Source organism: Pinus tabuliformis, chromosome 5_1, assembly GCF_031772625.1.
Source record: "Pinus tabuliformis cultivar Carrire ecotype Pingquan chromosome 5_1, CPIR1, whole genome shotgun sequence".
Classification (NCBI taxonomy): domain Eukaryota; kingdom Viridiplantae; phylum Streptophyta; class Pinopsida; order Pinales; family Pinaceae; genus Pinus; species Pinus tabuliformis.
Genome location: NC_142305.1, coordinates 737,251,864 through 737,323,952, shown reverse-complemented (window position 1 = coordinate 737,323,952; position 72,089 = coordinate 737,251,864). Strand labels below are relative to the sequence as shown.

The following is a 72,089-nucleotide window of genomic DNA, read 5'->3' as shown; positions in this document are numbered from 1 at the left end:
TTCCAACTCCAAACCTATCTGAAGTAAAATCGATCTTAAGAATTTCTAGTTAAATTTGACATAAGCCTTAATAAGGTCCGTCTTGAGGACCATCGCCTCTATATTTTTTATTTTAATGGCACAAAGGTCCTCTTGGGATACACCAATAACATCATGGATTCACCTATATGTCAAGAAGCCAAATTGTTCTTGGGACATATTCTTTTCCAACTTATCTTTGATCATATTTGAAATAAGTTTGCAGATGATCTTATAAACCAAGTTTCACAGTGAAATGAGCCTATAGTCATTAAAGATCATAGATTTAGAGCATTTTGGAATCAATTTTAAATAGGTTTCATTCATGGCTTTCGAAACTTTTTCATTAATTTTATAATATTCCACAACCTTACAAATATATTACCCGATAAGGTCGAAAAATGAAAGGAAGAGTTCCACAATCCATCCATCCAACCCTCAACTTTTGTCCTTAGCAAAATTTTTAGGACCCCATATTCAATTTCAAATAAAGTGATGGGTCTCCCTATCTTGGTAGAATCCTCATAAGTGAATAATATTAGATATTGTTGAATGACTTGCAACTGGGCTAAAATGATATTAGTTCCTAGGTCCTTGAAAATAGAGGAAAAATGTTTCACAACATATTTTAAATGTTGTTGTGTGGACTTGATAGTACCATCCACCTTCTTTATTTCCCATATGGAATTATTAATCCTCCTATGATTGTAAAACTTGTGGAAAAAATTAGTCTTTCCATTCCCCAACTTAATCCATGATGCCCTGCTCTTGAGCCTCCAAGACCCCTCTTCTATCCTTAATATCTTCAATATCTAGCTTCCAGTGAACTCATCCTATGTTTTATATCAGCCGAGAAATCAAAGTTAATGAAGGTTTGTGATAGTTTTTCATATTCTTCCTCTAGAGTTAGTAATTCTTCTTTCAACTCTATTTTTTTTCTTTCCCAGCCTACAACCAAATTATTAAGTTTCTTCACTTTACAAACACGGGAGTCCATAGTAGAGGAGCAATTAATAGTAGATCTGTTTCTCTAGATATCCCTGACCAAGGACTCGAATGAGCGTAGTTCAAGCTCTGAATGGTTGAATTTAAAAGGGTATTTAATCACTATGATATTCAAAATCCAATTCAAGGAAAATGAAGAGGTGATCTGAAATTCTTTCTTGACTAATCCACGATCTATACTTTTCCAAATTTTGAGCAAGGTGACCTGCTATCAGAAGCCTGTCCAATATCTTAGTTATTCCTTCATCCTTGACCCTGTCATTTCTCCAGGTTTTATCCAAAGTATTAAGGATGACATACAGGAAAAAAATTTCTTGTAACATCTATAAAAAATAGGTTATCATGAGATCGAAATAGGCTCTAATGCCCCAAGATTCCCAATTAGAGGTAGAGAATATTAGATCCCTTACCAAAATAGGGGATTGATCCTTGAGCAAACCAATCACTTGGATATGGTCCAAATAACCATGTCTCTTCCCATAAGGCCCATAACTTTTGACCAACTTTATAGGATGTGAAAAACCCCTTAGAAAATCTTCTATTTCATTCATGTTGAGAATGAAAATGCCTGGTAATTTGTAACCCTGTGATACTAGATGGGGAGTAGGCCTCCAAAAAACCCCTCAGAGTTTATAGAATAGAAATTCCATCAAGGGCATAGATTTTGAAGGCCTCTCTTACTTTGTCTCCCATAACCATTATTTATTGCATTAGAATTATAGATGGTCTATGTAGATCAACCAATCTCTTAAGGAAGTTGAATTTGGACCCCCTGACATTATGGACATCAAAATCATTTAGGACCTTCCCTAGAGGGCGTCTAAGCTCTAAATTCCCTAGGTATGTTCACTTTCTCCTTTTGGACCTCTACACATACTTGAATGGCTCCTTTTCTCACCAAGAATTTCTTGTTATGTTTATTTTTCCATACATTAACATTTGGGAAAAGAATATCAAGGTTATTCTAATATATTTCTTTTTTAATCAATTCATAGAAGAAAGTTATAGGGGTCAAGTTTAACATGTCCTTATAAGAAGGAACCAAGGACTGCAAACCATCACGGGGGCTTGATTGGGGGAGCAATACCATAACATGTGCATTCATGTTGGGGGATATATATTGAGGAAAAAATGACATAATATATTGAGCATATAATAGGGGGTAAAGGGTTTTTATATTGGAACGTATAAAAAGTGGAGCTCAATGTTAATGGGAAAATGTAAAGGGGTATAAAAAATGTTAATGAAAAAATGAATACTTACAATATCTAGTGAAGTAAGAGCTTTTCAAATTGGGAATGTGTATTGGGTTCGTCTTGGTAGGGGGTTAAATATGTGATTTTTAGAGGTATTTTCCAATATGTAGTCAAATTACAGGTGTTGTTAAGTATGCCATGAACGTACGTGCTATGTTAAAGGTTCATTGAATGAAGCCCCTATGCAAACCATATTCCAAAAGATCAAAAGGATTACAGGACTGAGTACTGGGAGAATCCATTGCTGGGGAAGAAAATGTGTTAGGAGGAATAAATTTTCCACAAGGATCAATCTCCTTAGTACTGAATTTATAATCCAAAATAATTCCTTCCTTAACAGGTGATGTGATTTCCCTAACCTCTATCTGGGCAATGCTACATAACCAATACCACTTAAAAACTTGATTAATAAAACTGTGTGAGTGAATACACTCAAACATGGCATCATTTTCTCCCATTCCTGCCAAATATGGTTAACATGAATGTAGTACTACATGCCATGAATACAATATTTACTCATGCATAAATTATAGATACATATTAACAAAGTGGAAATTAATGCTCATTAACATCAAATTAACTAGAACCCTAAATTTAGGTTTTAACATAAAGTTTTAAGTTTTCGCAAGGTGAGTTAACATAAATACATATTCCACAAAAGTATGACAAGGTGGTTCAAAATCCAACCACTATTAGTTTTCATGTCTATTAAATAATTTCTTATACCAAATGGCATACATGTGTATTGCATGCTTATGTTGGTTGGGGATAATTTATGCTTGTTATCTTACATCCTTCATGCATCTACATCCATTTAAGAATTCCTCTTATTTCTATACAACTCATTGGTTTTTCCCACTCTCTTCTTAAGGGTACAGTGAGAATGACAACAACATATTTGTTTTGATCTTGTTCCTCCCTGTTGTTGAGAGTGGTTGGTTTTTTCTATTTTTGACTTTGTTTATAAATGCTTATCCAAACCATGAGGAAACATGCCATGATATTTAAATGAATAATGTAATGGCCAATTGTTGCCAAACCTATTAAGCAGTTTTAAATCCATGTGGAAATATCGATGGGCATATAAAAATAATTATAGAATTATATTAGTTATTTAATGTTGATAGTATAATAGTCATCCCTCATAGAGACTTGTTATAGTAAGTATTTTAAAGAATATTATTAATAAACAAATGTGTTCTAAGATTTTATGCATGCAAAAGGTGATTGTCAAAATGTGATAAATAATTAATTCAAAATGTTAAGTTTATATTGTATTCAGTTTTAAAAAATTATGTAAAAGACACATCAGACAAGTCACATCTTCAACCATGTCATTCAGTAGGTGGAATCAATTTGTCCAATGGAAAACCATATATTTTTTATTACCTACCAATAAATTAATCTGTCCAAAATTTTAAATGTTTTAGCAAAGCTAACATAACAAGAGCATATATTGTTGCACTATAAAAATAAAAGCTACAAGTTATCATTCAAACTAAAGAATATGAGGATGCAATAGGAGTCGGTTTTATGACATTGGAACTCATGGGGAACAAGAGCAGTGGGCTCACACTAGAAGTGGAGCTCAATGTGAGCCAATATTGTGTCCATTCTCTCTAAGTGAACTCTTTCATTGCGCTAGACACTTTTGACGTCTTCCAAACTAGAAAAACTATTATATCTTTCTTCCTTCTTGTCCTTTAAAACCATTCACAATAAGGTCTTCACATTCCAATACAATGCAGGGTAATGAGATACTTTTTCCTGCTACCCCAGGTATGCCCATAATCATGAATCCAGGTGGAAGAATCTTCAAAGGTCACAAAGTTCAAGAAAGCTAGTCCATTATGAGCAACTAGAGATTCCAAATTTCATATTTCATTACGAGTTTTAGGTGTAGTTGTCACATGATAAGTATCAACATATTGTTGAGCCTATTTTTGGGCACAATTATGACCTTAGGGACAACGACCTCCCACACCTTTCGTAATTCACATTCTCTAGCCTTGCATGGATTCCAAACTGATAATGTACCAAAAATTTATATAAAGAGAGAACATGATAAAAATTTGAGCCAAAGTCCTCCAAAGTAGTAAGGCTAGCAACAAACCAATGAATAAGAGATACATATTGACAAATAGAAAGTATAGATCCAAGAAAAGTAATACACAATTAGAATGGTACCATAGGATGGGGCAGAAAAGGTTTGTAGGTCAGGAGTAGCACCAAGGTGAGTGCATAGAAGGCCCTTTACGAGAGAGATATAGAAGAAATAAACCCATCAATAAATAATTGTTTCCCATAATAATACCAGTACAAAAAACTAGAGCTAATATAAAAATTAACAAAGAAACAACAAGGATAAAGAGGTACTGAGGATCTAAAGGCTAAGAGAAGGGTCAATCTTAGATATTAGGTAGCTGCAAAGAAATATGAGGTTCCCAGAACACAAGAAATGATAGTGGAACTATGTCCAATTGCAATGAGGAACCCTATCCATCTTGATGTCTTCTTGAAGATTGAGTGTCTCCATGAGAACTCATGCAAATGACTGACAGACCAAGCTACAGAGTGGGATATTCCCAGGGAATTCCCTTTAGAAAATACCATATAAATTCCCAATTATGTTGAGACCAAGGGATTATCATACCACCCTCTATACCACTTTCCTTCTGGCCCTCTTTCTTAAAGCAAGAAGACTAGCTTTTGCCTCCATTCATAGAATTGAACCCAAATCTCCTCATGCAAAAACTGTAATCGGTTGTAGGCCATCATTCCTAGGTTATTTACTAGTTGCATGCTTGAGCATGCATGGGGGTGGTAATGCCACACCTACATTAGCCATTGTCTTTGTAGTAGGGTGGCAGGCTCATCCCTTAATCCCACTAATAATCTAGGAGCTCACCCCACCAGTTCAAAATATTAGAATAATAGGTTTTTTTATTTTAAATAATTTAAGTAAGATGTATAATTTTCTTAGTATAGTTGTTAAATTCTTAATCACAAATTTAAATTAATTAAATGAAAATATTATATTAAACTTTGTTTGAAATATTGAAATGATAAGTTTTTTATTTTAAATAATTTATGAAGGTGTATAATTTTCATGGTTTCCCCAGTCAATTCACAATCAAAATATATAAATTGATTACTTTAAAATATTGTATTAAACTTTGTTAAAAATATAAGAATGATATATTTTTTTATTTTAAATAATTTATATATGATATATAATTTCATAGTGTAGTTGGTCAATTCACAATAAAAAAGTATAAAGGAGTTGGTTTAATTAAAATTTTATATAGGTATTATAGAATTAATTTTCACATTTAAGGATTTATAAATTTGATAGTGTAGTTGATTAATTTATAATTAAAAAATATAAAATAATTAATTTAATATAAATATAAATATTATCTCATGGATGTGCATTAACACAGACCTTTGTTTCTCACTTTGATATCATGATCACTCATTAAAATATATGTTGCAGTATTCAAGCCACCTGGAAATTGGTTGGCTCATGGGTCACTTCGAACACTCACTCACACACAAAATTCAGGATCCGTAATCATGCAAAGTACCATGCAACGTAAGTGAGTTTTACGGTGGACACTGGAGGTGTCAAATGTTTCTAAAATGATGGAATTCACTCATAACCTGAACACTTTAGCCCAATCCACGTAGGAAGTGGCGACCATGGCATTCATGCGATATACTATCAATGGTACATTGCACCATCTCCAATCAATGCGCTATATTCGCATATAATGATTGGTGTGCTCAGACTACTGGCTTTGTGAACACCCTTGGAATTGGAAAATTTCAGTGACCCAAGGCACCCATGTACTTACATAAGGAAAATATAGAACTATTTGAGAGGTGTTTCCCTTCTTGCTAGAAAATTTCTTTCGATGCACTCAATTGTTCTTATTTTTGACCTAGTAATAGGCTACTTGGAATTTTAGTAAGGCTATTCCTAATTTATTTTTTCTCCCTTCACGTCGACTTTTGTTTGGTTGGGCCATGATGTGGTTTCTTCAAATTGTGGATTTGTATTTCTTAAGCAAATACTATGATTTAGATTGACCTCCTATCCATCATCTATTCTTCATAACTCTTCCTTCTCAGCTAACTCATAGTCATCTCAATTGCCATCCCCATAGAAAATCCCATCAGCCTCCATTCTTGTGTCAATTCCCTACAACCTTTTCTCTCACGTCAATTCCTAAAATCCTTTGCTTATTGGTATTTTGAGCCTATTGGTTGCATAAACAAGAAAGAAAAATGTACATAGAAAAAGAAACTAAATTTCCACAAAAGACACACGAAGTTTACATGGTAAAACCCCAACAATGTGTCAATGAAACCTCCACGGGGCAAGGGATTGGAATTCTTATTACTCAAGGTTAAAAAAGAACTCTCCAACATCCATTACATCAAGCCTCTCAAGAAATCATCATTATAATATGAATACATCATTATGTAATTTCCTATCATTATGCAATTTTTGTAATGGTAAGGCCAACTTTACCGAGATAATTACATTTACAATGAATTATTTTAATTGTTGTCATTACTAACAATCTCCACCCTGAAACCAATTTTCCTAATCCCTTGCCCGTGCCCATTCATCATGTTTTCTGCAAGCCAAGAGAAGCTAAACATCATTGCAACTTCTCTACCAATACTGCCTTTGTGAACATGTGTACACAATTCTCTTATGTGTGGACCTTCTTGGGAGCTACTTTGCGACCATCCATTACGTGTCTTAAAAACCGGTATCTTACATTAATATTCTTAGTCTTGCTATAATAAAAGATAGATTAGTAGCCAAATGAATAACATTATGAATGTCATAGAATACATTCACTTTCTCTTGTGTCCTTCCAAGCTCATCAAGTATACCTTTGAACTAGATTGCCTCTTTACAGGCATTTAAAATAGCTATATATTTTGCTTCAGTAGTGGACAAAGAAATTGTTTCCTAAAGCTTTGATATCTAACTAATTGATCCACCTACAAGAGAAAAGACATATATTGTAGTAGATCTCCTCTTGTCCAAGTCACCATCATAATCAACATTAACATATCCCTATACTGAATCTCCACAACCATTAAAGGAGATACAATGGTCACTTGTGCCTCTCAAATACAAAAGCACCCATTTCATTGCTCACCAATGTTCTTATCCTATATTTTCCATGAACATGCTGACAATTCCAAGTGCATCTGAAATGTCAGATCTTGTAGATACCATCGTATACATTAAATTTCCTACCACATTTTCATATGGTACAGGAGACATATACTTATTTTCTTCATCAATTCTAGAACTCAAACCTAAAGAAAGATTAAAATGGGAAGCTAAAGGAACATTAATAGGTTTCACATTGTTCATACTGAAATTTGTAAGTATTTTCTCCACATACTTATGTTGTGATAACCATAGCTTTCCATTTTTCCTTTATTTGTCTATCTCCATGCCCAAGATCTACTTTGTAGCTCTAACATCGTTCATATCAAATGTCCTAGAAAGTTGAGCCTTTAACCTATTGATCTCTTCCATTATTTTGCTTTCAATAAACATATCGTCAACATACAAAACCAAGATAATGAATATGAAATTGAAACTTTTAAAGTACGCACAATGATCATATTCACTTCTAGTGAAGTTCTAGCTCACCGTGAAGGAGTCAAAGTTCTTGTACCATTGCCTAGGAGACTGCTTCAGGCCATACAATGATTTCTTGATTTTGCAAACTAATATTCTGTTGCCACCTTTTACAAAACCTTCTAGATGTTCCATATAGATTTCTTCATCCAAAACTCCATGAAGAAAAGTTGTTTTAACATCTAACTTTTCTAACTCAAGGTCAAGTAATGCAATTAGTGCTAACACAATACAAATAGAAACAAGATTTGCGAGTTGTGAACAAATCTCATGAAAGTGAATACCTTCGACCTAAGAGTACCCTTTTTCTTCCAACCTTGACTTATATATCTCAATCCTTCCATCAACATTTCATTTCAATTTGAAGACCCCATTTCATTTGAAAACACTTCTCCTTTTTGGAATATCTACAATATCTCAGGTTTTGTTCTTTATTAAATAATCCATTTCTTCATCCATAACCTTCTTCCATTTTTCACTATCTACATCGTCCATTGTTTCTTGATAACAAGAAGGTTCCCCATCTTCAGTAATCAATGCAACAGATGAAGCAAAATCTTCATACCTCTTGGGTGGTCTTCTTCCCTTGTAGATCTCCTACGAGTGAATGCTTGCTTAACTGGTTCTCAAACTTTTATAGTTTCCTTTACATGTTCACCTTTTCCTTCAGAATTTTCTTCTTCCTTCTAACTTTCTGAAAAAGGTTGAGTCTCCAACTAAATTTTTTGATTCGATGATACCTATGCTTGTTTAAGCTTTTCAACATATGATTTTAGAAGGGAAGATTCATCAAACATTGCATCTCTATTAATGACTATCTTATGAAAATAAGGATTCCACAACCTGTATCCTTTCATAGCATCATCATATCCATCATAGATATAACTTTTTTCTTCTGGGTCTAACTTAGAACGTTGATTCTTTGTAATAAGAGCATAGGCATTACAATAAAAAATTCTTAAATATGAATAATCACAAGACTAACCCAACCAAAATTCTTAAGGAATTTTACAATTAATAACAACTGAAGGTGATCTGTTTACCAAATAAAAAGTAGTGAATTTTTCTTTTGCCCATATCTCTTTTTCTAGGTTAGCATTACTAATCATGCTTATGGCTTTCTCCATAAGAGTTTGGTTCATAAGTTCAACAACACCATTTTGTTGAGGAGTATAGACAACATTTTTGTGTTTAATAATCCCTTCACCCTTGCAATATTGTTCAAATTCTAAGGAAGTAAATTCACTATCATTTTTAGTTCTTAAATATTTAATTGTATTTCATGTTTTCTTTTCCACCATAGATTTAAATGTTTAAAATAATTAAATACATCAACCTTTATTTTAACATATAGACCCAATCTTTCCTTGAGTAGTCATCAATAAATGTTACGAGGTAAGACGCACTTCCATAAGATATTGTAGGATATGGTCCCCAAATATCAGAATGAATATAATCGAAAATTCCTTTACTATTATGACTACGGACTTTAAATTTGTGTCTACATTGTTTTACATATACACAACGCTTGCAAAAATCCAACTCAACGATTTCAAATTAGGAAGTAATTTGTGATTCATCAGTGCTTGAATGCCCTTCTCGCTCATGTGACCCGGTCACTGGTGTCATCGGCAAGTTTATTCTCTTGCCTCTTTAGATACATTCACTGCCTCATTGACCTAAGTACTTCCTTTAAGTTTGTAAAGGAATTCAATATTTTCTTCTGTCATAACAACCAAAGTGTTCTTTCAAAGTCCTAGTGCTTCACCTCGACCTATAAACTTGTAACTTTTCGAGTCCAATAATCCCAAAAAAATAAAAAATAAATTCAACTGAGATACATATCTAGAATCAATCAATATTCTAATCATTCCATCATACATTTTAATTTTAACATTTCCCACCCCAAACAATTTGACAAGATATATTATTACCCTATAAAACATATGAATTTTAATATATGCATATGTTATAGCAGTGTCATTTCATTTCCTTAATTTGCTACTAGGTTCATCTGTAGAGTGTATTTTCTCCTAAACTAAAGAGATAATTTGCCTTTGTATTTAACTTTGTAATTTAATAATCAATTTTTTGTCAAGTCTTTGAATTAATAAATGACGTAAGGAATTGAGCAGAACTGATTATCCATATCGTAAAACAAAAGATATGAAATATTTTAATATTAATTTTATTCTATTTTTTCAATAATTTAAATTAATAAATATATATATATATATATATATATATATTTCATTTCAATTTATCTTATTCATTTTCATTTCGACTCATTTTTTAAAGATGAAGTTAAATTGGAATTCAACTTGTCATATTGATTTATTTATCAATATTAAATATATTTAATTATTTTTAAATATTATTTAAGTTTAATTATTTTTTAATTTAAAATCACTTTTATTAGTTAAGAGTTATTTTTTTAACATTACAAAACAAATCAATGAGATAAAATGGTTGGCATTTTAAGTATCATTGTTTTTATTGAATAATGATGGTGAGTTATCCCATAGAGATGAAGAGTAGCCCATGATTATTTCTTTTTTATCAATTCAAAATTTTATTATAAATAATTTCATTATATTTATTTATTTATTTTATTGATTAAAAATCAAATCCTAATATTTATGATAGTTTTTCTAATAATAATATTAATAAAATTTGATAATCTCATTTTATTTTATTTTTATTGAAAATCACTTATTAACATTGATACTATTTTTACCACTAAAATTTTATCTTTTATCATTGTTTTATACCATTTATATTTTCTCCGATCCATAAAATCTGGATATATTTTTTTATACGAAAATCACATTAAAATGATTAATGTTTAATGTTATTTCGGTTTATTTTTATACTATTATAAATTTAGCTTAACTATGATTCACTCTTGAATCTTGATAAATAAAATATTAATATTAATTTATATTAATCCTATGTAATATCCTTTTGATGCTCGTGAAATATGGTTAATTACTGTGTTAATTACTATATTGAGAATTATTGCATATGCATTATTTCTGGTGGAAAATGATAAGAATCAAGCATTTCATTTGGAAAAACAGATTTCATATAATTCTTGCTATTGATATTTTGCATAAAGACAAGTAACCAAGAAGTCTTGGCCATAATATCCTTTTGATGCTCGTGAAATATGGTTAATTACTGTGTTAATTACTATATTGAGAATTATTGCATATGCATTATTTCTCGTGAAAATGATAAGACTCAAGCCCCTCATTTGGAAAAAGAGATCTCATATAATTCTTGTTATTGATATCTCGCATAAAGGCAAGTAACCAAGAAGTGTTGGCCATAAGTAATTCTATTTTTTTATTAAAAATAAATACATAATTTTTTAATAAGTAATTTTATTTTTTTGGTTAAAAATAAATAGATAATTTTTGTAGTAAAAAGACACCATTTGTATAGGTTATGTATATTAATAGATTATTTAATTTAAAAAGGTTGTCTGGGTTTCATGTATAAAAGATAGGTTTACTATTATATTTTTTTTGGAAAAAAGATTAAAGAAATCATGAAATTATCAAAGAAAATTATATTATTAATTTTTTTGGAGATATTACCCTGATTCCTATAGAGTTTTAATAAGAATATGTGCACATTAATAATATGCATTATATTTGAATTTTTGAAATAAATTTCTATGTTAATGCATGAAAAGAGATATTAATTGCATGCATCAATGTATTAGATTTCGAAGGGGCACATTAATAATATCCATTATATTTTAATTCTTGAAATAAATTTCTATGTTAATGCTTGAAAATAAGATATTAATTGCATAAACCATTGTCTTAGATTTCGAAGTGAAATGTCTTTGCATACATTATTGTATTAGATTCATGGAAAAAAGAAAATATTTTGCATGCATTATTGTATTAAACTATTCGAAAAGAGAAATGAGTAGGTTTGCACAAAAGAATGGTGCTATACATTATCATATTAGCTTCTTGGAAAAGAGAAAAAAATTTGCATTGATTATTGTATTAAAATATTCGAAAAGATAAATGAGTGGGTTTGAACAAAAAAATGGTGTTATACATTAGACCTTCGAAAAAAAAGGATCATTTAGTAGATGCACAAAGAAAAACCAATGTATTATAGAAATATATGTTTATATGCAGAGAAAACATTAATCATGTGTTAGAATTTTTTAGACTAAAACACATGTTTAATGACTATTACGTTTAAACTCTCATTTTGAGAGCATGGACATGTAATTGCATGCATGAAAAACAATAGTCAATGAATTAGATTTCTTCAAAAGAAATATGTCATTTGTTTGCACGAAAAATATGAATATTGTGTTTGATCTTTTGAAAGGAAATATGATCTTTGCATCCATGAAAAATACAGTTATGATGTTGGATTCTTAGAGAAGAAATATTCTTGGAAAGATAATAATTAATGTGTTACACCCTTTAAAGATAACTATGGATTTGCGTACATAAAAGAATAATTATTATGTTAGACTTTCAAAAAGAAAACAGGTTATTGCATGTAATAAATGCATTAGATTTCTTTTGGAAAAATACATAACTAACACATTAGTTTTATTTTAAAAATAGAGCATGTAATTTCATGTAAAATAGACATTGTAAATAGCCCCAACTTGGAAAAGATACTTTTTAAAAAAGGGACCTGCATTTGCATGCATAATAATGGTGTCTATTATGATAGTTTTCCCTTAGAATGAGGCATGTATTTGAATGTATTATAATTATAATAATAATAATATCTATTGTATTGGAAAGATTACTTAGTTACATGCATAAAGAGAAAGTTGAGAGGATAATTTTCTTTGAGTAAGTTTTATCTAATTACATGCACAGAAATCAAAGCTAAGATGTTAGTATCCTTTAAATGAAAATGGATGGTTATAGTGGGTTTCCTTTGGAAAAGAACATGTGCTTGTGTGAGAAGAATCATAGTAATCTAGTATTTATTTTGACATGCTCTAATAATTATTTGCTTATAATTAATACACAAGTAGTGTTGTTAGAGGAAGCATGTTGTGATATTTTATTTACATTTCATGTATGCACATGAATGTATGTTGAAGAATCACTATTAAAGATTGATTATTGGTGGAATAATACTTTATGTAATCATGACACCAAAGTTTGTTGATGACAACAATGGTAAGAAAGGATGGCAACTTGTGCAAAGGATAGACTATGTTTAACATTGTGCTCGGTAAAATAACTAATGGTCCATGCAGATGAGTGTGAGTTGGAGGATGGTCCACTGATGGAACAACCAGGCCACATAGATATAAATATTGAACATTTGTGGTGAATGATATCATGATGATTGCTGTAATAGCCCCGATGAAAATTCCATGTAATAAAAGTTAATAAAGGTAAAATTATAACCATGGTTTATGGGACACTTATTCCAAGATGAACATTGGGAAATATTGTAGTGATGGAGATCACAAGTGATTGATTAATGGCTAAGGAAATTGGCAAAGGAAATGGCTAAGGTTTTGGAAAGGAGAAATGACATTTTGGCACATTTATTTATGAAAATAATGGAAATTATGAGAAAAGGGAGGTGAAAGGTCACAAGTTGCATGTGAGGAGGAAAATGAAGGAAGATAACAGAAAATGAAGAAAATAAAGGCCTCATTAAAGAAAAGGCTTTTGAGGATCAATACACAAACTTTTGTCAGTTTAGTTTTGGAACTCTCCCTCTATTCTCTCTCTCTCATACTCTTGGACACTTAGAGTTTCTTGGAACACTCTTGGAGGAGTGTGGTATACTTGGAGTTTTGGAGTAGGAAGGCAAAGAAACAACAAGAAAGTGCAAGAGGACACAAGGATCAATAACTACAATGGGTTTTTCTTGTAGGTACTGCTATGCATGCATGTTTTCCTCACTATTTTTGTCATGCATGGCATATGAATGTGGTTTGTTGGTCATGATATGTCACTAGCATGGAGGATTTCATGGATTGACAATGGATTTGCCTAGCCTTGTCATTTCCTGGATATCCATGGTGTTGTGGGTTTATTTATTTGTTTTTCTGGTTGTTTCTCATGTTTCCTTAGCTTGGGTTGAGTTACTAGTTCCTGGAAGCCTTGGTTGGACAAACTCTCTCGAAGACCTGTAAGAACTTTGGTTGAGTTACTAGTCCTGGAAGCCTTGGTTGGACAAACGCTATCGAAGCCCTTGGTAGGTTAAGTTACTAGTCCTGGAAGCCCTTGTTGGACAAATTCTTTGGAAGCCCGATGATAGCTCTGGGTTGAGTTACTAGTCCTGGAAGCCTTGGTTGGAAAAAACACTTTGGAGCCCTGGAAGGCTTGGATAGATACCAATATGATGATAGTTTTGTGATGTATGACCGTAAGGTGGAATCACTATTTGACGGGTTGAGTTGATTGGCCTTTGGAAGCCCTAGATGGTTTTGGATTGATGTGTTTTATGATATCCCACATTCATTCTTGGAATATGGCATGAGGGATACTGGCTGAAGAGATTTTTGGCTCGACCATGTCTATGGTTGGGTGCTTTGTGGAAGTCCCACAACTAGTTGGCATTTGCATCATTCATATGAGGTTATTGCTCCTTATTATTTCATGAGTATTGTATTCCTTTATATGTGGATTATATGATTGTTTTTTCCTTGGTATTTTTTTTGCTATTATGCTGGTTATGAACATGTATTATGAAAGTAGCTATGTATGTCTCTCATCATCTTTTCACTTGTAAATGAATGAACAATGTATCTATCCCCTAATGGATGAAACTATAGCTAATGTGTTGAGGCATCAATGCTTCTTAGTGATTCTTAGATGAGCATGAGACCCCTATGCTTAGATCTGTTGTTTACACCTATAGATTACATATTTATGATATGTTTGACAAAATGCATGTCATGGCTAGTAGGGGTCCAGTTGAGCCCTTGAGCCTGAAAATGTGGCTCAAATCCCATGGCCACTGGCAAAACACTGAGCAAAAAAGTACATGGACGTTGGCATATCATGTTGTGGGAGCGTCCAAAGCCTTATGGACACATGCAAGCCCATATCATGGGAGCGTCTGGGGGTTCATTGGTTTAAAACTAAGTGGGACCCAAGGGCTGATTGCCTAAGAGGTTGGGATGTGATGCAGGAGCATTCGGCCCAAGGGAATCATTGTAAATAATAGACATAGGGGGTCAAGCATTTTTAGAATTATTTTCCTAATTTCCAAGTCAGTTTAATGTTTCGGCTTTTAAGTGTGATTTAATTAGATGTTCTCAAAATAAATAAATGAGAACATAGAAACTAGGGAGAGCTTTTAGGCATAAAAGCAATGAATGTGGGCCGTTAAGGGATAAGGAGGCTTTTTGTTTTAAAACAAGAAAAAGATGGAAAAAAGCCTCAAGAGGCTTTTTACCATATATGCATGCATGTGGAAGCCTTAGGATTTTGATCGGACCTTAAGGATCCGATCTAATGATTATTATATATATGTATGTAAGCCTACGGGCAACAAGGAGGCCACTATTATTGAGAATTTGGCTTGTGAGAAGTCAGGCTTGTGAGAGAGGGAGGCATTGAATATTAGGCCTGCGTGCCTGTGCATGTGTGTGAGCGAGACCGAGGAGTCTCGAGTGTAAATCTGCTTTTATATTAATATATAAAGATTCTGAGTTAATTCCTGCTTGTGTTAATGATGTTGAAGAATATTTCATGATGTATGAATTATTGTGAGTTCGTAGGAATTCTGCAAGACACAGAGGAGGGAATTCCTTAAGAGGAATCACAGAGAGCTTTTGAGACAAGTTGCAGCGATTCAGAAGAATCGAATGGGAGCCTTGAATCCATTAAAGGAGGGAAGTACCACAGTGATGCTTGACTGAAGCTCGACTTCTTCATATCAGTGCGCGTAAGTGTTCCGAAGTCATTTTACAAAGCCGTGATTAATTATGCTTACACAAAGGATATTCAATATTTTCCTTATAAGGAAACATTGGGTGGACGTGAATTCTTATTAAGATTGGCCCAGAACCATATCGGGTTCGAAACCAATATCGCATTGGAGGAGTGGAGCCTTTCGGAACTGCCGAAGTGTATGCTCCGACAGTCCGGAACCGAACCATTATAAAGGGGAGCATAAAGTAATATTGGGTCCGCAAGGGCCTTTGGGACTGTTAATTGTGCGCTCCGATAGCCGGAGCCAAAGTATTATAAAGAGCCGATTGAATGGGACGTCGGGTCCGCAGACCCTTTGTATTACAAAACTGCCGATGTGAACCTGCCGAAATGATGGACCCGAAATCATTAAGAAGCAGAGTATAAAGGGTCGTCGGGTCCACAGAACTATTGCATCACAAGAGGCCGCGATCACAACCCGCCAATATTACGGACCCGAAACCAGTATAGGAAGGGGCATAAAGAGTTGTCGGGTCCGCCTCGTGTCGGAGGTTGGAGTCAAGGGGTTGTTGCGATCGCCGAAAGCCGGAACCACCGATATATATAAGGGCGGAGTTATAATATTTGAAATCCGTGTGTATCAATTGGAGTGGGGTTTTATAGTGTTTCCCGTGTATTTTTATATATGTGGCTACGAGGGTTTTAAGGCTTAATGCCTATGTTGTAAGGTTTGCGAAGGGAGGCTAAGGCATGATTTGAAATTAATGTAAGTCCATCGTTATACAAGGCTGAAGCGGGGTTTTAATACTTATATATGGCAATGTTTGCAATAGATGTATATGCGGGTGGCTTCCGATAGTACTAAAAGTGCGATAAAGTTATAAAGTGGGATTTTAATTGTAAGTCCATGGTTATGAAGGGCCTATAGCCTATAACACTTCCGATGAGGCTTTGTGGGTCTTAACCCACAGGTACAAGGAGAATTATTTAAGGAATTGGGATTTTGGGCTTACCCCAAGATCCTCTTTTCATCAAGTGGTATCAGAGCAGGGAAAGTTTCCTGCAGAGAGAAGGATTCCAGAGCAGCAGAAGTTGGTATCAGAGCTGGAATAGCTCTGTTTGAAGATTCAAGTTTTTAAGTTAAGTTAATTGCATGTGATGAATGAATGTTAGATTTTGGAACTAATGAATATTGCAGCACAGAGATGCAGTGCAGTTGAGAAGTGAAACAAGATCAACAGGATCTTGAAAGGTGAGCTGACAGGTATTATTTATCTCTGGTTTAAAGGTTATGCTTGGATAATTTGATTTACAGGCATAGTGAAGAAATCTCAGTGGGAAGAAGTAGATCACAGCTAGAGTGCAGTGATGAAGGAGTCCAGCAAGGGATTCTAGGTGAATGTGGCAGAACCTAAAGATTCAACAGAGGTTGAATGAAAAGGACAAGTGTGTTCTTGGAAGTTGCAGATGAGAGAAGCCTAAAGGAGCAGTGGAGAATGCTCGAAAGGTTCCAGTAGAGGACCGGTGATTACCAAAAGACCAGATCCGGAGGGAAGGATTGGTGAGGTAAGTGGCAGCAAGAGAGTTTGTTGTTGTAGAGGCTTGATGCAACTCATGGGTGAGAAACTCATGGTGAAGGAGATGACTACTGAAAGTCATAAAGGAGAAAGAAGAGGTTCAGAAAGAGGCCACAGTAGAAAAGAGAAGAAATATGCCAAGGTGAATGGCATAAGACAACAGTTGACTCAGGAAGAGTATGAGAAAGAGAAAGCTGAGATAGAAGTTCATCTTGAGCTATTGATGGAGTTGTTACGAGAAAATGTGGAAGACCAGAGACATGGTTTGCTGATGAGGAAGAGAGTGAAGTGGTGGATGCTACAACAGAAAAGAGGTCGACAGATAAACATGCAGTTAACAGAAGAGCTGAAGAAGTTTGAGCAGATGATGAGTATACAGTTGAGTTCTGAAGAACTCAGAGCAGTTGAGTTGAAAGTGGAGGTTTCCATTGGTGAAATAGAGGAGAAGATCATTGATGATTTCTTGAGTTATTGGGTAAATCCAAATCAGCTGGATAATGTAAAACCGTGTATTTTTGTAGTTGACAATTGTGAGGTGATTACAGGTTTTACTAAGGAGGATGTGAAATCTTGTGAAACTGTTACAGCACAAGAGGAAGTTCTTATCGATGTAGAAGAAGTGGATCAATCTGTAGCACGGATAAGTGAAGCAACAGTTGAGACGGTTGAACTTTGTGATTTTCAAACTGAAAGTTTGTGTGTGAATGCAGGGACTATAAGTGATGATGGTATGCTTCAGCAATGCTATAGAGAAATTGCATTGTTGGAATACTTGTTGGAGAATTCAGAATATGATAAAGAGATTGCAGCAGAAGGTAGAGTTCAGTACAGTGAACAAGAGGAGAAAGACATCATGGAGATAGATGGTGTGAAAGGACTTGTTGATAGTCTTGAGGATTCTTCAGAGAATTCTTTGGGAAGAGAGGATCAGCATACTGATGTGCTGATTGAGATGGAAAATTCAGAACAGCATACTGAGGTGCTGGTAGAGGGAAGCAAGGCACTGATGCCTTATGATTTTTGTTTTAACAAGTGTTTTGTTAGTGCAGGTATTATCGCAGATGTTGAAGGACATTTGACTCAGTTGAGAAGTCAAATGAAGAAGAAAGACGAGAATTCTATGGAAATTTCTAATCCATGGGATGAGGATGTTATGTTGCTGGAAAGGATGCTGAATGATCAGAATTCAGCGCAGAAAGAATCTCAATTTCAGAATTGGGAGTTGCAGATGCATGGAGATGAAGATAGCAGAAAGGTGTACACAATGTACCAGTCCAGTAAGTTGCTAATAGGAGAAGGCAAGGAAGAAGTTTTCCGTTGTAGAAAACAAGAGGGCATGGATGATTGGGTGGCAGTAAGAAATGAGAAGGTAAGAATGGAAACAAGTATAGAAGTAAGAAAAGGAGCAAATATAGAAGCAAGAATTCAGCAAGTGACGGTAAAAATTGAACAAGTAAGAACTGAGGAATCCGTCTTAGCTCAGTAGGTATCAAGAAATCAACAGCTTGAAGATTTATTGGACAAGGAAATTGAATTAATCAGAAGAATCATGTTGAAAGTGTCTCAGAGGAAGACATCAGCAAGGAAGAGAAGTAGCAGAAGCAGCAGCAAAATAAAGACAGAGACAGATTATGAAAGTGTAGCAAGTGGAGAAAGATGGCATAAAGTGTGGAGACCTGGAGAAGAACAACATGCAGAAGCAGCGACAAATGGAAAGTTGCAACACAAGATATGGGATCCAGGCAAACATAGATCTGAACACATGATCAGGAGATCATGAATTTTTTCTACCTTGGGAGTCTGATGCAGGAGCATTCAGCCCAAGGGAAATCATTGTAAATAATAGACATAGGGGGTCAAGCATTTTTAGAATTATTTTCCTAAGTTCCAAGTCAGTTTAATCTTTAGGCTTTTAATTGTGATTTAATTAGATGTTCTCAAAATAAATAAATGAGAACATAGAAACTAGGGAGAGCTTTTAGGCATAAAAGCAATGAATGTGGGCTGTTAAGGGATAAGGAGGCTTTTTGTTTTAAAACAAGAAAAAGATGGAATAAAGCCTCAAGAGGCTTTTTACCATATATGCATGCATGTGGAAGCCTTAGGCTTTTGATCGGACCTCAAGGATCTGATCCAATGATTATTATATATATGTATGTAAGCCTACGGGCAACAAGGAGGCCACCATTATTGAGAAGTTGGCTTGTGAGAAGTCAGGCCTGTGAGAGAGGGAGACATTGAATATTAGGCCTGCGTGCCTATGCATGTGTGTGAGCGAGACCGAGGAGTCTCGAGTGTAAATCTACTTTTATATTAATATATAAAGATTCTGAGTTAATTCCTGCTTGTGTTAATGATGTTGAAGAATATTTCATGATGTATGAACTATTGTGAGTTCGTAGGAATTTTGCAGGCCACAGAGGAGGGAATTCCTTAAGAGGAATCACAGAGAGCTTTTGAGACAAGTTGCAGCGATTCAGAAGAATCGAATGGGAGCCTTGAATCCATTAAAGGAGGGAAGTACCACAGTGATGCTTGATTGAAGCTCGACTTCTTCATATCAGTGCGCGTAAGTGTTCCGAAGTCATTTTACAAAGACATGATTAATTATGCTTACACAGAGGATATTCAATATTTTCCTTAAGCGGAAACATTGGGCGGACGTGAATTCTTATTAAGATTGGCCCAGAACCATATCAGGTCCGAAACCAATATTGCATCGGAGGAGTGGAGCCTTTTGGAACTGCCGAAGTGTATGCTCCGACAGTCCGGAACAGAACCATTATAAAGGGGAGCATAAAGTAATATCGGGTCCGCAAGGGCCTTTGGGACTGTTAATTGTGCGCTCCGATAGCCGGAGCCGAAATATTATAAAGAGCCGATTGAATGGGACGTCGGGTCCACAGACCCTTTGTATTACAAAACCGCCGATGTGAACCTGCCAAATTGATGGACCCGAAATCATTAAGAAGCAGAGTATAAAGGGCCGTCGAGTCCGCAAAACTATTGCATCGCAAGAGGCCACGATCACAACCCGCCGATATTGCGGACCCGAAACCAGTATAGGAAGGGGCATAAAGAGTTGTTGGGTCCGCCTCACGTCGGAGGTTGGAGTCAAGGGGTTGTTGCGATCGCCGAAAGCCGGAACCGCCGATATATATAAGGGCGGAGTTATAATATTTGAAATCCGTGTGTATCAATTGGAGCGGAGTTTTATAATGTTTCCCGTGTATTTTTATATATGTGGCTGTGGGGGTTTTAAGGCTTAATGCCTATGTTGTAAGGTTTGCGAAGGGCGGCTAAGGCATGATTTGAAATTAATGTAAGTCCATCGTTATACAAGGCTGAAGCGGGGTTTTAATACTTATATATGGCAATGTTTGCAATAGATGTATATGCAGGTGGCTTCCGATAGTACTAAAAGTGTGATAAAGTTATAAAGTGGGATTTTAATTGTAATTCCATGGTTATGAAGGACCTATAGCCTATAACACTTCCGATGAGGCTTTTGTGGGTCTTAACCCATAGGTACAAGGAGAATTATTTAAGGAATTGGGATTTTGGGCTTACCCCAAGATCCTCCTTTCATCAGGATGGCTCTTGAGAGTCTTGTTACTGATGTGGAAGGTCTGATTGGTGTGTTTTCATCGATTTCGCTTCTTTAACATGAATTAGGAGGTCAAATCATATCATAGTAACTTCTCGTCACATGTTTACCTTGGTTGGTCGGTTACATGGGTAGATGTGGGAGAAGGGTGTTACAAAGTGGTATCTGAGCATGTTTCACCCTTCATACTGGATGGGTTGTGTGTTGGCCATGCATTCATGTCAGTTGTGTATGTGTTTCTTATGTTGTAATACTATGTGCTTGTTGCATTTGTATGGTCTGGGTCATGGTTGTAGTGATGTCGCTGTGGGAAGTTGATGGTGTTATTGTGGAGTGTGTCATCATGTGTGTATGGTTGATTATGAATTGTTTATGCATGTTACTATTCACATGTGGTCAAGTATATAGTGATGTGGTGGTTGTTGTCATGCATGAGGCCATGGTATGTGTAATTGATATAGTCATGCATTGATGACTGGACTCTAGCAAGAATGATGGTTATATGCTTATATTCTTATGTGTTATATTTATATATGCTATCATGACTATGTTATACATGTATTACGATGATTGGTTGATTCTGCAGACGAGGTATCCTCGTCGAACCATGCTAAGTTATGTTTGTTTATTATGATTAGGTTTAGCAGACATGATGTACCTTGCAAGAAGAAATATCAAAGATGACTAGAAAGATGGTAGACTGCAGTTCTTGAGACTCTCCCTATGGATCAGATGAGTAGTGTGGTGTTGGGAACTCTTCTGATTTGGCAGACACATTGAGAATCTTAAATGCAGAAATAAGGAGTTGTAAGGTAGACAATGACAGAATCATATAGGCACAGTAGAAACAAACAGAGGTAAATGCAGTCATTAGGGAAATTTTAAGGTCTAAATGGGCCTCCTAAGGAAATTATAAAATAATAGTGGAAATAATAAAATAGGATTAGATTACATCATCAAATTTTAGAGGGAAAATATAAAAAACTATTTTTTCAACTTATCTCCCTATGGGTTTACTCAAATTTTGAGCGGAAACACTTGTTGGATGCAAAATTTGATTACTTGTCCAAGGAGTACCCGTGACGCATACTTTCGATGGATCTCGCTACACAAAAAAAAATGAGAAATACATGAAAAACGTGAGTCCTGCAATCACATGTTTCATGTAAGTATTAACCTCGTGCAGAAATTACATGCATACGAATTCTAAAAAACAGAAAATAAACAATGCGAGAGCATAACACATAAAACACATATACACAAAGATTTTCCCCTAGATCCCAAAACCGTGACTACCATCTTTATTTTTCATTATGTTCCTTTCAATGTTACAATACATATATATACGTGCCAAAGCATACAATACCATGGAACAAAAACCACACGCCCAAAACCATCTGCAAAAACCATGCACAAATTCATAGGGTTGGTCCGCCCACCTAATATAGGGTCCAAAAAATATTTCCCTGGGGTGCTGCCCCAGACCTTGTAGAGGGGGCCTAACCACCCCCCTGTATAGGGGCGGTAATCACCACCCTGTGACCCCCCACGTTGCGCAATCAACGCAACGAAGGGGGGGCTCCGCCCCCCCTCTAACACCTTAGTAAACTAGGTGGGCTAGTCGAGGAAAGAATATAACACAACCCAACATTCTCCCACTTGTTGCTTTCTTTCCATAGGAGAGCTTTGTCATTTAGCCAACCCTGTAATGCCCATTGTTTCTCTACACCAAGAGAAATTCTCAAAGTTCACAGATTTTGTCAATACATCTACAGTATTCCTCAAAGTGTCCACCTTTACTAGCAACACCTTTTTGTCTTCTATCATATCCCTCATAAAGTGATACTAAACATCAATGTGCTTTGTATTTGAATGATAAGCAGGGTTCTTTGCCAAGAAAATTGCACTTTGGCTGTCACAGTCTATCCTTATATCCCCCTGTACTAACCCCATACTTGAACAAAATATCTACAAACAAACTGCTTCCTTGATTGCATGAGTGGCTACCATGTATTCTGCCTCTCGAGTTGATAGTGCCACTACAGATTGTTTCTTACTCATCCAACTGACTGCACCTCCAAATAGATTAAACACATACCCACTTGTAGATCTTCTCTTATCCAAATCTCCAGCCCATTCTGCATCAACAAAGCGAGGAATATCCAAAACTCTGTCCAATCCCAGTCTTCCTTGGTAGCACAAACCATAATCACTAGTGCCACACAAATACTTGAAAACCCGCTTCACTATTGTCTAGTGCTCCTTCCCTAGTTTTGACATAAACATGCTCAATACTCCCACTGCATGTGCAATGTCTGGTCTAGTACAGACCATCATATACATCAGGCTACTGATTGCACTTTCATATGGAACACGGGACATGTCCTCTTCCTCTTCTTGTGTCTTGGGACACTGTTCAACAGATAACTTCACACCTACAGGAATAGGAACCTTCACCAATTTATTGTCCTGTATATTAAACCTTTGTAGTATTGTATCAACATACTTCCTTCGTTTTAACTAGAGCTTCCTCTTTGCCCAATCTCTTTTAATTTCCATGCCCAAAATATAGTTTGCAGCACCAAGATCTTTCATGTCAAATTTGGAGGACAATTGGATCTTCAAATCCTAGATAATTCCTTTGTCATTTCCAACCAGCAACATATCATCCACATACAAGACCAGATAAATAACACGGTCACCAATTAATTTAAGATACACACAGTGATCTACTTTTCTTCTGGTGAAACCAAGTCCCCATATAAATGTCTCAAATTTCTGATACCACATCCTTGGTGACTGTTTTAACCCATACAGAGTGTTTTTTTAACTTGCATACAAGTTCTTTCTTACCCTTCATCACAAAGCCTTCAGGTTGCTTCATGTATATCTCCTCTTCGAGATCCCTGTGAAGAAATTTTGTCTTCACATCCATCTATTCTACCTCAAAATCAAAAGCAGCGACAATAGATAAAAGTAATCCAATAGAAGCTACCTTAGCAACAGGAGAAAAAATATCACCAAAATCAATTCCTGGCACCTGGGAGTAACCTTTTGCTACCAACTGAGCTTTGTATTTCTCCACCTTTCCTTCTGCATTTATCTTATTCTTGAACACCCATTTGCTACCAATGGGTTTCCTTCCATCCAAAAACTCCACCAAATCCCAAGCCTCATTTTTGTGTAAAGATGCCATTTTATCAACCATGGCCTCTTCCCAGAGTTTTCCATCCTCTGAATCTATTGCTTCCTTCACAGTTCTGGAATCATCATTAGTAATAGATAAAGCAAAATTTGAACAGAAAGCAGATGGACTATACCTTTCTGCCTGCCTTCTTTCTCGAACTGATCTTCTCACAACTGAAGTTTGTGGCTCTCCATCTTCTGATTCCTCTTATGCTGTAGGGTCTAATTCTTCCTCATTTAGCTCAAACTCTATCTTCTCAGGTTCCTTTGGTTGTAATTCATTTTTAATAACATCTTTCACCTCTCTAAACACCACATCTCAGCTGTACACAACCTTCCTTGTTACTAGGTTCCAAAGTTTATAACTCTTTAAACCATCCTTATACCAATAAAGATGCACTTTTCCAATTTACTATCTAGCTTTGTTCTTTTCTCCTTTGGAACATGTACATATTCATCACATCCAAATAACCCAAATGTGAAAGAGAGGGTTTCTTACTAGTCCATACCTCTTGTGGAGTCTTATCCTCCAACATTGATGAAGGTGATTTGTTGACCAGGTAACATGCAGTCTCCACCACCTCTGCCCAGAATTCCTCTCCTAACCCGACACCATTGAGCATGCTTTTTGCCCTTTCCATCAACATCTTGTTCATTCTTTCTGCAACTCCATTTTTCTCAGGTGTGTATGGAGTAGTCTTCTGTCGTGTTATACCACACTTCTTACAAAAAATTTCAAATTCCTTCTTGCAAAACTCTCCACCATTATCTGTCCTCAGCACCTTTATCTTCTTCTCTCTCTAGTTTTCCACCAGAGCCTTAAATTCTTTAAACCTGTCAAAGACTTCAAATTTCTTCTTAAAGAAATATATCCACATATTCCTTGAGAAGTCACCTATAAATGATACATAGTACACAAACCTACCTAGTGATGGAACCTTCACAAGTCCAAACACATCATTGTGCACAAGCTCTAATATCTATTTTTCCCTCTTTCCACCAGAGGGGAAACTCACTCGATTCTGCTTCCCATATACACAATTTTCACAAAAATAAAAATCCAGAGAGCTATTAGTGATACCTTCTACCATACCTTTACCATGAAGTATTCAAAGGCCCTTCTCTCCAGTATTTCCAAGCCTTTGATTCCATAGCATGGTCTTTTCTCGAGAGACCACTAAATTTTCTGCTTCACTTTCAGAAACCATAGAATTGTTGCACCCATCAACAACAGTGCTACCTTACAGCTTGTACAGAGTTCCAATCTGAACTCCCCACATCAATACTAGTGCTCCCCGAACCATCTTGCAGGTATCCTTCTCGAACACTATTTTTACACATGCATCATCCAGCTTTCTTACAAAAATCATATTTCTGGCTAATGCAAGAATATGCAGAACACCCGAAAGTGTTCTAATCCTTCTACCTTGCAACTTCAAATTGAATTTTCCGCGGCCAACGATTCTAGCCTTCCTGTCATCCCCCAAGAAGACATCACCACCATCATATTTCTCATACTCACAGAACTACTCTCTATGGGGATTGAAGTGAAAGGATGCACCTGAGTCAATCAACCATGCCTCATTATCTACATGTGTACTTGAAGAAGCCAAGTACACATCCCCACTTTCATTTGAGGTGGTTTTCGCCTTTGTAGAAGGAGCATCATTAGATCCCTTTCCTTTGTCAGGAGCTTTAGATTTACAGTCCCTTTTGTAGTGCCCTTCCTTTCCACATTTCCAGCACACCTTTATAGGTTTTCCTGGAGATTTAGATCTCCCAATCGATGACTTATTTTTGTTTCTGTTCTGGGACCGTCCTCGTACAGACAAGGCATCACCATTCTGGCTCTCCGTATTTTTCCGTCTCATTTCCTCCATCAACAAGGATGAGATTATTTCATCAAATTGCAAGGCAGTTGCATTGCTACCTATTGCAATAACTAGACTATCCCATGAATATGGTAGAGAACATAACAAATTGATGCACTTATCTTCATCTAAAATTTTAATATCAACATATAATAACTGACTTACAATAGTATTAAATGCATTCTAATGCTCTGTCACCAAGTCTCCATCTTTCATCCTTAGGTTATATAGCTTTTTCCGTAGGAACAGTTTATTCGCCAGAGACTTAGATTGGTATAAATTCCCTAACTTGTCCCACAAAACCTTTGTCGTAGCTTCCCCTGATACATTCAACAATACTAAATCTGAGACACACAATCGTATTGTGCTTTTTGCTTTCTGATCCAACTTCTTCCATTCTTCATCGGACACTCCAATTAGTTTAGTACCCAGATCTATCACAATCCACTGATCTTTATCCACCAATAGATCCTCCATCTTGAGTTCCACAACTCAAAACTCTGACCATTAAATTTCTCGATCTCTATCTTTCCACTGCTCGTCATCTTCTTTCACCATCAGAATCGATCCCGTAGATATCCCACTGAACATGGTCTACCATATGCCCGAGCAAAACCCCTCAGCAACAAAGGCGTCCCCTTGAAGCCAAAACAACTATGACACCAAATGTATGTTTTAACCCGATACAAAAATTACCTGCATACGAATTCTAAAAAACAGAAAATAAACAATGCGAGAGCATAACACATAAAACACATATACACAGAGATTTTTCCTCGATCCCAAAACCAGGACTACCAGGTTGATTTTTCATTATGTTCCTTTCAATGTTACAATACATATATATACATGCCGAAGCATGCAATACCATGGAATGAAAACCATCATGTCGAAAACCATGTGCGAAATCCATGCACAAAACCATAGGTAGGTCCACCCACCTAATAGAGGGTCCAAAAAAAATTTCCCTAGGGCATTGCCTCGGACTCGTAGAGGGGGGCTAACCGCCCCCCTCAAACCCCCTATGAGCCCCCCGCTGTGCAATCAACACAACGAAGGGGGGCTCTACCCCCCAATAAACTAGGTGAGCTAGTTGTGGAAAGAATATAACACAACCCAAAATTTCATGTATTTATTATCTTTTGTGTAGAAGGGTCCATTGAAAGTATGCAACATGGGCACTCTTTGGATGCGAAATGAAATTTTTCATCCAATGAGTACTCCCGCTCAAAATTTGAGTAAAACATTATGGAGATAAGTTGAAAATACGAGTTGAAAAAGTAGTTTTATTATTTTATTATTTTTTAATATTTTTACTTTTTTACTCAAAAAATGGTGAACCATCCCCCATGGTTGACATCAACATCCTGAATCCTATCGGTTCTTATAAATTTTATTTTGGTTATACATTTTTCTTATGAGGCCCATTGTAGACCTCAAAATTCCCTTAATGGATACTTCAAATTTCGTCATAATTGCAGCAACAAGGACGTATTTCGGATCAACCATGAGGAGGACAAAACTAATGGGGCATATGGTAGTAGGTCTCTTGGTGGTCACAGGTCGGATAGTGATGACATAGTGAGAGATGGCAGGTTGTTTGATACTTCGGATAAGAGAGGCGATGGAAAAAGGTACTATTCTAGTTCTTATTTAGATAGGCACTATGATCGTCATTGATATCATCCTTATAGGAGGAGTGATAAAGGATATTTTTTGGATGAGTTTAAGAAATCAAATCCATGTACATTTTATGGAGAGATGAAGAAATCACAGGATGCACAGGCATGTTTGCTTGGTATGAGAAAGTTCTTCAAGTTGCATGATTACTCAGAAAACATAAAATCCATAATATCTATATTCAATATCAAAGGTAAAGAATATATTTGGTGGGAAGATGTGAAGAATGTCAGGGGTATTCATGAGGAGGACTTGACGTGGAGTGATTTTGAGATACTATTCAAGAAGAAGTATCTATCAAAGAGATACTTTGATGACAAGGCAAAAGAAATCAAATAAGATTTGAAATCAACGTCTACACCAAAATCAATGCATCTAGTGCAAGAAATCAAATAGGATTAGAAATCACCATCTACAATGAGATTAATGCATCTAGAGAAAGTAATCAAATAGGATTATAAATAAACATCTACACTAAAATCAATGCATCTAGTGCAAACAATCAAATATAATTAGAAATCAACATCTACACTAAAATCAATGAATCTAGTGCAAGCAATCAAATAGAATTATAATTCATCATCTACACTAAAATTAATGTATCTTGTGCAAGGAATCTTCTTCCCTCTCTCCCCCCTCCATCTATATCTATATCTCCTTTCATATCTCCTTCTTTGTCTCTCTATCTCATCCCCCCCCCCCAAACACACACACACCCTCTCTCCATATATATCTATCTCTCCCTCCCTTCCTCCCTCCATCCCTCTCTCTATCTCTCTCTTCTTCCCTCTCTTCACCTACCATCTATATCTCTATATCCATCTGCCTCTCCTTTGTCTCTCTATATAACCCCCAAAGCATACACACTCTTCCTCCATATTTATCTATCTTTCCCTCCCTCTTACTCTTCCTCTCCCTCTCTCCCACTTCTATTTCTTTTCCCTCCTGCTCTCTTCTCTCCCTATCTATCTCTACCATATCACTCTCTCTCTCTATCTCTCTCTATGTTTCTCTCTTTATGTCTTTCTTCTTTCCTACCTCTCCCTCCCCCTCCAAATCCCTCTCTCTCCCTCCCTCACTCCTCTCTGTCGTGTCCTCTCTCTCTTCCTTCCTCTTCATCTCTCCCCCTCCAACTATGTTACTATCTCCCTCCCTCTCTCCTCTCTCCTTCTCTCCCCCTTCCTTCCATATCTCCTTCTCTCTCTCTCTATCTCACCCCAAAACATACACACTCTCTCTCCATCTCTCCCTTGTCACTACCTCTCTCTCTCTCTCTCCACTTTTCTCTCTCTATGTATTTCTTCTTCACTCCCTCTCTCCCCCTCCAACTACATCTCTCTGTCACTCCCTCTCCTCCTCTCTCTCGAGTCCTTCTGGTACTTACCCTCTCTCCTCCTCTCTCTCAAGTCCTTTTGGTACTTACCCTCTCTCCCTTTCTCTCCTGCCTCCTTCTCTACCCCATCATCTCTCTCTCTCTCCCTCTTCCCTCTAACCTTGTCACTATCTCTCTCCCCCTTCTGTCCCTCTCTATCTGCCCTCCAACCATGTCACTATCTCTCCCCCCTGCATCTTTGTGTCCCCTTTCTCTCTTATCCTTCTCTCCCTCTCTCACTCCTCTCTTTCTCTCTCTCTTCATTCCTCCTCTTCCCAATCTTTCATTGTATTTCATACTCAACCTTGTGACACCCCTATCTGTCCACCTCTTTGTTCTTCCCTCGATATATATCTAGAGTTAATATATATTATAATATATTAATATATATTATAATATAACAAATTTAATATTATATTAAATTTAATATTTCATTAATCCAAAGTTATTAAATTTAATAATATTAATATTATAATATCAATATTAAATTTAATGATGTTTTTTATATGGCATGATAACAAAATTTATAATAAACCTACATCAAATTAATATTTTCAAATATTACAATTTTGATGTGGAAATATTTATGTCTTTAAATAGTTTTTAATATATCCCTACATTATGGTTTTTCATTTTAAAGATTCATTTTACAGAAGTTTAGTTAAAAAAAATATTAAAAGATTTTGGAGCAAGATTTTGGATTCTTTGTGTTGAATTAACTTTTTTCCTTTGATTTAAGAAATGACATTGGGTTTAAAAATGTTTAAAATTCTATTTAATCTGAAATTTTAATGTGGTAAAAAAAATTATTAAAGGTAAATTTAAGATCCATTCAAATTCATGATAAATGAACTATTAAAAGCATGAGATAATTTACTATCCCTTCAAATACATAGTTATATTTTAATAATTAATCTTAGTCCATTAATAAGACTAAAAAGTTATATATAATTTAAGATTGGCCAACAATTGTTTTAAATTTTTTTTGAGGACGTGACATACTTACACATCTGAATCATACTAGTCTATAGAATGAGCCTCTTAGGGAAAAAATAAATTAATTGATAAAATAGATTATTAGATTAATTGGTAAAATAAATGACTTGCATATAAAATTAAAATTTAAAATTAGTGAATTAATCTATAATTATAAGTTATGAACATTAAAATATGTGAAATAGGTGAATTAATTCAGGAATATGTTTTATGAAATATATATATATATACATAATTAACTAGTTTAATTTTACTAAAATTTCAAAATTTTGCCATTTTTATTGTATGTACATTATATAAAATTTGATGTTTGCAATAACCTTAATATGTTTAAAATACCTTTAATGGAGGGCAATTTTTTACTTTGAATAGATGCCTATTCTCATAGTGTTAACTAAATTGTTTCTTAATTCCATAAGTTCATTTAAAATCAAAATGTCAGATTTTTACAAATGTCTATTCCCGAGTTGTTAATTATCTTGTTTCTTATGTTAGAGGCGATCTGGGATGGGTGACCTCCCGGGGAGTCCTAGTTACCAGATGCAAGCCCTGGAAATTATGATTGATGCTATGTGATTTATTTCACTAGTTTCATTCCCACTTCTTCACCCCTGTGAGTATCACCTGATGCAATGAGTGCTAAGTGGACCATTCATAAATCATAAGAAATTAGTCAATTACGACTACCTCTCATGAAAATGGTCATAGATGAATGACTTACTTAACATAGTTGAATCTAAAAAAAAATGATATCTAATATAATGCACAATGGAAACCCCTCAATACTTAAATACATAAGAGTGAAGGGATCTCTTCTTGAATGGTTCATGAGGCACAATACTTGCGAAGGTTTTACAAATGGGGTAGCAAGCTAAGTAGGTTTGATTGTGGGGAAAACTTCATAGTTAAGCGCGCTTGAGCCAGAGGCGATCTAGGATGGGTGACCTCCAGGGAAATCCTGGTTAAAGTGATGATTGATGCTGTGTGATTCATTTGACTAGTTAAAGTGATTATTGATGCTATATGTGATTCATTTCGCTAGTTTCATTCTCACTTCTTCACATGAATGGTTAAAGTGATGATTGATGCTATGTGATTCATTTCACTAGTTTCATTCTGATTCATTTCACTAGTTTCATTCCCACTTCTTCACATGACTGGTTAAAGTGGTGATTGATGCTATATGTCATTCGTTTCACTAGTTTCATTCCCACTTCTTAAGTGATGATTGATGCTATATGTGATTCATTTCACTAGTTTCATTCCCACTTCTTCACATGACTAGTTAAAGTGATGATTGCCGCTATGCGATTTGATGTTATGTGATTCATTTCACTAGTTTCATGATGATTGATGCTATATGTGATTCATTTCACTAGTTTCATTCCCACTTCTTAAGTGATGATTGATGTTATATGTGATTCATTTCACTAGTTTCATTCCCACTTCTCCACATGACAGGTTAAAGTGATGATTGATGTTATATGTGATTCATTTCACTAGTTTCATTCCCACTTCTTCACATGACTCGTTAAAGTGATTATTGATGCTATGTGAATCATTTCACTAGTTTCATTCCCACTTCTTCACATGATTGGTTAAAGTGGTGATTGATGCTATGTGATTCATTTCACTTGTTTCATTTTCACTTCTTCATTCCCACTTCTTCACATAACTAGTTAAAGTGATGATTGATACTATGTGATTCATTTCACTAGTTTCATACTCATTTCGTCACATGACTTACTTAACATAGTTGAATCTCAAAAAAATAATATCTAATATAATGTAGTATAGAAATCCCTCAATATTTAAATTTTATTTAATTAAAAATAATTAAAAATAAAAATATAAACTAACCCTTCAATATTTTATTTAATTAAAAATTATTTAAAAACGAAATTATTTAATTAAAAATTAAAAAATGAGTTATATTCCATTAAAAGTAAGTTAAAGTTATTAGAAGTAATTTAAAGTCATAGACAAAGTTAGAAATAATTTCAAGTTATTAGAAATAATTTAAAGTCATACTCAAAGTTGAAATAGTTTGAGAACTCAGATAATATTTTGAAGGATATCAATATTTCTTGTAAGCATGGTTGAGTTTATTTCTACGCTTTTTAATAATATATAATTTTATACATACAATCAGATATTATCTTTATTTATAATGAGCTATTTCCATATGGATGATTTTTTTATGCAGATGTGTATTCTATAGTTTAGAGAAATGTCTAAATTTTTTTAGATAATCAACCAAACATATATTTATTTTAAAATATAAATAAAATATTTTTTTAATTTATTATAATTAAAAGAAAATAGATATATATTTTTGGTTAGTTTTAATCATAAGTATGATGTAATAGATATAATTTTCATTGTGAATTTTTTGTGATTAATATTACAATTTAGTATAGGAGTTGTGGTAAAAATATTCCCTTTTTTAGTCATAAATAAAAATATTTCAATGTTCATTGAATTAAGGAAATTGTATATTAACTTCAAAGAGAAATTAAATAATTAAAAGAAAAAAAATACTTATATTTTCAGTTTTCAGTTAGAGGAAGATATATAATTTTTATAGTCTTTAAGAATATTTCAATACAAGACAATAAACTATTTCAATATTAATGAAAACTAATTTATTTCATTATCAAATTCATATATATCTAGATAGAGAGAATAAAAATATTTATTTTAATGTTGATTATAATAAAATATTTCAGTTTTTAAATAGAAAAATAATTAGAAATTAAAAATAAGATGAATCTATAATATGAATGGTTAAGATGAATCTATAATATTAAAAATAAGCCAAAAAAACTTAAACATTAAACATTTTAATATGAATTTAGTAAAAGAAAATGTCTAGATTTTATGGATTGGAAAAAATTGTATCTTTCATTAGGTGAAACAATGGTAAAAGATCAAAATTCTATCTCGTGATGCCAATACTAAAAAATGAAGATGAAAATATCATCCATATTAGTAGGTGATTTTCAAAAAAAAAGTGAGAAGCCTAATAAAATTGCCTATAATAATTTTTTTTTAAGATGATAAAATTTATTATAATTTAATTTTGACTTGTTGAAAAGAAAATCATCATTATATACTCCTCATCTCCTTCCCCATTATTATCCAATACAAACAATGATGTATAAAACACAGAAATGTAAACTTGCATCCTTCTATATGTCTTTAAGTTTTATCCCGTTAACTTTTAAATCTTATTTCAAAATTAAAAATTAATCTAAACCGAAATGATAATGGCAAATAAATCAATATATTACATTGAATCACATATTATTATTTTGTTTGGTTAGGTTTAAAAAAAATCTATCTTAATAAAAAAATATTTTCCATTTAATTTTAAAATAGTTTAAACCTAAAAAAAATATTTATAAATAAAACAATATGGCATATTGTTACATAAAACCACATACTATTTGAATCCCAACTTAATTTCATCCTTTAAAAAAAAATAAGATAAATTGAAATGTTTGATATATGTATAGTCAGTTCCGCTCAATTCCTTACGCCATTTAACTATTGAAAACTTACAACATTTGATTATTAAATTAAACAGTCAAATACAAAGCCAAAGTCCCTCTGGAGTCTGCCACAGCTAGAAGAAAACTTGACCTGGATTGACCTGTTTGTAATAAAGCTAAAGAAATTCACTCTACAGATTAACCTAATGCGAAAGGACCCTGCCATGCCATATGAATATATAAAAAATCATATGTTTTATACATAAGATATTTTATTTTACTCATAGATAACTAAAGCGCGTAATTAGGCAGTGAACACCTCGCGCTTGGAATGGCAAACAGGGGAACTTGTCTTGCAATCGTGGCTGCACATGCTTCGGTCATATCCATCTGCGCCAGATCTCCCTCAAATTTCCATTCAAAGTTGTGCAGCAACTGAACCAATGCGAGCTCAATCATGGGAATAGCCATGGGAGCCCCCGGGCATCCTCTCCTCCCTGCCCCAAACGGAAGCATTCTAAAATCTCGAGTTCCTGTTAAGTCAATATGCTCCTCCTGCATAAATCTCTCTGGCTTGAATTCCAGAACATCATCTGCACCCCAAACATTGGGATCCCTTCCTATGGCCCACAAATTAACCATCAGCATGCTTTTCTTGGGTATATAGTATCCGCCGACTGTGACTGCTTCAACAGATTCATGGGGAGTCGCTATCGGTCCCGGTGGGTACAATCGTAGCGTCTCTTTCAACACACATCGGAGGTATTTCATGGTTACCAGATCTGACTCTTTTACTGTACCATGGTCGCCGACTGCCGAGTCGATTTCTCGCTGCAAAGTCTTCATGGCATGAGGATGTCTGAGCAGCTCACTCATTGCCCATTCTACCGTAATTGCTGAGGTATCCGTTCCGCCGCCAAACATGTCCTGTAAGTAAAGCAGGACAACGTTATTCATAGCAAATACCATTGGATTGAAGTTTCAAAATTAGAGTAATGGCCGCAAATTAAGGAGACATACAAGCACAATAGCCTTGATATTTTCGCGTGTGATCTTCATCTTCTCGGTATCATCGTTGCCAGCTGGCTGCTGCTGCATCTCGAGCAGCACGTCCACGAAGTCTTTACCAGTCTCATGGCCCTGGGAGAGATTAGGATAGTGATGAAGATGGTCCTCAATTATTTTTTCACCGAGTTCATCGAATATTTGGTTGGCCTTCTTCATACGCCCCTTGATACCTTGCAAGTCAAGCCAATCAAGAAAAGGAATGAAATCTCCAATGTTGAAAGATCCCAAGATATCTGACAGTTCGAATAACAGGTCCTTGAATCCTTTGCCGCTGCCACCCAAATCATAGTCCGAAATTTTCCTACTCGCAAGTATTCGCCAAACAGTGCTGGACGAGAATGTAGAGATGGCCTTGCTAACATTGACAGCGACTGTTCCTCTGTCGCTTTCCTCCCAGATGGAGCGGATCATCAGACACGCCTCTTCCTCTCGCACGTGTCTGAAGGACTCCATCCTTTTGGCGGTCAGCAATTCTGTGACGCATAATTTTCTCATTTGCCTCCAGTATTCTCCATACGGGGCCGTCAACACATCTTTGCTGTTGTAGAACAAGTATTTGGCCGCCGCGGTTGGAGGTCGGCTGACAAATATGGAATCATGAGTTTTGAGAAAGTGTTTGGCCATCTCAGAAGAAGAAATGACGACAGTGGTGACAGAACCCAAGTGCAGAAACACAATGGGGCCATATTTGTGAGCAAGCTCTGTAAGAGTGCGGTGAACAGGCAGTTTCAATTGATGGAGATTTCCTATGACCGGCCATGGAAACGGCCCTGGAGGCAATCTGCCACCACCGTTCGTTCCCTTGTTCAGCCATTGCAATATCCAGTGAAAGACTAAACATAGAACTACGAGAGTTGCTAGACTGGAGATTAGTGTTGCAGGCGGAGACAGATATGGAGGTTGAAGTAGCTGATAAAAACCCATTTTCAACCTTCGACAGTCCCGCGAAAACTGGACTTGGATTATAAAGACGTTCTGGATTAAACAAAGCCAGACTGAGACATGCCCATGGGAAGAAGAAAATTGGAATATAATTACCAGCGATACATGAAAACCCAGAATTTTGTGGATGAAAAAGCAACATGCAACGAGATGCCGATCATTGATATTTAATTAAAGCTCTCGATCTGAAAGGGCTTAGCTAAGGCAACGCGAAGGCGGTGCTAACGCCAAAAGCATATGAACGGAAGTCCTTTGAGTTGAGAAAGAACATTTTATTTTTTAAGTAGTAGGAAAGGAAAATTTATGAAGTGGTCAAATCAGCAGTGGGACAGTTGTTATTTTTTAAATAGTAGGAAAGGAAAATTTATTAGAGTGGTCAGATCAGTAGTGGGACAGTTGTTACCGGTTGCTGTCTATGAATACAGGTTGATTCATTATTGTGATTCAAAAAGATCATATTATTTAAATTTAATTGTTAGTAGTCTAAGTTTTCATTTATATTAAGTTACATTAAGTTTTCATTTATATTACATATTTACAAGTTACATAAATATTAAAATTGATAAATTTTCAGATTTCAGACCATTCAACATTTAGCTCATTTAATTAACTTGGAAAAAAAAAATTGTGACAAGCTAGATGTTGGAGCTAGATCTGATGCACTTACATGGGTAGGTAAGGCGAAGACTATTTGATGTAATAATGGTTTGAAATGTGCTCTTAAGAGATGGAAAATGAGTCATTTTCATTATTATAAGTATCATTTTTCTCAAAGGAAACAACAACATTGAATTGGTCAGGTTTTATAATAAATTATAGCTGATTTTGTTTTATTTTTTTCTCATCAATGACCTGTAGGAATTTAATTTAACATTTATAAAAATTGTAAGAGTTAAATTTGGATAGTAAAATAAGAATCAGTTTTATTAATAAATAAAAAATAACAATAAATTAAATATTATATTGTTAAATACCATCACCAATAATTAAGAAATATGATTAATTAATATTGTTTATATTAAAATACATATATTTATATGTGTGTTTTATTTTTATTAATATAATTGTTTATAATTAAATTTACTAAACTATGTTTTTAATATAATAATAAGTCACATTAAATTTAAAATATTGTGAAAAAATTATAATTCATGAAAATAATGGAAAACAAAAAATCAAAAAGTTAAATAAAAAGGAAATAAAACTAAAAACAAAAAATTAGTAACTAATAGAAATGGAAGTTACTAAACAACCCACAATAAGGCCTCAACCATTCATCTTACAAATAAATAAAATTCAATAATAATAAAAATTGAATTCCTAATGTTAAGATTTGGATAAGCGTCATAAATTTTTGGTCAAAAGAAAGGTAATGCCTAGTCAAAGGAAAAACTGAATGTGTTATGCTTAAGATAAACTATATATATATATATATATATATATATATATATATATATATATATATATATATATATATATAAGGCAATGATAAGTGGTTGTTTGTCTCTAGTCTCCTTCGTGGGAAACTAGAATAGAGGTTTAACTTCAAAGTCTTGAGGTTAAGTATACCTCTGTGGACTATAGCATATGTTAAATAAAAATGACAATACTTAGACTCACTGAACCAATACATAGACTAAAAATAATAATTTGAGATTGCCTAAAAGTTATCATCCTATGTTGTCTGGTAGAGAACAACCTCATTCCCATGGATGTGGTTGTTGTTGCACTTGTTTAGGAGGATGTTTATTTTGTGATCCATTCCATCCAATTTCTCCTCTAATTTTGCCAACTTGTAAGCATTCTCTTGTTGATCATTGTTGTTGTTTGTGAGGATGTGCACAAAAAGAATTGTGTATGCTAATAAACATTGATTTCCCACATGTAGCGTGAAAATCTCAAGCGAGTGGACATACCTAGATTAGGAATTTAGTCCCTATTCTCGGCTTGAACATGGTGATTAGGAGTACATCGATATTCCTAAGACACAACAACTTCTATTCTTTCTATTTCTTAGCGAACAAGCTCGGGGATGTACTACTCGTAATGATATATGGATTCCCTTACTTGCACCTACGCTCATAGTTGAGAGGTCAGTCCCATATGGATGTTGCTTAGAGAGGATGCAAAGGGACGGCCTCTACCCCTCTCTATGAGAAACCACATATTGTCCACAAGTCATAGTTATACAAGGAAGTCTTAACATTTGAGATTGACGACAAGCGAAATGAATGGGGATAAGAGAGACAATTTTCTAGGATTTGGAGAGTCAAGACGGACAAGCAGAGATGGAGGAGCAGGAGAGAGGCTAGCATGAGAGGAATTGATGCGAGAAAAGATGGTTTTGGCAATTGACCCGAGAGCAAAGGTTGTAGGGAATTTACACCAGAGCAGAGGCTAATGGGATTTTTTATGGGGAGGGAAATTGTGAGGACTAGGAGTGAGCTGAGATGGAAGAGTGACAAAGAACAACTGATGGATAGGAGACCAATCCAAATTGGAGTATTTGCTAAATAAATACAAATCCAGAAGTCGAAGAAACCAAAAAATGACCTAACCAAACAAAATTTAATGCGAAGGAAGAAAAAATAGATTGAGAATAACATTACCTAGACCACTAAGGAGCCTTTTACCCGGTCAGAAACAAGAACAATTGAGTGCATCAAACATAATTTTCTAGCAAGAAGGGAAAAACTCTAAGATAGCTCTGCATATTCCGAATGTAAATACAGGGGTGCCTTGGGTCGCTCAATTTTTCCAATACCAAGGGTGTTCACGTAGTCAGTAGTGTGAACACACCAGTTATTATATGGGAATCCAACACATTGCTTGGAGATGGCGCAACATTCCATTGATCCTGCAGCAAAGGAATCCCATGATTGCCACTTCCCAAGAGGATTGAGTTGAAGTGTTCAGGTTATGAGTGAAGTCCATCATTCTGGTATAAAAATTTGATGCCTCCACTGTCCACCACGAAACTGACTTGTGTGGCATGTTACTTGCATGGTATTTTACATGATGATGGAGCCTAAATTTTGTGTCAGCAATCCTTCAAGGTGACCCATGAACTAGTCGACTTCCAAGTAGCTTGCATATTGCAACATTTATTTTAATGAGTGATCTTGATATTAAAGAGAGAAGATAGGGCCTCCATTAATGCACCCTCCATGGAATATGTAATATTTATATTAAATCAACTATATTATTTTTTAATTATAAATTAATTAACTATGCTATAAAATTTATACATCCTTAAATGTAAAATTAATTCTACATTTGAATTAAACCAACTCCTTTATGCTTTTATTTATTTATTGTGAAGTGACTAGCCACACTATGAAAATTATACATCCTTCATAAATTATTTAACATAAAAAAAAGGTTATCATTTTAATATTTTGAACAAAGTTTAATATAAGATTTTTGTTTAATTCATTCATATGTGTGATTAAGAATTTAACAACATTGGGAAAATTATACATCTTATTTAAATTATTTAAAATAAAAAACCTATTATTCTAATATTTTGGACAAAGTTCTTCCCTGATGGGGTGCACTCTGAGATGATTAGTAGGATTAAGGGATGATGTCACCACCCTACCATGGAATGTTTAGTAAATATAGGGGTGGCATGGCATCACCCATGCATGCTCAAGCATGTGGCTAGCAAAGAACCTGAAAATTATGGCCTATGACCTATTGTGATTTTTACATGTAAAGATTTAGGTTCAACATTGTGAATGGAAGCAAAATATAGTCCTCTTGCTTTAGGATAGAGGGTTTGAAGGAAATTGGTGCAAAAGGTGGTCAAATAATCCCTAGTCTCTACATAATTGGGAATTTTATATGATATTTTCTAAAGGGGACTCTAAACGAATATCCTAGTTTGTAGATTGGTTTGTCGGTCATCTGGTTGAGTCATCATGGAGAAGCTCAAGCTTCAAGAACACATCAAGATGGGTAGGGTTCCTCATTACATTTATATGCAGTTTCTCTATCATTTCTTGTGCGAAGGGCACCTCATATTTCACTACAACTACCTAATCTCTAAGACTGACACTTCTCTTGACCTTTAGATATTAGGTATCTCTTTATCCTTGTTGTTTCTTCATTAATTTTTATATTAGTTATAGTGTTCGGTATTGGTATTATTTTGGGCAACGTATTTTTATTGTTGGGTTTATTTCCAATCTATCTATTCCCTACAGGGTCTTCCATGCACTCACTTTGGTGTTTCTCTTGAGTTGCAAACCTTTATCTGACCCATCCTGTGGCACCTTTTTTTATTGTGTATTGCTTCTTCGTGTCCCAGGAGCTTACTATTTGTCAATCTGCATCTCTTATCCGCTATTTTGTTGTTAGCCTAGCTACTTTGGAGGACTTGGGCTCAAATTTTTAGCATGTTCTCTCTTTATATAAACCATCGGTACGTTATCCATTTGACATCCACACAAGTCTAGAGTATGTGAAGAAAGCAAGCTGGGGGAGGTCCTGGCAAGGTCGTAACCATGCCCAAAAACAGGCCTAAGAAGCCGCTAATACTTATCAAGTGATAGTTCCCCCTGAAACATAGAATGAAATCTACAATTTCGAATCTTTCGCTGCTCATAATGGACTAGATTTCTTAGACTCCACAATCCTTAAAGATGCTTCCATCTATATTCTTGAACCTGTGCATACTTGGGGTAGAAGGAAGCAGCATCTTAGTGCCTTGGCAATGTATTGGCATATGAAGACCTTGCTGGGAAGGGTTTTAAAAGACAAGTAGGAACAAAGATATAATATTTTTTCTAGTTTGGAAGATGTCAAATGTGTCTAGCACAATCAGAGAGTTTTCTTAGAGAGAATGCATGCAATGTTGGCTCACATTGAACTCCACCTCTAATGTGGGCCCACTCCTTTTGTTACCCTTGGTTCTAGTGTCAGAGACCTGACTCCTATTACATCCTTATATTCTAGAGTTTGAATGACAAATTTCAACTTTTATTTTTACAGTACAACAATAGATGCTCTTGTTATGTTAGTTTTGCTGGAAATTTTAGAATTTTAGACAACTTACTTTATTATTAGGCAGCCAAAAATATCAAGTTTCCATTAGACAAATTAAGATCACCTATTGAATGACATAGTTAAAAATGTGACTTGTCTAAAATATGTCTTTTACATTATATTTTAAAATAATACAATTATATATATATAAAACAAAATCTAATATAACATTTTGAATTAATTATTTATCGCATCACTTTTGGATACATAAAATTTTAAAACCTTATTTTTTTATTATTACTAATACGCTTGAGAACACTGACTATCACAAGTCTCTAAGATGGATGACTATTATACTATCAAAATTAAATAACCAATATAATTCAATAATTATTTTAATATGCCACAAACATTTCCACGTGGATTGAAAATTGCTTAATAAGTTTGGCAGCAATGGGGCATTACATTATTTATTCAAATATGTTGTCATGTTTCCTTGTGGCCTAGATAAGTATTTATAAACAATGTTAAAAATGGAAAAGACCACCATTGTTATGTTTCTAGTGGCCAACATGATACTCATTCATAAACAAAGTTAAAAGTAGAGAAAACCAACCACCCTCAATAAGAGGGAGGAACAAGATCAAACCAAATATGTTGTCCTCGTCCTCACCGTACCCTTAAGAAGAGGGTGGGAAAAACCAATGAGTTGTACACAATTATGAGAAATGATTAAATGGATGCAGGGGAATGAAGGATGTAAGATAACAAATGTAAAGTATCCCCGACCAAGGTAATCATGCAATACAATCGTAGGTGACAATAAAAACCAATGAAACTCAATAAAGCAGTAGTAGGTGACAAAAAACAATAACAATGACCGATGCACAAGTGCATCTCAGAGCTACTTCTAATCAATTAACTGCCCCTAATAAAAACTAATGAGAATGCTCTCAACCACCGACAAATGGGAAGAAAGTAATGAATAAATTAAATGCATAAAACTAATGAGAATGCTCTCAACCACTAACAAATAGGAAGAAAGTAATGAATAAATTAAATGCCCGAAAAAAATAACAGTGAGAAGAAACCAATAGCAATGAGTTGTCTGAATCAAATAAATTAACGTATAACTCAAATAAATTAATATTAATGAGAAGATCACCGCAACGTACGTTGTCATTTTCCTGTGTCCTTTACAAAACAAAGGATATGCTAAGTAGTGGTTAGATTTTATGTCGTCATTTTCCTCGTGTCCTTTACTACAAGAACAAAGGATATGCTAAGTAGTGGTTGGATTTTATGTTAGAAAATGGGATGCTGCAAACATTATCTTCGAATGTTGCAATATTTACGTGTCGATATTTGAGTGTCGGTTCATCAACTTCTATCTCTGAAAATTGATGCTGGCAGTGGATGAATACAATTACATATATGTTATTTGGTGTAATAAAACTATTTACTAGGGGCTAGAGCAAAGAAACAATCGTTTCTCTTTGCACTACCTACTAATAAGCGCTTATTTTTATATTTTCGGAAAATAAAGTTTTAAATATAATATATTTTTTATTTTTATTTTTATTTTTTGAAAAATAAAGTTTTAAATATAATAGGTTGATTTCTTATTATTATTATTATTATAGAAAATTACACCATTTTAACTCATTTAAACTAATTAATAATTAATAAGATGATTTAAAAAAAAAAACTTTATTCGTAGTATATATAAATTTTAAATGGTTAATTTATATTTTTTTTACTGAAATAAATCGTCAATTAAATAAAAATAACTTTAAGTTATACTCTATAACCTTTCTACAATATTATTATTATTATATTAAAAAATTAAGTAATTTAAATTAGTATTTTTACAATATTATTGACGTATTAAAAAAATAAATAAAAATATTAACAACATAGCAAATTCTAAAAAATGACATCAACTTTTTATATTAAATTCATAATTGTATCACTAAAATTTTAAGAAATGGCATCAACCTTTTACATTAAATTCATAATTGTATCACAAAAATTCTAAAAAATGACATCAACCTTTTACATTAAATTCATAATTGTATCATTATCCTTGTGGACTGTGTGGAATCCCGATCAAATTTATTCAAATATATCATGAGGGCCCCTTTTGGCCACATAATTTTGCACTTCTCTTCTGTCAGATTTGTCTGCGGTTGGCTGCCCGTGCAGATGATGTATTTGATGGTACCGCTCAATATAACTACTGGACATAATTAAGGTCCCTTCAGTGGTATTTGAAGGAGACTCTTAAATAAGTGATTATGGCTAGGCTTCCTCCTCTTCACTCCGCATACTTTTTCAACCACATCCCCACAAAGGTACTTGAAGGAGATTCTTAAATAAGAGATTATGGCTAGGCTTCCTCGCTCTTAGCTTTGATTCCTTTTTAACCACTTTAGGCTTCCTCGCTCTTTACTCTGATTTTTTTTCAACCATTTTTAGCGGGATGTGTTTACATCATCATTATCATTAATGAGACTATGATTTTGGATTACTTAAAATAAATGCATATTTATATGAATTTAGCTATTTTAAAGAAACTTATATTCTTTCTATTTCTTGGCGGACAAGCTCGGGGATGTACTACTCGTAACGATATATGGATTCCCTTACTTGCACCTAGGCTCACAGTTGAGAGGTCAGTCCCATATGGATGGTGCTTGGATAGGTTGCAGAAGGACAACCTCTGCCCCTCTCTCTATGAGAAACCACGTTGTAGGGAATTTACACGAGAGAAGAGGCTGATGATATTTTCTGTGGGGAGGGAAATTGAGAGCACTAGGAGTTAGATGAGATGGAAGAGTGATGAAGAACAAAGGATGGCTAGGAGACCAATATAAATTGGAGTATTTGCTAAAGAAATACAAATCCACGAGTCAAAAAAACCAAAAAATGACCAAACCAAACAAATTTTGATGCAAAGGAAGAAAAAATAGATTGAGAATAACGTTACCCAAAACACTAAGGAGCCTTTTACTAGGTTAGAAACAAGAACAATTGAGTGCATCGAACATAATTTTCTAGCAAGAAGGGAGATATAGTTCTGCATATTCCAAATGTAAATACAGGGGTGCCTTGGGTCGCTCGATTTTTCCAATACCAAGGGTGTTCGTGTAGTCAGTGGTGTGAACACACCAATTATTATTATGGGAATCCAACACATTTCTTAGAGATTGTGCAACGGTCCATTGATCCTGCAGCAAAGGAATCCCATGATCGCCACATCCCAAGAGGATTGAGTTGAAGTGTTCAAGTTATGAGTGAAGTCTATCAATTTGGTATAAAAATTTGATGCCTCCACTATCCACCACGAAACTGACTTATGCGACATGTTACTTGCATGGTACTTTACATGACGATGGAGCCTAAATTTTGTGTCAACGATCCTTCAAGCTGACCCATGAGCCAGTCAATTTCCAAGTAGCTTACATACTGAAACATTTATTTTAATGATAGATCTTGATCTCAAAGCGAGAAGATAGGGCCTCCATTAATGTGTTAGAGATAACAGAGCGGAATTTTAAAACAAATAAGACACACAGCATTCAACCATGAAAAACATAGAGATTTTAACGTGATTCACCCAACCAATCTGGGCTACGTCCACCAAACAGAGGCATCGACAATCTTATTACTCAACAGGAGATTACAACAACAAAATTCCTCACACCTTCTCATCACACGTATCCTCTACGGGCTTACATTTTTATAGCTGGAAGTAGAAAACTGAATCATAAATTCACTCACAACAAATATAGGATGCAATAGCACCTCATCAAGAATAAATGGAGCTAATTTAGCAACAAATATTATTGTTGTCACATTCATGATATTTTTTCCAAATTTAATTAATAGAAAATCTCAACAATCTCCACCTTGACAACAATTAGCCTGATACCCTGTTCCATTATTATTTTATCTTTTCTGCAAGCCAAGAGAAGCCAGACACCAACATAGCTTCTCTAAAAAAAATGGTTTCGTGAACATGTCTGCATTGTTTTCCTTTGTATGCACTTTTTCAAGATAGACTCCCCTTTCAGTGATAACTTGTCTTACAAAATGGTACTTGATAGGTATATGCTTTGATTTACTATGATAGGCCGGATTCTTAGCCAAATGAATTGCACTTTGACTATCACAAAATAAGTTGATGTTGTCTTGTAACCTACCAAACTCACCAAGCAAACCTTTCAACCAAATCGCTTCTTTGCAAGCATGTGGACAAGGATAATTTTAGGGGCGAATGTTCGCCGTTTTGCGAAATTAAGGGGTTTTTAATTTTTAGTGGGCGAATATTTTGTATCATAGTACATTTTTACAAATCACCTCAAATAGCCCACCTTATTTTAAGGGAGAGGGTAAAAAAGGTAAATTTAGCCCTTGAAATTAGGACTTACAACCTTCCGTTCGCCCATTTTCAAGAATAGGTTTTATTTAAGTGAATCCATTCGCCCATTTTCAAGAATAGGTTTTACTTACGTGAATCCTATGGGCAAAAATACCATATTTATAAAAGAGGTATGGTAAATTAATAAAAATATAAATAAATGAGAGGTATGGTAAATAAATAAAACATTTTTTATATTTACTTCATAAGTCACCTTATATACATGTAAGGGGGTAAACAAATAAAAATATAAGTAAAGTGGAGGTATGGTAAATAAATAAAACGTCTTTTTATACTTACTCAAAAGGTATGGTAAATAAATAAAAATATAAATAAACTAGACGTATCGTAAATAAATAAAACCTCTTTTTATATTTAGTCCATAACCCTCGTTCTATTTATGAAGGCTCAAGAAAGAGGTTTTATTTAAGTGAATCCTATGGGCCAAATACCATATTTGTAAAAGAGGTATGGTAAATTAATAAAAATATAAATAAACGAGAGGTATGGTAAACAAATAAAACATTTTTTATATTTACTCCATAAGTCACCTTATATTTACGAACACTAAAAAAATGGGTTATATTTAGGTGAAACCTATGGCCAAAATACTATGGGATAAATACCATGGACTAGATTGTTATTAATACCATGCAAAAAACCATTATTAACCCTAATATTAGAATTAATAAAAATAAAAATGGCACATGGTATTGATCCATGGTATTCACCAAAATGGCACATGGTATTGACCCATGGTATTCACGTGGAATGTAGCCTATTTAAATGGGGGAATTAAACCAGCATATTTTACAATTGAGTAAAATATTCGCCATGCCTGGTGAGAGATTCGCCAAAAAATTATATATACATATTATATTATTGATAAAATCGCCTTCCATTTTTCCTATATACCATGGAGATTCGCCCATTTATTATATTTATAAATTTAGGGGGGGTTCTTAAAATTTTCCCTGCATGTGGAGCAGATATGTATTCTTTTTCAGTAGTGGATAAAGCAACAATGTTCTGTAGCTTTGACATCCAGCTAATAACTCCACCAACAAGAGTAAAGGCATACCTTGATGTTGACCTTGTCTTATCCAAATCACCTGCAAAATCGGAATCAACATATCTACAAACAAATTCACTACTCCTGTTATAAGTGATACAGTAATCACTTGTGCCTCTCAGATACCGAAGCACCCATTTCATTGCTGACCAGTGTTCTTTTCCTGGATTTGCCATATACCTGCTGACAACCCCAACTGCATGTGAAATATCTGGTCATGTACAAACCATCGCATACATCAAACAACCTACTACATTGGCATATGGAATTCAAGACATATATTCTTTTTCTTCATTTGTATTAGGACATAAACTTGAAGAAAGCTTAAAATGGGAAGCTAAAGGGACTGAAATAGGCTTCACATTGTTCATACCAAACCTCAAGAGTATTTTCTCAATATACTTCTGTTGTGATAGCCACAGCTTACCATTGCTCCTGTCTCTAAAAATATCCATGCCCAAAATCTGTCTTGCTACTCCTAGATCTTTCATATCAAATGTCCTAGCCATCTGAGCCTTTAACCTGTTGATCTTTGTTATGCTTTTGCTTGCTAAAAGCATATCGTCAACATACAACACTAAGATAACGAACATGCCATTACTTAATTTCTTAAAGTAAACACAATGATCATATTCACTTCTTATATAGTTTTGACTCATCATGAAAGAATCAAATTTCTTATACCATTGTCGAGGCGACTACTTCAGACCATACAATGATTTCTTGAGTTTGTAAAAAAATTTCTTGTTGCGATTTTGAACAAACCCTTTTGGTTGTTCCATGTAAATCTCCTCATCTAAATCTCCATGTAAAAATGCAGTTTTAACATCTAGTTGCTGTAATTCTAAATCAAGTAAAGCAATTAATGCTAACACAATTCAAATTGAAACAATTTTTACAACTGGTGAAAATATCTCATGAAAAGCAATGCCTACTTTCTGAGAAAAACCTTTTGCAACCAGCCTTGCTTTGTACCTGTCCTCTGTATCATCAACATCCCTTTTCAATTTTTAAACCCATTTACATCTCACAATTTTTCTGTCTTTAGGAAGTTCTACCAGATCCCATGTGGCATTCTTGACTAATGCCATCATCTCGTCCTTTATAGCTTCTTTCCACTTTTCACTTTTAGAACCTTCTATAGCTTCCTAATAGCACAAAGGTTCATCATCATTAGCGGTTCAAGCAATTGAAGTAACATAATCATCATACCTTTTAGGAGGACGTTTGATTCTTGTAGACCTCCTTAAAGATGTTTTTGGTACTTCCACAATTTGTTGATTATTATCTGTAGGAACCTCTTCATGATCTGCATCTGAAACATGTTCATGATCTGCATCTGAAACTTGTTCATGATCTGCATCTGAAACTTGTTCATCTTGACTATCATCAGTATTTGAACTGGTTTCAAACTGAATGTGTTGAAGCTTAGATACATTATCCTGTTTCAGTTTATCATCTACATTTGGCTTTTCAAGTGAAGATTCATTAAATTTAACATCTCTGTTAATGATGATCTTGTGAGTAGTAGGATCCCACAATCTGTATCCCTTAGCCCCATCACCATATCCAACAAAGATATATCTTTTTGATTTAGGATCTAATTTAGAACGCTGATGTTTTGGAACTAGAGAATATGCATCACAACCAAAATCTTTCAGTTTAGAATAATCACAAGGATGACCTTTCCATAACTCTTGAGGAATTTTGCATCCTATTGCAGTTGATGGTGATCGTTTTATCAAATAACAAGCTGTAGAAACTGCTTCTGTCCAGAATTCCTTCCGAAAATTGGCATTACTCAGCATACTTCTTGCTCTCTCTAAAAGAGTCTTGTTCATGCCTTCAATAACTCCATTTTGCTGAGGAGTATATACAATGGTTTTATGTCTTTTGATCCCAATGTCCTTGCAATAATGATCAAATTCCTTTGAAGTAAACTCACCACCATTGTCAGTTCTTAAACATTTAATGGTTCTTCTAGTGATGTTTTCAACTAATGCTCTAAACTGTTTGAAAACTGTGAATACATTAGACTTCTTCTTTAACATGTAGACCCACACTTTTCTAGAGAAATCATCAATAAAAGATACAAAATATGATGATCCTCCATATGAGGTTGTAGGAGAAGGACCCCACACATCAGAATGGATATAATCAAGGATTCCCTTACTAGTATGTTTTCCAGTTTTAAACTCTGCTTGCTTTGTTTCCCATATATACAATGTTTGCAGAAATCTAACTTAACATACTTTAAACTAGGAAGTAACTTAAGATCAGATAAAATCTTTAAACCTCTTTCGCTCATATGGCCCAACCTTTGATGCCATAAACAAATAGAATTACTGTCGTTTTTAGATCAGGGAAAATTTTAAGAACCCCCCTAAATTTATAAATATAATAAATGGGCGAATATCCATGGTATATAGGAAAAATGGAAGGCGATTTTATCAATAATATAATATGTATATATAATATTTTGGCGAATCTCTCACCAGGCATGGCGAATATTTTACTCAATTATAAAATCTTGTAAGATCTTGGCGAGTCTTTCACTAAATAATAAAACTTTGTAAAGTCCTAGTGAATCTTAGCATAGGCTACACGCTGGTTTAATTCCCCCATTTAAATAGGCTACATTCCAGGTGAATACCATGGGTCAATACCATGTGCCATTTTGGTGAATACCATGGGTCAATACCATGTGCCATTTTTATTTTTATTAATTCTAATATTAGGGTTAATAATGGTTTTTTGCATGGTATTAATAACAATCTAGTCCATGGTATTTGTCCCATAGTATTTTGGCCATAGGTTTCACCTAAATATAACCCATTTTTTGAGTGTTCGTAAATATAAGGTGACTTATGGAGTAAATATAAAAAAAAAAAATTATTTGTTTACCATACCTCTCGTTTATTTATATTTTTATTAATTTACCATACCTCTTTTACAAATATGGTATTTGGCCCATAGGATTCACTTAAATAAGACCTCTTTCTTGAGCCTTCATAAATAGAACGAGGGTTATGGACTAAATATAAAAAGAGGTTTTATTTATTTACGATACGTCTAGTTTATTTATATTTTTATTTATTTACCATACCGTTTGAGTAAGTATAAAAAGAGGTTTTATTTATTTACCATACCTCCACTTTACTTATATTTTTATTTGTTTACACCGTTACATGTATATAAGGTGACTTATGGAGTAAATATAAAAAATGTTTTATTTATTTACCATACCTCTCATTTATTTATATTTTTATTAATTTACCATACCTCTTTTATAAATATGGTATTTGGTCCATAGGATTCACTTAAATAAAACCTATTCTTGAAAATGGGCGAATGGATTCACTTAAATAAAACCTATTCTTGAAAATGGGCGAATGGAAGGTTGTAAGTCCTAATTTCAAGGGCTAAATTTACCTTTTTTACCCTCTTCCTTAAAATAAGGTGGGCTATTTGAGGTGATTTGTAAAAATGTAATATGATACAAAATATTCGCCCACTAAAAATTTAAAACCCCTTAATTTCGCCAAAGGGCGAACATTCGCCCCTAAAATTATCCTTGTTTTAGACATTGTAGAAGCATGATTTGATTCTGTTCTTCCTTCTAACTGAAAAATATTTCCAACCTTCTTTTCTTTCATTACTAGTAAAATTCCTTTATAGACTTTCATTACTCCACCTTGAATAAAGGTTTTATATCCATTAGTGTCTAGTACTCCTAGTGAAATGAGGTTTTTTCTTAGTTCAGGTACATGTCTTACATTAGTTAGAATTTTATTTGTCCCATCAAACATTTTAATCTGGATACTACCAATTCCCACAATGTTACATGTGACATCATTTCCCATGTAAACTACTGCATCATTGATTGATTTATAAGTTTTAAACCATTCTCTATGAATGCACATGTGATTTGAGGCACTAGAATCTAACAGCCAATGTTGATCATGATTAGACAAACTAACTGACAACACTTCATCACTCATACCTGAAATGGATGTCTAACATGTATCTGTCGTGTTTGCTTCTTTCTTCTCTGTCGAAGAGTCTTCTTTGGATGTTTGCTGTCTCTTCCAACAATCCTTCTTCAAATGTCTCGATTTGCCACAAAACTAGCACTTTACCTTACTCTTCTTGCCTTTCGATTTTGAACGCGAGTTGTTGTGTTTACTGAAGTGTCTTTCTTTAGAATAACCTATGACCATCATTTCTTCTGATGTAGAGGTTTTTGAATTTGACCCCTTCCTTTTTTCTTCGGACAACAGAGCTCCAACATCATCATCAAATTCAAGGGTTTCTGATGAACTAAGACTTATAGAAGTAACAAAATGATCTCATGACTCGGGCAACGAGCATAATAAAGTTACAGCTTTATCTTTTGATTCAAATTTTACTTCTATACTTTCTAACTGCACCAGGAGAGTATTAAAGGTATTCAGATGATTAGTTATCATCGTACCTTCCTTCATGCATAAGCTGTATAACTGTCGCTTCAGAAGAATCCTATTGGTTAAGGATTTTGTCATGTACAGCTTTTCAAGCTTTGTCCACAGACCAGCAGCAATTTTTTCTCACACGATGTTAAACAAAACATCATTCGCCAAACACAGTCGAATGCCGCTCAATGCTCTTCCATCCAAGTCACCCCATTAATCATCTGTCATGGTGTAAGGCCTTTTGGCTTTTCCCAACAGTGCCTTCGCCACGCCTTGTTGCACGAGTAGATCATACATCTCCACTTTCCAGATCTCGAAGTTGTTTTTTCCATTGAACTCTCGATCTCAAATCGAGCACTTTGAGTTTTTTCCATGTTGTGTCACACAAAATCTCCAATTGAAACTTTTAATAAATGAAGTTTTTATTTAAAAAATTCCCTTCACCAATAAAATGCCTTTGCCTTATATTACCATTTAAAAAATGAAATATGATATAAATATAATATCATATATAATACAAATCATTTCTTTTTGTTTTGTAAAAAAAAAGGCATTTCGTAATAGCTTTATAAAAACTTCAAATGACTTTTTGTTAATGTACAAAAGGAGACCCATTTGAAATCGTTTTTTTAAAGACCCATTTCAAAACGTTCCAAATCAAATATCGTTTGTTTTCAATGGTTCAACGGCATTTTAATAATCGATGTAAAAAAAAAAACTTGAAGACACCGTGTAGCTACCTTTCACCGCTGCAAATTCATCATTCAACGCTGCTTTTAACGCAACCTTAACCAGCCAAAGATCACCGTGAAATCACCGTCCAGTTCACCTTTCACCGCTGCTTCCGTTCAACACCAGTTAACAACTTCTCCAAACTCTACTTTGCATAAATCTAGTCTTCCATACGCAGATCTCACTTCAGCTTGTAATCATACACAACGCCATATGTATGCTTAAAGGGGTTGTGCTCGTCATGTAAGGACCCACAACAATCGACAGCACAATGCTCAACACAGCAAGAGGAGGGTTTTCCTTTCCAAACTGCAACGCAGCTTTCTCTGCAAGTGTTTTCACCTCTACGTAGAACCGACCATTATCCTTTGTTTGCCTGATGATGTCCAATGAAGTCCAGCAGGATTCATCAATAAGTGAACATGACACGCGGCACGCTTTGTGCTCTCTTGCACGATTTCAGAACGTTCAGAGTCCCTTGGATTGCACCATCGACTATCTTTGAAAACGCTGTCAGATTGAATCACTGCAACAGGCAGCTCAACCTGCTCTGATACCAAGTGTTAGAGATAACACAGCAGAATTTTAAAACAAATAAGACACACAACATTCAACCATGAAAAACACAGAGATTTTAACGTGGTTCACCCAACCAATCTGGGTTACGTCCACCAAACAGAGGCATCGACAATCTTATTACTCAACAGGAGATTACAACAACAGAATTCCTCACACCTTCTCATCACACATATCCTCTACGAGCTTACATTTTTATAGCTGGGAGTAGAAAAATGAATCAGAAATTCGCTCACAACAAATATAGGATGCAATAACTCCTCATCAAGAATAAATGGAGCTAATTTAGCAACAAATCCTATTGTTGTCACATTCATGAGATTTTTTCCAAATTTAATTAATAGAAAATCTCAACATAATGCACCCTCCATGGAATATGTAAAATTTATATTAAATCAATTATATTATTTTTTTTAATTATAAATTAATTAACTATATTATAAAATTTATACATCCTTAAATGTGAAAATTAATTTTACATTTGAATTAAACCAACTCCTTTATACCTTTTTTTATTGTGAAGTGACTAGTGACACTATGAAAACTATACATCCTTCATAAATTATTTAAAATAAAAAAAGTTATCGTTTTAATATTTTGAACAAAGTTTAATATAAGATTTTTGTTTAATTCATTCATATGTGTGATTAAGAATTTAACAACTACACTGGAAAATTATACACCTTAGTTAAATTATTTAAAATAAAAAATCTATTATTCTAATATTTTGAACAAAGTTTTTCCCTGATGGGTTGAACTCTGAGATGATTAGTAGGATTAAGGGATGATCTCGCCACCCTACTACAAAGAGTTTAGTTAATATAGGGGGTGGCATGGCCTCTCCCATGCATGCTCAAGCATGTGGCTAGTAAAGAACCTGAAAATTATGGCCTATGATCTATTGTGGTTTTTACATGTAAAGATTTAGGTTCAACATTCTGAATGGAAGCAAAATATAGTCCTCTTGCTTTACGATAGCGGGTTTGAAGGAAAGTGGTGCAAAAGGTGGTCAAATAATTCCTAGTCTCTACATAATTGCGAATTTTATATGATATTTTCTAAAGAGGACTCTAAAGGGATATCCTAGTTTGTAGATTGGTTTTCCGATCATCTGGTTGAGTCATCATGGAGACACTGAAGCTTCAAGAACACATCTAGATGGGTAGGGTTCCTCATTACATTTATACGCAGTTTCTCTATCATTTCTTGTGTGAAGGGCACCTCATATTTCTCTACAATTACCTAATCTGTAAGACTGACACTTCTCTTGACCTTTAGATATTGGGTATCTCTTTATCCTTGTTGTTTATTCGTTAATTTTTATATTAGTTATAGTGTTTGGTATTGTTATTATTATGGGCAATGTATTTTTATTGATGGGTTTATTTCCGCTCTATCTATTCCCTAAAGGGTCTTCTATGCACTCACTTTGGTGTTTCTCTCGAGTTGCAAACCTTTATCTGCTCCATCTTGTGGCACGCTTTTGATTGTGTATTACAACTCCATGTCCCAGGAGCTTTCTATTTGTCAATCTGCATCTCTTATCTGCTATTTTTTTTTTAGCCTAGCTACTTTAGAGGACTTGGGCTTAGATTTTTAGCATGTTCTCTCTTTATATAGACCATTTGTACGTTTTTCATTTCAAATCCACGCAAGTCCAGAGTATGTGAAGCAAGCAAGCTGGGGGAGGTCCTGGTCTCCAAGGTCATAACCATGCCCAAAAATAGGCCCAAGAAGCCGCTAATACTTATCAAGTGACAGTTCCCCGTGAAACTTAGAATGAAATCTACAATTTCGAATCTTTTGCTGCTCATAATGGACTAGATTTCTTAGACTACACAATCCTTAAAGATGCTTCCACCTAGATTCTTAAACCTAGGCATACCCGGGGTAGAAGGAAGCAATACCTTAGTGCCTTGGCATTGTATTGGCATATGAAGACACTACTGGGAAGGGTTTTAAAATACAAGTAGGAAGAAAGATATAATATTTTTTCTAGTTTAGAAGATGTCAAATGTGTCTAGCACAATCAAAGAGTTTTCTTAGAGAGAATGGATGCAATATTGGCTCACATTGAACTCCACCTCTAATGTGAGCCCACTCCTTTTGTTCCCCTTGGTTCTAGTGTCAGAGACTTGACTCCTATTACATCCTTATATTCTAGAGTTTGAATGTCAAATTTCTTTTATTTTTACAGTACAACAATAGATGCTCTTGTTATGTTAGCTTTGCTGGAAATTTTAGAATTTTAGACAAATTACTTTATTATTAGGTAGCCAAAAATATCAAGTTTCCATTGGACAAATTAAAATCACCTACTGAATGACATAGTTAAAAATGTGACTTATCTAAAATGTGTCTTTTACATAATATTTGAAAATAATACAATTATATATATATATAAAACAAAATTTAATATAACATTTTGAATTAATTATTTATACCATTTGGAAAATACTTTCACATACATAAAATTTTAAAACCTTATTTTCTTATTATTACTAACATGCTTGAGAATACTCACTATCACAAGTCTCTATACTCACTATCACAAGTCTCTAGGATGGATGACTATTATACTATCAAAATTAAATAACAAATACAATTCAATAATTATTTTTACATGCCACCAACCTTTCCACGTGGATTGAAAATTGGTTAATTGGTTAATAATTTTGGTAGTAATGGGCCATTACATTATTTATTCCAATATGTTGTCATGGTTCCGTGTGGCCTAGATAAGCATGTATAAACAAAGTTAAAAATGGAAAAAACCACCATTGTTATGTTTCTAGTGGCCAACATGATACTCATCCATAAACAAAGTTAAAAATAGAGAAAACCAACCACTCCCAATGAGAGGGAGGAACAAGATAAAAACAAATATGGTGTCCTCATCCTCACTATACTCTTAAGAAGAGGGTGGGAAAAACCAATGAGTTGTACACAACTAAGAGGAATGATTAAATGGACACAGGGGCATGAAGGATGTAAGAGGAATGATTAAATGGATGTAGGGGCATGAAGGATGTAGGATAACAAGCGTAAATTAACCCCGACCAAGATAATCATGCAGTACAATCGTAGGTGACAAAAAAACCAATGACACTTAATAAAGCAATAGTAGGTGACAAAAAGAAATAACAATGACTGATGCACAACTCAGAGCAACTTATAATCAATTAACTGCCCCTAATAAAACTAATGAGAATGCTGTCAACCACCGAAAAATAGGAAGAAAGTAATGAATATATTAAATGCCCGAACAAAATAACAGTGAGAAGAAACCAATAGCAATGAGTTGTCTGAATCAAATAAATTAATGTATAACTCAAATAAATTAATATTAATGAGAAGTTCACCGCAACGTACGTTGTCATTTTCCTGTGTCCTTTAAAAAACAAAGGATATGCTAAGTAGTGGTTAGATTTTATGTTTTCATTTTCCTGTGTCCTTTACAAGACAAAGGATATGCTAAGTAGTGGTTTGATTTTATGTTCGAAAATGGGATGCTGCAAACATCATCTTGCGATGTTGCAATATTTACGTGTAGATATTTGTGTGTCGGTTCATCAACTTCTATCTCTGAAATTGATGCTGCCAGTGGATGAATACAATACATGTATGTTATTTGGTGTAATTAAACTATTTATTAGGGTCTAGAGGAAAGAAACAATGGTGTTTCTCTTTTCACTACCTACTAATAAGCGCCTATTTTTACCTATTTTTAAATTTTCGGAAAATAAAGTTTTAAATATAATATCTCTTCAATGGATTTGCCTATATTACTTAGTGCAATGGATCGATAATATTACGAATAATACAGACAATTGAGCAGTTAGATAAACATAATAGACAACACACATAACACAGCAAATTTAATATGGAGTTCACCCAAAACTCTTGAGCTATGTTTCCTAGTCCAGCCTTTAGTGGTGGCCTCTCTATTATGTCTTCAAGAGCATAGTTTTACAAAGTGTGAGCTCAAATTGAGTCTCAACACAACAGATGCAAACAACAAGAGTTTTTATTGAATCCCTCAGGCTTCTCTGAGTACACAGACTCTCTCTTTCATTCTCTATCTCTGTTATTTTTCTATGTCTCAAGACTGCTTGTCTCTGTCTTCTATCTTCTGTGGCTTTAAAGCCAATTGGCGCTGTCTGTTTGTTTCCCATTCTCAGGTTCTCTATGTCCCGACCTTTGTCCGCTCGAATCCCCCTCTGAGCATTAGCAATCATTGCTAAATGCCTTCAGGGATGGTGGCCACCTGTTCTGTAACGGAATGGACCATCGATGCCTTTGAAATCCCAAAAATGGTCGTTCTCTATTTACACAGAGAAATACACGTAAAACTGTGAAAATCCGCCAATCTGTCGTTTATCGAATTTGAAATATTATAAATTTCGCTCTATACTCCTATCGAGTCTACCTTTATATCGCTTATCGCATCTCCACCGTTGATCTGAGAGATCTTGATCCAATGTCTGAGGTTCATTTCGGATGGTTCATGTGTATAGGAGTTAACTACCCGAAAAAGGGTGGTTTTCTCTCTCCGGCACCTAGCCACGTGGCAGCCAGTGTATGGGCTGGGGTGGAGCCCGAACAAAACCACTTACCGCCTACGGCCCACTCGAAATCTCGCTTGTTTCGGATCTCAAAACATATACACCTGCATGTATAAACCCTTTCGGGTCCGGTTTCATCGCTTTATTCACATTTCTTTTGTTTTTCGTTTATTTAACGAAAATGTGATTTACATTGAAAAAACCCTTTTACCGGACTTGAAATATTATCAACTATCACCCATAATCCTGTCGATTTGGCTATCGCAGTCACATGCATCGACCCGGCTCCTTTGTGTTGCTTCGATGCGATATTGCGATGTGACTTGTTGCAATCGCATATCGCATAAGCTCCCGGGTTGTTGTAAGGGCTCCGTTGTAATCTACCGATGTGATATGGCGGGTTAACCTGGTCCATTGATCTATGCACTTGATCGATGGTCCTCATTGACCCCACCGATCGCTATCGCAACATTTATATGGTTGCCTCCGATAAGCTCCACCTGCCTTCGCCGATCGCGATATGCCGATCGGATCTGGACCATTGATCGGCCAGATCCGACGGATCCTGTGAAAAGTTGTTTTAAGCCTCCGATAGGCCTTACTTCACTGTTTTCTTCATGTTTTTCACTCCTGATAGTGTAATACGCCTTTTTTAAAGGTTTTCTTTATGTGATAGTTTTTAACTATGTGAAGACTTAGAGGTTTTTAGGATCCATTTGGATTAGAAACCTAACAAAATCCCACTGATGAGATTGTATTAGTAGTGAGACTGAATGCAAGACAAGAGTTGGGAGTGGTGAGAACTGGGTTCAAAACCAAATTGAGAATGTACCTGAATACCAAACCCCACAAACAAGCACTGAGCAGTTAAAGGATACTCCAGTTGGGTCTGAGCTTTGTAAATATGTTGGGGATAAAACGACCACCAACTCAATGGATGAGCCAATCCCTGTGTTATGCAAGAACAACACAAAGAACATTGAGAATAACCACAACCTTGATTACCCAAACACTAATCCAACCGATGACAAGAGAAACTACACAAATTAATTGTAAGGGAAGGAGGGTGCGAAGGTAATGATTGACCTTCAGGTACTATTGTGACCCAAAGCTTTAACCACCTTTTGATAATATTCGAGGATTCTTGGAGGCAACAAACTGCAAGGTTCTTGACATCCAGGCCTCCAAATTTCCACCACTTTACAAAAAACATAGGGCTTATATAATGGAATGTGAGCGTGAGGGATCTAGTATGATGAAGGGAGAGAAAAGCATAGATCTTGCATGAAGCGGGCCAAGTGTCCTATTTGAACCCAAACTTTAGCAAACCAAGGAAATGTCACATGATGAGCTCATAAATGAGCATAAATCTATTGTGAGGGTAATCTCTTGTAGTGGCCAATCCACCATGGAAGGAACTCGCCATATCTGATCAAACAGAAAGAATGGACAATTGAAATATATTATTTTGTGTTATTACATTTGAAGTTTAGGGTTGAACTAAAGAGTTTAGGGAAAATACAACATGTTGCTAGTCATCCCTCACCTTACGTTTTACAAAGGATGGGGAGCTTATTCTTGACCTTTTTTATGTATGATTATTAACCATTTTGGGAGTAGCGATTTTACTTATGATTATTTAAAATTTTTGTTTTAGGCCCTACTCCTTTACTTTCTACCTTTCCACCTTTATTCAAAATCGATCAAAGCTACTTTACCAAATTCAACACATGGAAATTTTTTACCTAATCCTTCAGGGCTTTGTCTACACAACTTCTTCGTTAGAAATATGTGAAACAAACTCAGCACATGGTACTTGAGTAGTCATGTCTCATCCCATTTTATTACAGAGGGAATGTTGCAGTTGGAATAAAGGGAACCTACCAACTTCTACTTTTCTGGCCTAATAATCAATCTCATTCAACTAGGTATCTCGACAAATTACCAACGGTTTCATTTTTCCATAGTCCCTATCCTCTTTAATGTCGCTATATACATCTATGGAACCTATTATACCTATTCTAGTCCATTCAGGTCAAGGAACCCAAGGAAGGTAGAGAAAATATACCCACCAAAGAATTAAACGCCTAAATATTTTCTAGTCGTTCATTTCCATAAAGGTAATTTTGAGGAAGAAGCTTACCTAAGTCACTAGCCACAACCTCTTTTTTACTAAGAAATAAAGAAGTTAAGAAAAAAAATAAGAGAGATGGATATATTCATTCTTTTATTCCTTATATATAGATGGAAGGGAAGCTCATGTAACTTGACTAACATGTTCTTAAAAACATATTTGTTGACCCAAGTTCTTGTTTGTGAGGATAGTTTTATTTGAAGAAGAGTTCTCCTTAGTTATTTGTTTCCTTCTCTGAGCTTATTATTCATAATCTTCATTATGTGAAGAAATTCATGTACTAGTAGAAGAAAACCATCTCGAAAAATGCAAATAATCACAAATCGAGTTTCTCACAATTGGTTTACTCTATATGGATACTATGGAAAAAGGAACTAAAAGGGTCAACTCTAAACAGATGAAAGGATGGGAAACAATATCATCTATCTAGAAGAACTAGATGGAAAGCATAAATACCCTGCTCTCAAAAAGCATTTATGTTTCTGCACATAAGAATTTACAATTCAAGATATTAAAATTTAAAATTTATGAGAATTTAGAAACATATGAACTAATTTACTTACCAATCTCTCTTCTCTGAAGTAGGTTCATAGGGCCAACAGATCACGATCATTTATTCTCTAGTGTAATGGAATTCATTCTTTTATTTATTTCACTTCTAATATGCATTATAGAAAACAAATAATAAAGATCTCAATTAGAAAGGTGTTGGGTTAAGAGATACATTAGAGCCAAGTGGTAAAGTTGTAGAGAACATGCAGTAGTACACTAGAAGAAAGACTTGAAGCGATAAATATAATGTGGCAATAGGAATTCACTAAAATTATGAAAATATGAAATCTTATGAAACTTTGGATTACCCAAAGTATATACATATAAGCCAACATAAAGATATATGTTTGAATTATACACTAGGAACATTAAAAGTTTATGGACTAATGCTAACTACAAACTAGCATTAATTCATGTTTAAATCAAATTTGAAAGTTAGCATCCTAAGTTTTAATGAAAATCATACATCACTAACATGATACTTACCATAAAACTTCAAATATATTTCTCAAATAAAAATTTAAGAAATAATTTATTATTATTATTATTTATTGATATCCTAAATCATATGTTATAAAAATTTGGACAATGGTTGAGTTGATGATATACAAGAAACTATCATAAGATACAAAATGATGAAGGGGTCTATAGATAGGGTTTTAGGAGTATGCAACTAGAGCTTGATTTCTCCTCTACATGGAGGATGATCTAGTGGACTATTCAGTTGATCCCCTTGAGGGGATGAAAATTTGGGTGCAACGTAAGGAGCTCTCATGGGATTCCCAATCACTTGGACTCTCCTAGTGGATGTTTAGGATTCGTAGTGCATGTTTCAGATCCTATTGTAGTCATGTCACATTGTGATTAAGTCGTTGCAAGCATTTCATCCAATTCCCTCGATCACCCTTATCCTTTGATGGCAGCCCCAAAAAATGTCCTTGGTAGGAATTCTATAGTAGGTTATGTTCATTCTGTCTCACCTTCCTCTATGACCTTAGAACTCATTAACCCTATTATACTATGTTTACTACCCCAATTACCACAATCTTCTCCTCCCTCCCCACTCTAGTTCCTTTAGCCGCTTTTTGATGTGGGAGATGCAGTTTAGTGGTTTACTTCCTTCCTATTAGAAACTGACCCTCCACATAGCAAGCAAAGGGTCAACAAACCCTAGTAAAACATGTGTAAAATGAAATATCCTCTCAACAAGCCTTGTTATGAACGTAGATGTGCAGTTAAACGATATTTATAGGATGGAATAAATGAGAATGGTAGGTTATTTTTCTAGTCACCGCATCGTTATGGCAGTAATATTGGATGGAAAAAAACTTCATAAAGCTCCTTGGTTACTTGCATTAGTGTTTCATTTCACTAAAAGGTCGGTTACGTTAGTAGCTAAAAAAGGAGGGTGTGGAAAATATCTTTCTTCATATATGGTAGTGGGGTTCACAAACCCTTTTTGTCAAAAGATGAACTGTATATTTTGGTTCTCGATCTGAAAAGTGGTTTCAATTTGTATTTGTCCTCCATCCTCGCCTCTACAATCATGGCCAGAAGATGATTTCTGTGAAATTGGGAGTATAAATTTGTATTCTACTATATATATATATATATATATATATAGGTCGACCTATCCTACAAAAAAATTATGTATATGGCGATGGCTAAGATCTTGGTGGGTTTGAACCTATTCTTTGGGACCCCTGATTCCATTGTGATCTAATATGGAGAAAAACCCACATCCAAGCACTGAACTATGAGGGAATTTTATTCAAATGTGTTAGATTACATTACTATGGGCACTTGGGTAAATATTTTCCTTTGGGGAAAATAAGGAAGCGATGGGTCAAAAAGAAACCTAGGGATGTTGATTCATAAATCCCACCTTCCCCTGATTTAGTCAAAGTTGAGTGCGCATAGGGACATAAATACTCCCCTCCTTCCCCAAACTCAGTCAACTAAGGGATATACCAAACAAAAGCCCTGAAATAAATGTCAAAGGAGAAGCCAGAGCCAACTTTCAAATCTATGGTTACTTCCAAATTTTAAGTGACGACCTCCAATATGGGTATGCCTCCTCCTTCTTCCTTCATTTTTCTCTTTTTTTTTTTATGTTTTTCTTCCCATTGTTTCTTTTCTCCCCCATATTTCCATTCCCTCCTTGGCATCCTATTCCATTTCAAAACTACAAAATTTATCCTCCCCCTTGCCCTCCCCCTCCTTACCCATCTTCCTTTCCGTTCCGCCCAAAAAAACCTTTTTCCCCTATAGCAAATATTTCCCTTCTTAACCCTGCTTCTTGTCCCCTATATGTTCCTCTACTCACCCACTCCTACTCGTTGACCTAAGGATGGTCTCAAGATGAGGAGAAGTCTTCAGGGTATTTTTTTCTAGATCCTAGGGTTAGTTTCAAGTCTTTAGATGAGGAGACTCCTCTCCCCATTGAGAGAGGAAGGAAGTATCACATCTTCGTTGCAATGAAGTAGGCCTCCTCAAAATTTTAGGTAAACAAAAATCCATTATTAGGGTGCTTAGAATATTGGTCGTAGCGAAGAACTTGGAAAGAGAATTCTCTCCCTAAATATCATGGGCTTGGGAAACCCCTCAAAATAATTGTCCCTAATATGTCTAATTATGACTCTCTCTCTCTCTCCTCACATGATTTTTATCTAGGATACGATGATAGATGGGTCCAAGGTGGAACCTACTCTATCTTCCATTCTTCTTGATCGGTCCTTGCATCACACTGATGCATCTAGTAGACCGTGTGGCTTATTAATAGCTTGGGAATCCTCCTAATTGTGACGAGCACAATCTTGTGCTACACTTTCTTGTTCGACCACATATTTCACCAATATGGATTTGAACTTCCAATTCATTAGTCTAAAAACTTATGGGTCTTATTTAGATAAGAAACCCTTATGGCATGAAATTTTCAAAATTCCATGTTTTGGTTCATATCTCATTTTTATTAGGCATGATTTAAATTTTACTATTGGGAATTCTGAGATTTGGATGCCTTCATCATGCCCTAATCCCATGGCTGATGTTTTTGTGGAGAGTATTGACTCTCTAGGACGGTAGACATTCTTCTAGCCAAATTAGTTCCCACTTGGACCCATAATAGAATTGGGAATGTATATATTTCCAAGAGATTAGAGAGATTGTTGATTTATAAAAACATCATTGATCAAAATATTCAAGTAAAATAGTGGGTCACTTCTAAATGGGTATCAGACAATAAACAAATTATTTTGGACATGGAATATTATCCATCAAATCCTATGTTCATTTTTTTAACTCAATCCAACATGGCTAGAAAACCCTGATCGAATTCAAAATATCCAAGGATCCTGGATGGCTTACAATCCCACTCTTGGTTCCTCTGCCCCCATTTTGTTTTACGAAAACCTAAAGAAAGGGAAAAATTATCTCACTTTGGGAAAAATGTAAAAAATAGCAAGATGAAAATAGCCTATTAGAGGTTGAATCTCAACTTTAGGACATTCTTCTCAATACTAATCATTGATCTTTCTCTAATGGCGAAAAGAATCTCCTGAATCTCTTGAAGAGAAAAAATGAATTATCCTTCTTAATAAGGAAAATGAGTGGAGGCTAAAAGGTGGGGCTCTATGGTTGAAGGTGGGAGATGAGAACACCAAATATTTCCATGAATAGAGAATCACAAAAGCCATTAATACCATTTAAGAGATTACAAAATCTTATTTCTCCAAAGCCACTTCATTCAATGACATTGTTGAAGAAAGATGCTCCTATTTCAATTCAATTTTTAGGAGTCAAGATCAAGAAAACATTGATAAAATTCCCCATATAGCAAGTTCCTTCCCTCACTTTGTTGATGGGGATGACATTGAATATCTAATGAGATAATTTTCCAATATAGAGCTAGAAATGGTGTTGCAAAACTTCCAAAATTATAAGATCCCTAGGCCTAATGGCCTCTCCATCAAGTTCTATCACACATGCTTTGAGTTCATTGGTGATGATCCGTTGTAGGTTATTGTATTCTCCAAGACTCATAGGATCATTTTAGCCCCTTTCAATGCTACTTTTTTGGAACTTATTCCAAAGACTGGCAATCCTATTTCCTTTGATCAATTTCGTTTGATATCCTTATGTAACTCTATCTATAAGATTATTTTGAAAAAACATTGCTCTCATGCTAAAGGACATTCTCTCTTATCATATTTCATTCAAGCAATTTGAATTCCTCAAAGGGCGTCAAATTCATGAATCCATTGGAGTGGCTCAATCAGTTCTTCACTCTCTCCACTTACACATATAAAATGTTGGCATTTATAAAGTGGTCCTCTCTAAAGAATTTGATAGAGTAGATTGGTTATACATTATACTTATATTTCTTCATTTAGGGTTTTTCCCTCCTTTAGTGGATTGTATTTACAGTTGCATCAACACCTCTTCATTGCCCATCCTTTTAAATGGGTGAGCTTCTTATTTCTTTAATCCTCGGCGTGGACTAAGGCAGGGATTCCCATTATCACCTCTCCTTTTTCTTCTGATGTTTGAAGCTCCAAGTAGGGACATTCTGGATGCAAAGTACAAACACCTTATTAAAGGAATTGAAATCTCTAGGACTAGCACTCTCTCACACCTCTTGTTTGTGGAGGCCTTAATTATCTTTCTAGCTTTGGATGTTGGAAGTATACATTCTATTTCACATATTTTGGATCCCTTCTCCTTGGGCACTGGAATGATCATCAATCATGAAAAATTGACTCTTTATGGAAATGAGATGGACTAGAATGACTTAGACTTAGCTCACAAGATCCTCTCAAAAAGTACTTCTCCCCTGGTAGATTCCATGAAACACTTGGGCTTCATATTAAAGGGAAACAATTATAAAAAAAATTATCTAGTCATGGCTAATTGCAAGAGTAGAACTCATAATCGGGAACTGGTCAAATAAATGGATTTCAAGAGCTAGAAGACTTTATTTATGTAATGATGTGTTGGAATCTATTTTCGTGTATTGGGAATCTTTAGCCTGGATTCTCTTAGGAATATTAGGTAATATAAAACTATTATCTTTCTGATATCTTTGGGCAAGGAAAAATGATTGTAGACCCTTTTCTCTTACAACTTGTTCTTCTATTACTCTCCCAAAAGAATTAGGTGGTTTGGGATTAAAAAGATATGTTTTAGTTTTCCAAGGCTTTAACTACTAAAGGTGCTTGGAATCTTATCAAATGTGATGGATTGTGGTCTTAGATTATGCAAAACAGATGCATCAATCCTTCCTTTGTTTTGTATTGGTTAAGACATCCTTGAAAATTTGCTTTGAAGGGGTCAATTGTTTGTTGCTTCATTATAAACTCCATTTAAACCATCATAAAAGGACTTAGATGGCATATTGGAGATGGCTCAGAGGTTCTTGTTAGGAGATACCCTTCGATTGGTAATCGATATTCCCATTACCTCCTATTGCCTCTCATAGAACTATTAAACAAGAAAATTATATTCTTTCTAAATCAAGCTTCTAGTAGGTCTAGTCCTTTCGTCCACCAAAAATGGTTAGCGGATCATACTCTTCTTCTGGAGGGTGACCTTGCTACTGAATGAAACTTGTACACTTAATTACTTAAGAAAATCCTTGTTTCCCTCTTTTCAATGGAATACCAGTTGGTTTGGCCTTTGGCTCCATCAGGTCAACCAAAAACTCGGTTATCTTCTGATGGCTCAACTCCAAGCTACTCAACCCCACCCCCTAAGTGGGAAAAATAGACTTCAAAAATATGTTGTCTTCCCAATTCAAAACCCTTTATGTGGTTTCCCTTAAAAAATAACACCCGCACTTAGGGTTTCCTACAGAAGTAATCTTTCCAAAGGTCAAGTATATGTCCCATATGTCTAGAAGAGGTTGAATTGATTCCATGCCTATTCATTCATTATCCTTTCTCCAAAATTATATGTCAAGAAATCCGGAAAATAACCAGGGAAGATCTATTGTGGACAAGAAACTCAGTTGATGAGTTATTAAAGGCCTAGATCGAAAAGAAGCATAGGGAAAGCTTTAGGTCCCTCTGACTGGTGGTCTGCTAGGGTATCTATTTAGATAGAAATGAGGCGATTTTTTTATGATTAGGGACATACATATATGAGGGTTTCCCTCTCTATCTTGGTTGTATAGGACTTTCTTCTAAAACATATTATTTGTCAAGGCCATAAGCTACATGCTCCCACCATCATCCTAAAAAATAAGAAGTGGGAATTTTTCAATGGAGTTGCCCCATCCTCCTCCGTGGTGTGGGTCGTTGCAGGGCACATTTAGGCCTAGAAACTAATAACTATGTTGAACTCTTTGCTTCAAAATTTCTTCTGCAATTGGTTTTGCACCTTCATATTTTGGCAGTGAACATTTATGGGGATTATTTGACAATCATAAATTGAATGAATGGAAAATCAAAATTAACAAATCACTCTCTGTTTCCGCTTTATCAAAAAATCACATGTAGATTACAACAATCCTCTCATATCACCTCCACACATTTCTAAAGGGAAGAGAATAAAGAAGCTATCAAGATTTCAAAAGGAGCACTGGAAATGGCTGAAGTTCAGTGGAAAATCGAAAAGATAAGGGAGGCATGCTCCACCTTCTCCAATTATTCCCTTGGGAATGACTAATATTTTTTCATGATAGCAAAAAAATAATGAATTGTTTATATTCTATGTTTATTGGGACTCTCTATGTATATAAAGCAATAAATATCAAATCCTTTATCTCTAGAAAAACATAAACAAATGATATATTGAATATACAGATGGTATCCATCTACAAATAAAAATAAGGATACAAGACAGAACTTGTAAGACAATGCATGAAAGATGATGTACCATGATGTTTTTCATGCTACTAGTTAGGTGATAATTTGGATACAAATAAAAGAAAGTTTTTGTCTCTTTGGCTTTTATCAAGTGTGTGTGGGATGTTTTGGCACTTAATTTGTTTTTCTATTTTTTTTAGATATAAAGTTAAAATTGGTTGGTTTTGTTCTTTGGCACTATGCCATTGGAATGTGCACAAATGTATCTCACTTTTTCTATAAATAAAATACTGATTATTTTCCTTGGAAAAAACGAATGATGGAAAATATGTATGGGAGAATTAATATAGGTCAAATGATCTCGCATTCGTTATAGTCCAGGCAGGGAATAATAAGCGACGATGAATGAAAAAGAATGAAGGAAAATATGCAGTGGGAAATTAGTATATGTCAAACAATCTTGCGATCGCTATAGTCTAGGCAGGGAGAGCGATGATGAACAAAATTGAGGATTTCTATCACTTTGATTTTTCTTATATCATTATCCCAAAAAATTTATATATTATCAAACTGGTAAAATTACCAATTTGAATTTCAAATGGCATATTAATAATAATTGGTTTCTTGACTTTTATATACAAGTGATTAATGTTGATGAGATATTGGTGATGACCTCAAATTCTTAAATGTTATAAACCTGGGAAAACATTAATATATTGATCTTCATGCGGTGACTCCGGAAAGTTTCAGTATGAAACTCCAAATTGTTCTTGTTATTGCGATTTATATTTTCTGAGGAAAGATGGAAATGTGGTAATTGTTTTGAAATCTATAGTAATGATATTGTTTTTATTAAAGAGATAGGTATATTTATTTTATGATAGGATTTTTTGATTTTTAATTTAATTATCAATAATTATTAAGTGAATGATAGGAATTTAAGTTCTCTTGTATATTTACGCAATATTTTTAGTAATAGTTAGAGATATGGAGAGTTGAAATTTATGTCAAAATTTGTTATGTCATTTTTTTTTTCAATTTAATAAAAAAATGTAACATTCTTAATAATAGTTAGAAATATAGAGAGTTGAGATTTATGTCATTTTTCTTTTCAATTTAATTAAAAAAACTTAACGTCTACAATTATTAGATTAGCTTCCATTAGATTTTTATTTATGGCACTTAACGCTTATTGCTTATTATTACTTTCTTATGTTTTCCTCCTCATATATATTTTTTAAATGTTGATATTGTAAACACATTAAATTAGAAAAGCTTGATCAATAATTATAATAATAAAAATTAATATTGACACAATTAAAAAAATTAATAAAAATATTGAGTCGATTAAATTATATTGTAATTTTGTTTTATTAATAAAATTACAAACAAATTTTGTAAGAAAAAATGTATGATATACATATCACATTAAAATAAATTTAAAAATTCAATATATCTATATATATATATATATATATATATATATATATATATCAAATTAATAAACATAAAAACTTAATACTAGGAAAATTATTTCTTTAAAGTTGAATATATTTATATATGGAAATATAAAATTTATATAAATATAAAAAATATTATTAAAACTAGTATAAATTTATTTTGAGACATTTAATTATTTTTGGGAGCTTGATAGATCTAGAATCAAGAAGGATCGATAATGATTTAGTTAATTTATATGGTTTTTTTAATTTTGGCAATGTCAAATGTATCATAAGGAAAAATTATATATAATATCTATCATGGATTGATACCTAGACCAACCACTTAATTTATATGTCTGCATTACTATTGTTACTCTCATTGTTACTATACTGTGAGGATCTTGTTTTTAATTTTTAAATAAATTCATTTTTAATTTTCAAATATAATTTTGAAATAAGATTTTTTTTCAAAAGGAAAAACATACTTGTGATAGTTCATAAAAAATCAAAGAGTACAATCCTTTGGTTGTATATCATCACACTTTAACTTAAAATCTTGGTTGAGAACAAAAACCAAATATATCTTGGATCTTAAACGTATCTTGAAAGTTAATTAAATCTTATTTGAACGGGATCAAATAGATTAAAGGACAAAACAAACAACGCAATACAATTAAAGAAAGATGAGATGAACAGTAACCCAACATGTAGTAGCAGAGCTTCCTTGGAGAACATATTAGTTTAGGCAATATTTTCTCTTTATGTATAAAGGACTTGCACATCATCATAATGTTCTTATAGCTAAAGGAGTTTCTTTTGCCATTGTTCTAAATGAAGGACCCACATTTGATTCGCCTCTTCCATTGAACCAATCCACAGGGACTTTTGAATCCCCACACAATTTGAATACTTTTACGTTCTTTCAAATGGCAATCCTCATGGCACATCACATAGCAAGGAGTCAATTGTAAAATTTGGGCATTTAATGATCAAACTTTGGGAGAAGAAAATGACTATACTCGCACCACAAACATCCTTCTCACTAGCTCCATCAATTCTCACTAGCTCCATCAAAGCTAGCAACTCCACATCTCTAATTAAAACAAAAGAAAAATAATAGAAAATCTTCACCAAATATTTCATTCCACCAAACATCAAGGTTAAAACAAAAGAAAAATAATAAAATTTTCTATTAATATATTTCAAACACATTTTTAAACTCAAATAATGAGCGAAATCTAGCTAAATTGAAAATTTTAAAAACTCAGAAGATATGAACGAAGTCCATCTAAATTATTTAGGGATCAAGGACTTTGATCGTTGAGTGAAAATGGTGGACATAAGGAGTTCATAATCTTTAACCACCAAGTATAATAGCAGAGGCAAGGATTAATATCATAAGAATTTTGTAATCTTCGGAAACTAATAACATAAGAATTTTGTAATCCTTCACCACTAAGTGAAATGGGAGGCATGTTGAAGATAATGGAGAATCCTATAATAGTGTGAGTTGGTTCACGAGAAATTAGAATAGGAATTGGTTTCTATTTCTTAGTGTATGGTTCTAACTTCCCTATTGCTATGTATGCTATATAATGTTTGAAGTATATTGATAATAGAGAGTGTTCTGTAGAGCCAGACTCTCCTAGTTCAGAATCTCCTTTGTAGAGCTGACCAATGAGTTTTATTTATTAATTTAAGCATCTCATTTTGACAGGGTATCAAAACTTCAGGGCTGAAGAAGCCCTGTACCTGAGTGGAGGGAGGCTGGCATGACTGAGGCGAAATCAGGGCGAACTTTGACGAGAAAATCGCGCCAATTCGCTGTTAAACTTATGCAATTTTGTTTCTTTCCAGATCGGCGCGAGGGCTTGGAGGAAAGTCGCGCCAACCTTGTGAGGGCAAGAAAAACGACTGCATTGTTTTTTGCATGCTGCGTGTATTGTTTTGGGTTGTTGTGTGATAAGCCCATGCTTTTCCTTTTCGGTTGTCTGGCTGAGTAGAGAGAACGCAATGGTCGATTGGGGCAGAAGAGATTGCAGCTGCGTGGAGGAGGTAGCGTATTGATAGTCTTCAATGATGCCTGATACTTGGTAAGGCATCGCCTGATAGCACGGGTCTTCTTGGGACATAAATCAAGAGGCAGTGACCTTTGCAACTATGAGTGAGGTAGGCTGAACAAAGGCAAGGCGTGTGTGATACATTGAGGAGGCAAGATCTTCTCCTGAGGCTGAGGTCACTGCGGTCTACCAAGGAGGAAGGAGATCGCGTGATTGAGATGTGGAGGTCAAGAATCGGAGGCCGCAGAAGGATCTTCTCAGGGATTGTTGCTGGCGGTCATCCGAAGGTCACACTGTTTGAAAGGGCAATGTGCATTCGAAGAGGGAGTTGGGCAGTGTGCATTCGAAGAGGGAGTCGACCAATGTGGACCAGGCCAACAAAAAAAAAAGACCAGGTCACACTGTTTTTTGATGTTGATTAATGGTGCATCGTAGTTGTTGTTGCTACATGCTTGAGAACTGTGAAGAGAAGAGCGAATCATCTCTAAGTTCTGTTGACATCTTGGTCGTCGGAGGTCCCATTTTCTTTTATTTGGCTTTTCACCAAAGCCAAATAGATTGAAGGATTGAATCAAGTTTTGAGAAGGAGGGGCGTATTTAAAAAAAAAAAAAATTCCTTAATTGTAGACAAGGAGGGGGCTGGTTATTTAAATTCGTTTTTTTTTTAAAGATTTTTTATTAAAGAATTCAAGTCTTTTAATTATTTAATTAAAAAAGGAGGGGCATATTTTTTTTTTGAAAGAAGGGAGATTTGGGGTCATTTTGTCTTAGATCTCACCTTGTTTTTCTTGTGGGTTTGACATTTAGCAGTTTATTTTTTAAGAAGATCGGGGTTGTTTTTTAGTTATTGAGGTTGAAGTTTTATTCGTTCAAGATGAATAATTGTGTAGCAGAAGCTTACCTCAATGAAAACAACAAGCTGGATGGATCCAATTACTTTGGTTGGAAATTTAGGCTGCAAACCCTACTTGAGGGACACAATGCATGGACGATTGTGAACAATGATGAAGTGAAGCCAAACCTCATTGTAGGAGGAACAACAACAACAATCCAAGATTGGGACAAGCGGGAGACTAAGGCGAGAATGCTCTTGAAATTGTCATTCAAATATTGCATTATCCCCCATATCCGTGATTGGAAGACTGCATCAGAGATCTAGAAGACACTCAAGGATCTCTATGAGGTCAAGAACACCAATCGACTGTTGTTCTTGAAGAGCAAGATTATCTCCATTAAGATGGAGGAGAATGAGACAATTGTAGCATTCATTTCGCGGATCAAGGAGCTCAAGAACAAGTTGGGAGATATCGGTGAAGCTATGTCAGATACAGATCTGGTCACGATTACCATGAATGGTATGACTGACAAGTATCAGATGTTCATCACTGGATTGAATGCAAGAGAAAAAGCCCCTGTGTTTGAAGAATTGATAGGGATCCTCATGCAAGAGGAGGAAAGATGACTGACTCATAAACCCCAGAGTTCAGATCTGGCCTTAATGGTGAAGAAGAAGCCCTTTAGAGGAAAGCCAAATCTAGCACAGAAGAGCAGCGCAGCCCCACAGAAAAAGATGCCCTCATCTCAAGGTACATCTTTCAATAGAAATGACTCTGCGACCAAATGTTTTTATTGTTGTAGAACCGAACATATAGCTATATATTGTATGAAAAAGAAGTTTGATATAGGTGGGAAGAGACATAAGCAGCATGCAGATCATTTTTCTAATGAGGAACAGAGTTAGAACATCAGACTGTTCATATTTGACTCTGCACTTTTGGCTAAGGAGGATGAAACAAATACCTAGTTTGTCGACTCAGGTAGTGGAGCAAACATCTATCTTGGCGATGATAAAGGGTACCAAATCAAAGGTTATGGTAATATTCCTATTGTTCTGCCTAATGGAAATATTAGACATATCCATAATGTTATGTATGTACCTGGGATAAAAAAGAATCTAATCTTTGTTTCTACTATGATTGATCAGAATCTCAGGGTAGAGTTTTATAAATAATATTGTGTCATTAAAGACATGTTGGGTTCTATGAAGCCTATTGCATCAGGTATTTGTATGGGAGGATTGTACAAGTTAAATTTCAAAAGCGCACCACATTAGGCATTGGCATAATTTGCCATGACTACAGTGGACTTATGGTACCAGAGGTTCGGCCATATTAACTTCAATGATTTGCTGCTTTTATAGAAAAGAGGTATGGTCAAAGGTCTTCCTATTTTAAAATTTGCTCATATTGATTGTGATGCATGTGCATTGGGAAAGTTGCATAGAGATGAATTTCCCATGAATCCTGATAGAAAGAAGAGAGATATAATCGAGGTGGTACACACAGATATATGAGGGCCTATGCAGATAAAATCATTAGGCGGTGCATACTAGTTTTTATTGTTTATTGATGACTGTACTAGATTTACTTAGGTGTATTTTCTCAGGAAGAAAAGAAACACTTTTGAATACTTCAAGGAGTTCAAAAGTATGGTTGAAAAATAGATAGGTAAATGCATCAAGATTCTCCGCTCAGATCAAGGGGGAGAGTACAAGAAAGCTTTTCTACTCTAATACCCCACACTCCTCAACAACACAGGGTTGTAGAGAGGAAGAATAGAACCCTTGTGGAGTGTGCTCAT

The 72,089-nt window shown here is 34.7% G+C and overlaps 1 protein-coding gene across 1 annotated transcript; it reads right to left on the bottom strand.

Annotated features, from left to right (window-relative positions):
* Positions 1-33,844: 33,844 nt before the first annotated feature.
* Positions 33,845-35,902, bottom strand: LOC149167051 (cytochrome P450 750A1-like). Its single transcript, XM_089432849.1, has 2 exons — positions 34,661-35,902; positions 33,845-34,567 (listed from the first exon to the last, which is right to left on the bottom strand). The coding sequence occupies exons 1-2, from the start codon at positions 35,630-35,632 to the stop codon at positions 33,932-33,934; spliced, it is 1,608 nt and encodes a 535-aa protein (XP_089288975.1). The 5' UTR covers positions 35,633-35,902; the 3' UTR covers positions 33,845-33,931.
* Between the last annotated feature and the right edge of the window lie 36,187 nt (positions 35,903-72,089).

Bases quoted from the DNA above. Each gene is read 5' to 3' on its own strand.
- LOC149167051 (XM_089432849.1), bottom strand. From the start codon at position 35,632: ATGGGTTTTTATCAGCTACTTCAACCTCCATATCTGTCTCCGCCTGCA. The intron at 34,568-34,660 runs GTATGTCTCCTT...CTTTACTTACAG, and splicing joins ATATCAAGGCTATTGTGCTT to GACATGTTTGGCGGCGGAAC.